The sequence below is a fragment of the Hyperolius riggenbachi genome, chromosome 4, assembly GCF_040937935.1.
Source record: "Hyperolius riggenbachi isolate aHypRig1 chromosome 4, aHypRig1.pri, whole genome shotgun sequence".
In the NCBI taxonomy this organism is placed as follows: domain Eukaryota; kingdom Metazoa; phylum Chordata; class Amphibia; order Anura; family Hyperoliidae; genus Hyperolius; species Hyperolius riggenbachi.
The window spans coordinates 105,261,401-105,333,489 of NC_090649.1; the positions used below are offsets into that span (position 1 = coordinate 105,261,401).

At 46.4% G+C, this 72,089-nt stretch overlaps 1 protein-coding gene across 1 annotated transcript; it reads left to right on the forward strand.

The window, feature by feature from the left end:
* Positions 1–25,852: 25,852 nt before the first annotated feature.
* TMEM18 (transmembrane protein 18) lies at positions 25,853–52,336 on the forward strand. Its single transcript, XM_068279107.1, has 5 exons — positions 25,853–25,951; positions 37,120–37,240; positions 40,466–40,520; positions 44,272–44,365; positions 48,882–52,336. The coding sequence occupies exons 1-5, from the start codon at positions 25,910–25,912 to the stop codon at positions 48,975–48,977; spliced, it is 408 nt and encodes a 135-aa protein (XP_068135208.1). The 5' UTR covers positions 25,853–25,909; the 3' UTR covers positions 48,978–52,336.
* The last annotated feature ends 19,753 nt before the right edge of the window (positions 52,337–72,089 follow it).

Genomic DNA, 72,089 nt, shown 5'->3' on the forward strand with positions numbered 1-72,089 from the left:
GGCCGGGGGGGGGGGGGGGGCTGGGAAGGAGCCAACATGACTCGCAAGCAAGCCGACCCCCCAACTTTTGGCCCACTTTTGGGGGGTCAAAAATTCGGCTTGCTTGCGAGTATATACGGTATCTTGTTTTTTTATCCACCAATTAGGCTTTCTTTAGGTGGGACATTATGCCAAGAATTATTTTATTCTAAATGTGTTCTAATGGGAAAATAGGAAAAATGTGGGGAAAAAATTATTATTTTTCAGGTTTCGGCCATTATAGTTTTTAAATAATGCATGCTACTGTAATTAAAACCCATGAAATGTATTTGCCCATTTGTTCCGGTTATAAAACCGTTTAAATTATGTCCCTATCACAATGTTTGCCGCCAATATTTTATTTGGAAATAAAGGTGCATTTTTTTCAGTTTTGCATCCATCCCTAATTACCAGCCCATAGTTTATAAAGTAACAGTGTTATACCCTCTTGACATAGATATTTAAAAAGTTCAGTCCCTAAGGTAACTATTTATGTGTTTTTTTTTATTGTATTTTTTTTTTTTTTTAATTACAAAAAAAAAAAATGGGGAGTGTGGGAGGTAATGAGTTAATGTATGTAAAACTAATCTATTTGTATATGTAAAATGCTTTAGGGTGTAGTTTTACTATTTGGACACAAGATGGCCACAGTGATGTGGTGTTCATGCGACCTGTAAGCGTCCAGAAGGACGCTTAAAGGAAGCACTATGAAGCTGGGAAAATCACAATGATCGCGCTGTTTCTCATAGAAGCAGCAGATCATTGCGGGGGCTTAGATCAACGAACGGGAATGGATTTTCCCATTCATTGATCTCCAGGCGAGCGGGCGGCGGCGGAAGCACGCGCATGAGCGGGGGGAGCGCGGACAGCGGCGGTAGCGCGGGAGGTACGGATTTCTCCGTCCCTTGGTTTTATAAGGGTGGAAAAAGGCACGGAGAAATCCGTACCGCGGGGGGTAAAGTGGCTAAACAAACATTGTTGTAAATGCCACATTATAATTTCAGATGGTTTGAAACAGGCAGCCCAAAGGCAGGGTGCACACATCGCTGTGTGTGAAAAGGCGAGTTTTTGTGTGCATTGTTGGTGCATTTGCATTGGCGTTTTTTCCCCCACATATGCGTTTTTCAAGCGTTTTGCGTGTGTTTTTATGCATTTGCGGTTCGCATATAAAAAACGCATATGCGTTTTCCATTGCATTTTTATATTGCGTTTTATGCAAATCACTAGGAAGACAACAGGAAGCGGAAATACATCACAAAACAATTTTTTTTAAAAGCATATAAAACGCATGAAAAACGCATACCATTGCGTTCCCATTGACTTCCATTACGGAATGTGCATTTTTGATGAGTTTTTGAAAATTATGCAAAAAAAAACAGTGTTTTTTAAACGCATGTTTCAAAATGTATACAAAATGCATATGCGTTTTTTATATGCGTTTTTTTCATGCGGCCCATAGACTTCCATAAGCAGCAAAACTGTAGCGTTTTCCGCAATGCTTGCATTTCTGCTAAGTGTGTTCCTAGCCAAAGACATAGCACTTGATTTACTAAAGAACATTAGGTTGCAAAAGGTTTTGCCTGAGACATACCAGATCATAGCAAGGGTTGCTGGACAGAGACATACCAGTTCATAGCAAGGGTTGCTGGACAGAGACATACGAGATCATAGCAAGGGTTGCTGGACAGAGACATACCAGATCATAGCAAGGGTTGCTGGACAGAGACATACCAGATCATAGCAAGGGTTGCTGGACAGAGACATACCAGTTCATAGCAAGGGTTGCTGGACAGAGACATACCAGATCATAGCAAGGGTTGCTGGACAGAGACATACCAGATCATAGCAAGGGTTGCAGGACAGAGACATACCAGATCATAGCAAGGGTTGCTGGACAGAGACATTCCAGATCATAGCAAGGGTTGCTGGACAGAGACATTGCAGATCATAGCAAGGGTTGCTGGACAGAGACATACCAGATCATAGCAAGGGTTGCTGGACAGAGATATACCAGATCATAGCAAGAGTTGCTGGACAGAGACATACCAGATCATAGCAAGGGTTTCTGGACAGAGACATACCAGATCATAGCAAGGGTTGCTGGACAGAGACATACCAGATCATAGCAAGGGTTGCTGGACAGAGACATACCAGATCATAGCAAGAGTTGCTGGACAGAGACATACCAGATCATAGCAAGGGTTGCTGGACAGAGACATACCAGATCATAGCAAGGGTTGCTGGACAGAGACATACCAGATCATAGCAAGGGTTGCTGGACAGAGACATACCAGATCATAGCAAGGGTTGCTGGACAGAGACATACCAGATCATAGCAAGGGTTGCTGGACAGAGACATACCAGATCATAGCAAGGGTTGCTGGACAGAGACATACCAGATCATAGCAAGGGTTGCTGGACAGAGACATACCAGATCATAGCAAGGGTTGCTGGACAGTAAATATTTATTTTATTTATTTATTGTATTTATAAAGCGCCAACATATTACGCAGCACTGATAGATTAGTAGAGATGCAGTAGAAGCCATAAACATGTAGAGTACATGCAGAGAGATTTAAAAAAAAAATATAATAATACCGGGCTGCACACACAATGTTGCACATGCACCCTGAGTCACGCTAATTGAGCAACGCACGGTGCTCTGCTCTACAGGCAATATTGCCATGCGCTATTTGCTCACTCACTATATGATCACTCCCTGAGTGTGTGTATGTGTGAGCCTGTGCCTCTTGTGCACGCATGGCAGAGAGCTATGCAGAATGTACAGCAACTTTAGTACAGGACACAGCAGACAGTGATCTTTCCATGTCCATGTGCCAATCAGATACAGGAGCGATTGATTCAGGCTGGAAGCACACTTGTCCATGCAGAATAGTGCATTTGCATTTGTGTGTGTGCTATGTATGTGTTTTTCATGCGTTTGCACTTTTACTAACCTGCCTTTTAGACAAGAGAGAAAAAAATGCATACCTTCGTAGTAGCTTTACATGATACCATTGTATGCGGGGGGAGGGGGGAAATCTCAAAACCACCCTGCAAATTGCAGACCTATGAGATTTCTGTGCAGCCCACAGACTTTCATTGTGACTCAATCAGGCCTGGAATCCACTACAGCTTTTTGGGGTTTTTTTTGAGCATTTAGGGAGCGCTTTCAATCGCTAGCCCTAAACGATCTGCCAATGTAAATGGATGGGACAGGTTCCACTAGAGCGACTGCGATTAAGAAAATCGCAGTCGCAGGACATGCAGCAGTTTGGGAGCGTTTCCATTCTAATGAATTGTATACAAGATGGGAAATCGCTCCGCAATCACAAATCGATAGCGATTGCGATTTCTAGTGGGTTCCAGGCCTCACACTGGAGCATTTTATCTGCGTGTTGCTGATCGCCGACCATCAGCTAAGTGTTATGGCAATGTATTTCAGTGTAACTATTTACATAGCAGAGTCATTATTTGGCTAAAATTGCAAGAGCACTGCATATTACAAATTTTGCAAAGCAATTCACGTTTCCCAATGAAATCGCAAAGTGCAATCGCCATACAATTGATAAAAAAAATTGCACTGCACATAGCAATCGCTGGGCACTTGCATTTTGCATTCCTAAGTGCGAAGTGGCCCTAAATGTATTTTCTCCATGCAGACTCAAAGCGCCAGAGCTGCACGCTCCATAGGCAGTAGCAGAGTTAGGGAGTCTTGCCCTAGGCCTCCTTACTGAATGTGTGCTTACTGAACATGAAGAGCTGGTCACCTGTGTCAGAGGAAGACACAGGAGATGATAAAAAGGACCAGCACACTATCCAGCCATTGCAAAAATGGATACTAAGATCCCATGTTAGCGCGTGAACGGGAAAGTTAAAGCGCGTAAACTTTTTCTATTATGCGCGCTAACCTGTACGCGCGCTAACCCCTGTGCTAAGTTTATAACGGCCGTGATAGTATTTATCACAGCTTTGTGAATCGAGGCCATAGTGTGCTAAAGAGCTGGTACAAACCAAAAGCGCCTTTGAGCACTAAAGCGTCAGGGCTTCGAAAAGCATTTGGCTAATGTAACGCTGCAAAAACGCCGTATGCAACAGGCCAAATTGCCTGCTGTAAACTGCGGACAATTGCTGAAAGTAAAGTGTGACCCCTGACTAAGGCTAATTTCACACCAGGACGTTGTGTTAAAAGGGGCGTTAAGGTCGCATAACGTCCCCCTAATGGAACGCCTGGTGGTGCTGGATCTGGACGTCAGAGTTAGCCGCGTTGTGCAGCTCACTCTGGCGTCAGTGATGCCGTGATGCGCACTCTTGTGCGCATGCGGCATCACGTGGTCCCGCCGGCCATTCGCTGCACAGAGCGGCTGCTCCAGGAAGTAAACACTGCACGTCATAACGTGCAGTGCATATTAATTAGCCATGTGCCTGGCCACTCTCCGCTCCTCCCCCACATTACTGAGCATGTGCAAGCAGTCTAACGCGGCTCAGGCGCGTCCAAAGTACTGCATGCAGTACGTTGTCTTGTGACGCAGCGTTACAATGTAACGCAACGTCCGCACTGTGAACAGCCCCATTGATTTTTCATTACTGTGCGGTGGGCTGCGTTACAGGCTGCTCTAACGCGCGCCTGTAACGTCCCACTGTGAAACCAGCCTAAAGGTGGCCACACACTGTACAGTAAAATGTTACAATCAGTGCTGGGCCGAAATTACGCATGCGCGTAATTACGCACCGTAATTTACCGTTATTTTACGCGTAAGTGCTACGCGTAATTTACGGCTTACGCGTAAGTATGTACGCGTAAGCCGTAAAGCGGGATTGTAATTACGCCGCCTACCGTAATAGCGTAGGGATGCGTAATTTTACGGTGAATTACGCGTAATTTTACGCGTAATTTCGTAGGCACAACTCCCCTTCTCCAAGAGTAGCCAATCAGTTATCAAGTTTGTTTTGGAGCTACATCCTAAGCAACCAATAGTATCTTCTCCCGCCCTTTAGTATATAAGCTGTCAGCCATGATCTGTGTTCTTTGTGGGTTGCTTTCACTTTCTGAGGAGAAGGAGTGAGACAGAGAGTGATACAGTTTTACACATCCATATTAAGTGCAATTCTATTGTATTTTCTTAGATCTTTGATCTGTGTGATTGTAAGCCTGTGTTAGGAAGTTGATTATTGTAGTTAGGGCTTTGTTTAGGGTTAGAATTCTGTTGTTTAGTGTTAGAGGCAGGGAAAACTGATTATAGGGCTTGTGATTTTACAGTGAAAGCGTAGATTGTAGAGACAAGAGAGGGCCTGTGATATGTAATAGAGTGAAATCAGTTAGATTCAGGGATCGTGTGCTGAGAGTGAATTGTTTTTTTTTTTTTATCATTTTGATTATTTGATTTGATTGAATTTTATTTTCATTTTTTTTGTGGGGGGATTTATTTCAAGTGCGTTGTCCAAAAGCAATTGATATATAATTTGGACTAGCTCTCCAGTTCTCTCCTCCCTCATTACATTGAAATTTTAATTTGATTTATTTTTATTTTATTTTATACGTTTATCATTTGTCACTTTCCCCTACATTTCAATAAAACAATAACGTTTGGCACTTGCTGAACATATTCCCTACAATGTCTGGCAGAGGTGGAGCAGGCCGTGCCCGTGGCCGAGTATTGAACCCACTGCAAAAAGATGTTTGTTTGACACCTTGACAGGCAGTGATCAAGAACCAGCAGCCCAAAAAGTACATCCCTATTTCACAGCAGGAAGGGGACGCTCTGCACCAAGCAGGGGATGCACTGTACCCGGCAGGGGTCAGTCCAAAACTGGCAGGGGACAGTCAGTTGGTAGTGGACAATCAGTGCGAGGTAGTGGCCAATCCTCAACAGGCACAGTGAGGAGTGAAGATGTAACTCCAAAAAAAGTCTACAACCTTATTCGCGATTCAAGGATGATGAAGGGCCCACGACGCCCCATTATGGAGAGCCAGGCTGCTGATATTGTGGAGTTTGTGACGAGAGATAGCGGTTCTCAGTCCCCCAATCTTCAGGCCCTGGAGAGTAGCAGCAGTACCAGCAGCACACCCATGCCTGCTCAAAAATCTGCCACCAACATCCAAAATGAGCCTTCACTTCCATATACTGCACATATTGCAGACCTTGTGGACAAAGCTCTTTCGCAGTCCGACCTAAACCTAGAGTCTGATGCCCAGAATTTTTTTAATGAACCTCAGAATGTTATCGATGAGGGATTGGCGGGTGATGATCATGATGACAACTTGTACCATGCCCGCGATCAGTCTCAGTCCTCAATGGGAGAACATAACATCCAGGATGAGTGCTCTCCCAACCTTCTTTCTCCCAATTATCCTGATGATGATGAGCTGGGTTCTTATAAGGGATGTAGTGACGATGATCTGGATAGGGACTATGACCCGCCTGAACATCATGATGATGCCAGCTCAGATGATTCAGAGCCGCAGAGGCTGCATCAGCATACCGTGAGACCTAGTGGAAGCAGTGGCTCCTCTGGTAGGCTTTTTCAAACGAGGCAGCAGCCACAGCCTGAGCCTGCATCTGAAAGCACGCTCTCCCAAATTGTTGTGCCTGAGACTGAAAAAACAGTTAAAAAATCATCTAAGAAAGCCCCAGTTTGGAAGTACTTTACCGTTGATGAATCTGATCCCCACATTGTCATATGCAACATTTGTGGTCATAAAGTGCGTTTAGGGAAGGACTTGTCAAGAGCGGGCACAGGTGGACCACTCTCCCACATAAAAAAGCATAAGAGAGAAAATCAGCTTGTTCAGGAAGCAATGGGTAAAATACCCCGCACAGTGCCCCATCCTTCTTCCCATTCAGGTTCTGACATCGGCACCCCTTCCCCCTGCCTTCACTCCGCAACACAGTCTGGCAGTAGAGGCCACATGTCAGCTACCTCAATTGCACGTTTCTCGTCAGTGGCTCACAGCACCCAGCCCTTAATTACTGAGTCGATAAGGTCGACAAAGCCACTGCCTTCCCATCACAGCAGGATCCGGAGGCTGAATGGGCTGCTGTCACAGGCTATGGTCCAGCAGTTATTGCCCTACAGTCTTGTAGAGGAGGGTATAGCCATTCGCGAGCTGCTGAGGTTTGGCATACCAGAATGGCGGATCCCCAGCCGCCATTTTTTTGCTAGGACAGCAATACCTGACCTGTATCGCCACACTGTGGATAATGTGACCCTGTCCCTTGACTATTCTGTAGGCAACAGGGTACATCTCACGACGGATTGCTGGACCAGCAGTCATGGCCAGGGACGTTATATGTCCTTTACGGCACATTGGGTCACCCTCCAATGTCAACAGGAGGGTTCCAGTCCTGGGGCGGCCAATGAGCTGGTTGCGCCGCCCCGTGGTGTCAAGGGGAACAGTTCCACACTTGCCTATAGTCATGTCGCAACCGCTACAGCTGAGGCCCCCAGTAAGCGTGCCCGTGGGACTGGCCACAGCAGAGTGGTACATCGACGCTGTCAGGCGGTTCTGGGCTTAGTCAGCGTTGAGCAGCAGAGACTTACTGCACCAAATGTCCTGGCCATTATCAACGGACAGGTGCAGAAGTGGCTGACCCCAAGAAGACTCCAGGCTGGTCATGTTGTATGTGACAACGCAGCAAATCTGATTGCCGCCCTGAATCAGGGCAACATCCCCCATGTGCCATGTTTTGCCCACATACTCAACCTGGTGGTGCAGCGCTTTATACGCACCTACCCAGGTTTGAGTGATGTGGTGCAGCATGCAAGAAGAGTTGTATCGAAGTTACGTTATTCTTCAAATGCCAAAGATTCGCTGTCTAAATTGCAGGAGAAACATGGCCTGCCCCCCCATAGGCTCATTGCAGACAGTGCAACACGTTGGAACTCCACACTTCGCATGCTGAATAGGTTGTGCGAGCAGAAAAAGGCGGTTGCAGAGTACCTCCGAGGAGGACATGGCACCCAGGGCGCACCTGCCCGATTCACCCAGGAAGAGTGGCGGCTGATGTATCAAGTCTGCCGTGTCTTGTCCCCATTCGATCAGGCTACAACATTCGTAAGTGGGGCACAAGTCTGTATCAGCGAAGTGATCCCTCTCGTGTACATGCTGGACGAGAGTCTGAGTAGCCTGATGGCAGCTGGGGAGGATGCGCTTGATGAGCTTGAACAACAAAGCTTGCTCCAAGCCACCCAAACTCAGGCACATGAGGAGGAGGAGCTTACTTTCACGCGGGACTTACTTGAGGTGCCTGACCATTGTGAGGAGGGAGAGCAGGCCAGTGCGGCATCTGTGGTTCATGGGTGGGTAGACATTGGAAGGCAGGACGAGCAGCAGCAGCAGTCAGAGGATTTTGATGTGTTGAGCAGACCGGATGATTTGGAGGCGCAGGCTCATCTCTTCCCCATGGCTGTTCATATGTTGAAATGCTTACGCAGAGATCCCCGGATCCAAAACATTAAGGAGAGGGATGACTACTGGTTGGCCGCCCTTTTAGACCCTCGATGCAAGGGGAAACTGGGTCAGTTCATTCCAGCAAGCCGGCAGGAGGAGAGGATGCGGGAGCTGCAGCAGGCCCTAATACGTCATGTGCAGGAGGCCTTTCCACAGTCTGAGATCACAGCTATCCCCACTCATCGCACCCAGCAAGTAGCTGAGCCTAGCAGACCCATTCTTCCTGGAGACCTTTTTGGAGCAATGAGAAACTTTTACTTCTCTGAGCGTCCAACAATAACAACAAGAACAGTAGAAGGAAGTTTTCACCAGCGGGTGAGCCGCATGGTCAGTGATTACATGGGGTCACTTGGTGCATCTGACAGTATGCGCACAGAGGACCCTATGGAATTTTGGTCCGCCAGACTGGAAACCTGTCCCGAGCTGGCGCAGTATGCGCTTCAACTTCTGTCATGCCCGGCTTCCAGCGTCATTTCTGAGCGTGCATTCAGTGCGGCAGGTGGGGTGGTTACTGAAAAGCGATCCTGTTTGTCTACAGATTCAGTGAACAGACTGACCTTCTTAAAAATGAATCAGTCCTGGATTGATGGTGAATACTCAGCCCCTGCCCTCAGAGACAGAAACTGAATGAGATCGCTTTCAACTCCCTCTGATATACCTATGTGTCTATAAGATAACATTAAATATTTAATGTTCAGTTGTGTTCCCAACATTATTGTGCACTGCACAATTTGATTCAAAGGTACAGCAGTCTTCCCACTTTTATGGAGCTCTATGGTTAAACCCCCATTGGAAGGCAGGACGAGCAGCAGCAGCAGTCAGAGGTTTTTGATGTGTTGAGCAGACCGGATGATTTGGAGGCGCAGGCTCATCTCTTCCCCATGGCTGTTCATATGTTGAAATGCTTACGCAGAGATCCCCGGATCCAAAACATTAAGGAGAGGGATGACTACTGGTTGGCCGCCCTTTTAGACCCTCGATGCAAGGGGAAACTGGGTCAGTTCATTCCAGCAAGCCGGCAGGAGGAGAGGATGCGGGAGCTGCAGCAGGCCCTAATACGTCATGTGCAGGAGGCCTTTCCACAGTCTGAGATCACAGCTATCCCCACTCATCGCACCCAGCAAGTAGCTGAGCCTAGCAGACCCATTCTTCCTGGAGACCTTTTTGGAGCAATGAGAAACTTTTACTTCTCTGAGCGTCCAACAATAACAACAAGAACAGTAGAAGGAAGTTTTCACCAGCGGGTGAGCCGCATGGTCAGTGATTACATGGGGTCACTTGGTGCATCTGACAGTATGCGCACAGAGGACCCTATGGAATTTTGGTCCGCCAGACTGGAAACCTGTCCCGAGCTGGCGCAGTATGCGCTTCAACTTCTGTCATGCCCGGCTTCCAGCGTCATTTCTGAGCGTGCATTCAGTGCGGCAGGTGGGGTGGTTACTGAAAAGCGATCCTGTTTGTCTACAGATTCAGTGAACAGACTGACCTTCTTAAAAATGAATCAGTCCTGGATTGATGGTGAATACTCAGCCCCTGCCCTCAGAGACAGAAACTGAATGAGATCGCTTTCAACTCCCTCTGATATACCTATGTGTCTATAAGATAACATTAAATATTTAATGTTCAGTTGTGTTCCCAACATTATTGTGCACTGCACAATTTGATTCAAAGGTACAGCAGTCTTCCCACTTTTATGGAGCTTTATGGTTAAACCCCCCCCCCCCCCCCCCCCAAAAAAAAAACCCTTTTATTGATATCGTTGCTCACACCGTTACAGTGCACTGCACAATTTCATTTTTTTCTGCTCCTGCTGCAAAACTATTTCAGTGTTCCTACCCTCATGGAGCACTGCTATGTCCTGCTATGTTTACTGTTGTCCCTGATGTTGCTGCTGTTTTGTTTATTGGTCTTCCACCTTTCCGGTGACTTTGCCTACTACCTGCCACCAAAATGGCTTTGGCTTACTGAGGGTGATGGTCAACTTACTCTATATGACTGAGCCGCTGCTCCTCTCAGGGCCACAAGCTAGGACTTTGCCTACTACCTGCCACCAAAACGGATTTGGCTTACTGAGGGTGATGGTCAACTTACTCTATATGACTGAGCCGCTGCTCCTCTCAGGGCCACAAGCTAGGACTTTGCCTACTACCTGCCACCAAAATGGCTTTGGCTTACTGAGGGTGATGGTCAACTTACTCTATATGACTGAGCCGCTGCTCCTCTCAGGGCCACAAGCTAGGACTTTGCCTACTACCTGCCACCAAAATGGCTTTGGCTTACTGAGGGTGATGGTCAACTTACTCTATATGACTGAGCCGCTGCTCCTCTCAGGGCCACAAGCTAGGACTTTGCCTACTACCTGCCACCAAAATGGCTTTGGCTTACTGAGGGTGATGGTCAACTTACTCTATATGACTGAGCCGCTGCTCCTCTCAGGGCCACAAGCTAGGACTTTGCCTACTACCTGCCACCAAAATGGCTTGGGCTTACTGAGGGTGATGGTCAACTTACTATATGACTGAGCCGCTGCTCCTCTCAGGGCCACAAGCTAGGACTTTGCCTACTACCTGCCACCAAAATGGCTTGGGCTTACTGAGGGTGATGGTCAACTTACTATATGACTGAGCCGCTGCTCCTCTCAGGGCCACAAGCTAGGACTTTGCCTACTACCTGCCACCAAAATGGCTTCTGCTGACTTAAAAAAAAAAACTCACCTTTTTCTTGTTCAGTTTCTTGGTGTCCCCACCGTTAGGGTGCACCGCACTTTTTTAAATAATTTACCACCTTCTCTTGATTATAGATAGCTGTGTTCCCACTGTCAGGGAGCACTCCACAAAAAAAAAAAAAAAAAAAAAACTCACCTGTTCCTGTTCAATTTCTTGGGTGTCCCCACCGTTAGGGTACTCCACACTTTTTATTATAATGTACCACCTTCTTTTGATTATAGATAGCTGTGTTCCCACTGTCCGGGAGCACTCCACAAAAAAAAAAAAAAAAAAAAACATCACCTGTTCCTGTTCAATTTCTTGGGTGTCCCCACCGTTAGGGTACTCCACACTTTTTATTATAATGTACCACCTTCTTTTGATTATAGATAGCAGTGTTCCCACTGTCAGGGAGCACTCCACAAAAAAAAAAAAAAATCACCTGTTCCTGTTCCATTTCTTGGGTGTCCCCACCGTTAGGGTACTCCACACTTTTTATTATAATGTACCACCTTCTTTTGATTATAGATAGCAGTGTTCCCACTGTCAGGGAGCACTCCACAAAAAAAAAAAAAAAAAAAAAATCACCTGTTCCTGTTCAATTTCTTGGGTGTCCCCACCGTTAGGGTACTCCACACTTTTTATTATAATGTACCACCTTCTTTTGATTATAGATAGCAGTGTTCCCACTGTCAGGGAGCACTCCACACAAAAAAAAAAAAAAAAAAAAAAAAACTCACCTGTTTCTGTTCAATTTCTTGGGTGTCCCCACCGTTAGGGTACTCCACACTTTTTATTATAATGTACCACCTTCTTTTGATTATAGATAGCTGTGTTCCCACTGTCAGGGAGCACTCCACAAAAAAAAAAAAAAAAATCACCTGTTCCTGTTCAATTTCTTGGGTGTCCCCACCGTTAGGGTACTCCACACTTTTTATTATAATGTACCACCTTCTTTTGATTATAGATAGTAGTGTTCCCACTGTCATGGAGCACTCCCAAAAAAAATAAAATATACTGAAACTGAATTTCTGGGGGGAGGGTGGAAGGGGTTCAGGTCTGGTTACCTATGATTTACTGGGGGGAGGGTGGAAGGGGTTCAGGTCTGGTTACCTATGAATTTCTGGGGGGAGGGTGGAAGGGGTTCAGGTCTGGTTACCTATGATTTACTGGGGGGAGGGTGGAAGGGGTTCAGGTCTGGTTACCTATGAATTTCTGGGGGGAGGGTGGAAGGGGTTCAGGTCTGGTTACCTATGATTTACTGGGGGGAGGGTGGAAGGGGTTCAGGTCTGGTTACCTATGAATTTCTGGGGGGAGGGTGGAAGGGGTTCAGGTCTGGTTACCTATGAATTTCTGGGGGGAGGGTGGAAGGGGTTCAGGTCTGGTTACCTATGGATTACTGGGGGGAAGGGGAGAGGTCTGGCTACCTATGAACTACTGGGGGGAGCGTGGAAGGGGTTCAGGTCTGGTTACCTATGATTTACTGGGGGGAGGGTGGAAGGGGTTCAGGTCTGGTTACCTATGGATTTCTGGGGGGAGGGTGGAAGGGGTTCAGGTCTGGTTACCTATGATTTACTGGGGGGAGGGTGGAAGGGGTTCAGGTCTGGTTACCTATGAATTTCTGGGGGGAGGGTGGAAGGGGTTCAGGTCTGGTTACATATGGATTACTGGGGGGAAGGGGAGAGGTCTGGCTACCTGTGAACTACTGGGGGGAGCGTGGAAGGGGTTCAGGTCTGGTTACCTATGATTTACTGGGGGGAGGGTGGAAGGGGTTCAGGTCTGGTTACCTATGGATTACTGGGGGGAAGGGGAGAGGTCTGGCTACCTATGAATTACTGGGGGGAAAGGGGAGAGGTCTGGCTACCTATGAATTACTGGGGGGAGAGGGGAGAGGTCTGGGTACCTATGAATTACTGGGGGGGGGGGGGAGAGGGGAGAGGTCTGGCTACCTATGAATTACTGGGGGGAAAGGGGAGAGGTCTGGCTACCTATGAATTAGTGGGGGGAAAGGGGAGAGGTCTGGCTACCTATGAATTACTGGGGGGAGAGGGGAGAGGTCTGGGTACCTATGAATTACTGGGGGGGGGGGGGAGAGGGGAGAGGTCTGGCTACCTATGAATTACTGGGGGGAAAGGGGAGAGGTCTGGCTACCTATGAATTAGTGGGGGGAAAGGGGAGAGGTCTGGCTACCTATGAATTACTGGGGGGAAAGGGGAGAGGTCTGGCTACGTATGAATTGCTGGGGGGAGAGGTCTGGGTACCTATGAATTACTGGGGGGAGAGGGTAGAGGTCTGGCTACCTATGAATCACTGGGGGGGGGGGGGGAGAGGGGAGAGGTCTGGCTACCTATGAATTACTGGGGGGAAAGGGGAGAGGTCTGGCTACCTATGAATTACTGGGGGGAGATGGGAGAGGTCTGGGTACCTATGAATTACTTGGGAGGGTGGGGGATTAGGTCTGGCTACCTATATTTAACTGGATGGAGAGGTCTGGCTACCTCTATTTATATGTGTATCAGATATACATGCATGGAGATTTATTATCAGATGCATATATATATATATATATATATATATATATATATATATATATATATATATATATATATATATTTTATTTATACATATACTGTATATACATATGTCCCCAATATCCACCAGCTGTGATCACTTGAAGCCGTATTCATGTGCTTGTCGGTTGCTTACTTGAACCACCAGCAGAAAAAAACGCAAACCTGCTCCAAAATATTCACTGAAACCTCCAGCAACATCTTTCAGCCCTCCTGAAACTCCTAGCGGCTTTCTGCCATCCTCCTTGCATGGAAGCCGGCGTGTTACCTGACCTGCCTAGAGTCGAGTGATACGCCTGCTGCCGTGAACAGAGTACGTCGGAAAGCCAATAGGAGCATGCTAGGAGCTTCAGGAAGGCTACAAAACGCCGCTGGAGGCTCGGTAAGTATTTTGTAATGCCTGCAAACCAGGCCCAAATTCTTCTCCCCCACCCTAAAGAAAGAACCCCTGAAAGGGACACTGAGCAGGGGCACAGGGTATGTTTTTAAAGGGACTCCAAGATCAAATTAAACGCAAAATGTGAACTTACCCGGGCTTTGCTGTAGCCCAGTGTTGGTCTGTAGTTGGCCGGCGGATCCTGGCGACACTCGTGCCGAGTGTCGGGCTCCTTCTTCCGCATACATCACGCGTAACGTCATTACGCCGGCCGCCTCGCGTCATCACGGTGGCCGGCGTGACAGTACGGCGCATGCGCGATTAAACCACGCATGCGCCGTACTGTGACGCCGGACGCCGTAATGACGTTACGCGTGATGTATGCGGAAGAAGGAGCCCGACAATCGGCCCGAGTGTCGCCAGGATCCGCCGGCCAACCATTTCTGAAGAGGCATTGGGAGAAGACCCGGAGGTACGTCGTGGGAACTACAGACCAGCACTGGGCTACAGCAAAGCCCGGGTAAGTTCACATTTTGCGTTTAATTTGATCTTGGACTCCCTTTAAGTATACCCAAGTGTATATGAAGTGTATACACTTCCTCTCTTAATCCCTCTCCATCCCGGTATGCCCACTCTCAATGCTATTGAAAACATGGCTCCTACAGAAAGTAGAGCTGAAACATGAAAAATGATGTCTGTGGGTCCTTACAGCGCATGCGCAGTCTCTGTCTCCTCGAATTATTTTCCGACTCTCTGCATCGCATCATAGTTCCGTGCACTATGACGCGTGCCACAGAGAGGAGGGGAGGAAGAAAGTAGAGTAGCCTGAACCTGCATGCGCTGTAAAAGAGAACTAAAAAGCAATGAATAATTGCTACATATACTCTTTACACTTTAAATGTCTATTTTGCACACTGGTGCTTTGTGTTGGACACAGAAGAAGATCTACAAAATTAAGGGATTGCATCACACAAGCAATGTGACACATACAACTAAGTATTCTGCATAAATATATGTTTTTGAAATGCATTGTATTAACAATGTCATTGCATTTCTTTTGCGATTATTTAGTCCAACACAATGTGTCAGTGTCAGAGATTGTACAACAAAAGAGAAGAAACTTATCCTTTTTTAAGAAAAAAAATTATTTTTTTGTGAAAAGTTTTTCTTTTCTTTTTTTTTTTTTTTTAAAGGGGAACTTCAGCATAAACAAATATACTGTCATTAAGTTACATTAGTTATGTTAATTAGAATAAATAGGTAATATAATCTCTTACCCACCCTGTTTTAAAAGAACAGTCAAATGTTTGTGATTCATGGGGCCAGCCATCTTTGTCATGGGGGCAGCCATCTTTTTGGTTGAAAGGAGGTGACAGGGAGCAGGAGACACAGTTCCAACTGTCCTGTGTCCTGATCACCCCTCCCAGCTGCACACCCTAGGCTTCAAATGTCAAATTCAAAATGTTAAAAAAAAAAAATTGCACCAAAACAGCAGAACGAGAACAACAACATCAGAAATCCCATCATGCTTTGCCCGGATTCAGGGGCAAAATGCCCGGGCAGTTTTCTTCTGTACAGCTAAAAATGAGGCTTGTATAAGAGAAACAAAGTTCTGATGCTGTGAAACACCAGGCCTGTGAACCTTGCTGCATTGTGGAAAATAGCTGTTTACAGCTGTTTCCAACTGCCAAAAAACCATGCAGCAGCTACATCACCTGCCAGCAGTAAAAATCTTCAACCAAAAAAAACAAAAAAAACAACAACAAAAAAACCCCTCAGTCCACCCTACCCCCTGTCCCCTTCAATTGGCGGACCTCCTCCTCCACATTCGCCATATGCTGGCGCATCTCCAGCATCTGCTGCTTTAGTATGCGGATTTCCCGCTCATGCCTCCTCTTCGTCTTCGTCAGCCTCCTCACCTGGCTCCTCAGCCTCGTATATGTTGATAGAGGAACTGTAGAAAAAAATGTGCAAAATAGGTAAACCCAGCAATCCATCAACTTGTACATATTTCAATCTCATTGATCATCCCTAAAATTAAGAACCTGTAATGTAATACATATAACATAGCATTTACTTGCTTTTCCATAGTATGCAATGTTAATCATACAGTAAGAGAATTTTACCATAAAGCGGTGTACTGGCTCGACTAACATAAGCCCTCTGGCTATGATGGCTGGGGCCAGGTGAGGAGGCCCTTGACGAAGAAGGAGGCCTGGGTGCAGAGGATCCCCGGGGCCGGGCAGTGCGGGCACCACTTGCAGCTGTAGTAAGGAGTAATGAATAATACAATTTAATCAAAATATATGATAAAATGGATACAAAGTAATAACTTTATTGTTTGAACTACAATTACTTTTATTTCTATTTTCAAGTGAACTTTGATAAGGACCTTACTCTAAACACAGAACAAAAAATCATATTCTTATTCCTTTAATGTATTTATTATACATGAAAGAATATGACTCTTCAATACAGTAAAATAAAACTAGGATAGGCTTTAAAGTGATCCTTTGTGGCTATTGCGGCCTCCGGGACGTAATAGTAGCATAGGGGGCGATATTTTTGCTGGGAACACGAAGAATCACTCGCGTTCCCAATTCCTGTCGGTTCCTGACAGCGAAACCGGAAGTGGTCGCCTTGGGGTCCAGGAGGATCTGAGCGAGGCGGCGAGGGCACCGATCGACTGCAGGGGGCTCAGGGAAGCCACAGTTGAGTCAAAATCTTTTTCTTTTTTTTTTACAGGCTTAAGGATCACTTTAAAGAGAGCACTTGGAACGCAGACTGGGGCAATGGTTCATCTTGTAGTAGGAATACGACCCTGGGCACACAGTCAAGATATCAATGGTGTGGCTCCGAGACAACTCTGTGTATGTCCTTGAGTGGCCCAGCAAGAGCTTAGGCTTCAATACGATTGAATAGCTCTGGAGAGATCTTTAAAAAAAATTGCTGTGCAACAAAGCCGGACCATCCACAAGGCAAACCTAGCCACTTGCCTAGGGCCTGGAGAGGATATAGGGTCCAGATGGACGACAGCACCTATCAAATTTTTCTAAAAAAAAAAAAAAGTTAATTGATCATCAGTGGTTATCAAAAACCAATGTTAAGCCTAGGGGCCCATTTTTTTTAATAACTTTATTTGCATGAATGCAGTATAATCAGTACATATTGCACAAATATCATCACTATGCCCACACAGGAGCACAAAATAATATGTTTTAACCCATTTTGGAATAAGCCCCTAACAAAACAAAATGTGAGAAAAGTGCTGCACTGTGAATACCTTACGGATATATACTTTAACTGTACATACTGCACAACTCTATAGTATTCAGCCCATGGAATTATTTTTCAGGATAAATACATACAGCATATAAAACCCAAAATAGACATACATAAACTAATAGTTTGCTGACTTACATCCTATTTGGGCAACCACCCGCCTGAGCAGGTCCTGGTCCCTCCTCTTAAGGTCACTCCATAACATTTGGACCTGCTTGGTGGTGAGGTCCCGCCGGTACTCGGCCCTCAGGATCCCCTGCACCCTTCTCACCACGTCCCTTTTCTCCCTCGGGGTGGTGAGGTCATACCGGCCTCTTGTAAATTCCTGGAAAAGAAATATTACAGTATTAATGACCACTGTATTATACCTTCATTAATTAAGAATCTTCTTACTTACAGCATAATGTAAAAGATTATAATATTATTCATAATGACAGTTTTCAAAAATTGTGGGAAGCAACCAACTATGACTTCGGGCAGATACTAGGGATCAACGATGACTAGTGCCACCTATAACTGCTGACATTGCTAGCCATAATAACTACATCATTTCATTTCATGTGTGATTGGACTGACAGAGAAGATCCTGTGACAGCAAGCATCAAATATATAATTGAATGGATTCCATGAACTGGCCGCGGCGTCTATAGACTTTGTGCCAGTTCATAGCCATGGGCGTCCGCACAAAATTTTCCAGGGGGGGGGTGCAAAAAGGCAGGGAAGAAGTGGTGCGCCGCAAATTTTAGAGAAGATGTGTGCGCCGAAAAACCTGAGGGTTATGTTGTGCGGCGCACGTACGCGCCGCCCCCAAAAATGGGTGCGGCCATGGACCAGAATGTAGGTGTGGCCATGGGTGGCGACAAATTTTCGTTTACTTAGCAATGTGGGACATTAGATTAGGACAGTGGTGGCGAAACTTTTGGAGGCCGAGTGCCCAAACTGCAACCCAAAAGTCAATTTATCTATCGCAAAGTGGCAACAGCAATTTAAAACTTCATACAAACGTTTTAACTCATACATGAACATTATTGAAAATCCAAGTTGAAAATAAACTGTGAAGATAAACAATTTCTTTCATCCTACTCCTGAAAAATGTATTCGTTTTTTAGAACCTCACAGTTTTATTTTCCGTTTTAAAAAGCAAAAATGTAGGTTTAATGCTATTGTCTCATAGGATAATGATTCAGCTTTTCCCAGAGGCCCCCAACAAGACAAATTTAGCAATCATCATGAGGCCCCCAAGAAATCAACAGGCTCCCAACAAGACACATTCAGCAATCTTGAGGCCCCCAACAAGACAAATTCAGCAATCCATGATGCCCCCAACAAGACAAATTCAGCAATCATGAGGCCCCCAACAAATCATGAGGCCCCCAACAAGACATTCAGCAATCTTGAGGCCCCCAAAAAATCATGGGGCCTTCAACAAGACGAATTCAGCAATCATGAGGCCCCCAACAAGACAAATTCAGCAGTCATGAGGCACATAAATAGACAGGATTTCACATAAATAGGCAGAATGCCCCCTTAATATGGTAGACACCTCTCACCTGGATTCTCAATTCTCCTCTACTGGCTGTTGTGCCTGGCAATACTGTTTTTGCTTGGATTGGGGATGACGTGCGGGCTGAAAGGCCTTGCGTGATGCTGTGGCCAGGCTGGCTGGCGGTGATGCTGTGACCTGGCTGGCGGTGATGCTGGGCTGTGCTTGGCTGGTTGAAGTAAATGCTGTCCCCTAGTTTAGGTAGCGCCAGGAACCCCCAGGTTAGGAAGTGACAAGGACCCCCCCAGTAAAGTAGTGACAGGGACCCCCAGTAAGGTAGTGACAGGAGACCACCAGGTTATGAAGTGACAGGAGACCCCCAGGTTAGGAAGTGACAGGGGACCCCCAGGTTAGGCAGTGAGTGACAGGGACCCCTTTAGGCAGTGAGTGACAGGGAGCCCCTTTAGGCAGTGAGCGACAGGTGCCCCCTCCCTCTCTCTAGCCGCCGCTCTTCCCCCCTCACCTTGCAGCAACTTCAGACCTCGATCAGCGGCGACCCGACCAGTAAGTGCGGGCGCCGGACGCACCCGCTCTATATGCGGAAGTGATGTCACTTCCGCATATCAGTGCGGTGTGCTAGGTCCTAGCGCCCGCACGGCTGGTCGCCGCCTGATCGAGGTCTGACGCGGCGGCCAGGAGGGGGTGAGCGGCGGCTACAGGGGGGTGAGCGGCCCAAATTGCGTTTACTTTCTGCTGAAATGTGGCCCAAATTGCGTTCATTTTCTGAAGAAATGTGGGCCAAATAGCGTTTATTTTCGACTGAAATGTGGCCCAAATTGCGTTTATTTTCTGCTGAAATGCAGCACAAAGTGCGTTCATTTTCTGCTGAAATGTGGCCCAAAGTGCGTTTGTTTTCTGCTAAAATGTGGCCTAAATTGCGTTTGTTTTCTGCTAAAATTTGGCCTAAATTGCGTTTGTTTTCTGCTAAAATGTCTATATTTGCTGCTTTGGGGTTACGGTTACGCTCCGCCCATACAATGTCATGACCACGCCCATTTTTTGGCGGGGCGCACTATGCGTGCCGCACACGCCCCCCCCCAGGCCCGTTTTCCGGCGCGCTGCGACCCCCTCCCCAGCCGTCCACAGCCCACCCCCCACCTTCACTTGTCCCAGGTTGGACCCAGAAAAAACGGGTCACTGTAGTGAATATGTCTCACTCTACTATTAACAACAGTACTGCTACAAAATGCAAAGTTACAGAGATAAACTAAAAACAATTCTCTACTACAACACCTATGATATCCTTTTACATGGGACATATAAAGATTAGAGAAATGCAGTCAGAAACAGTAGCCAAAAACTATACATTCTGTTAATAGATTGCTTACCTCAATTAGCATAACTTTCATCCTGAGGGGAATCTTAGGAGGCATGTTGATGGCAGACAGTGCTGTGTGCGATGGCAGTGCTGATGCGTGTGATGCGTCCTCTCCACGCGTTTGCCGGTGCCTGCTCTGGCCAACTTCCTGTCTCTACGCATCAGCCAATCAAAACTTCCGCTTGTGACGTACGCGTGTACGTACGCGTACGGAGGCAAAGTACGCATGCGCGTGCGCAGTGCTTACAGAGGGGGAATACGGAAGGCTTTACGCTTGCCGACTACACCATACGCATCGTCGTTGGCAATCTAGTTCGCACATGCGCGGTACAATCACGGGTAACGCGTAAAGAAAATCCGCATGCGAGCATAATGTTACGCATACGGCTACGATAGCTACGCGGAGATGCGAAGTTAGATGGGACAGTTACGGTATCCTTACGCGTAACTTCGTAAGTTTACGCGTAATTACAGTGATGTACCGTAAAAAATTGCCTACGTCGTAACCGTAATTGCGTAATGCGTAATAGCGTAAAATTACGCGGAATGATCCGTAAGCGTAGATTTTTCCATTACGACCAGCACTGGTTACAATAAAACAATTGGTTTGTACAGAAAAATTTAACTTTTTTTTCCTTAGGCTCGGTTCACATTAGTTTTTGCTAACGGAACCGGCCATATGGTTCCGTGGTCCGCTCCGCTGAACGAACAAAGCAATGCAGCAGGACCCATGTTTCAGGACCATTTCACTCAGCGTAACAGAAACGTAAGGTTTTTGCAGCACAATAGGAACCTATGGAAAACAGACGTTTTACAACACACTGGCTGTAAAAATAAACAGTTTTCCAGGATCCAAATGGCCAGATCTGTACGGCCGGCTCTGCAAAAAAAACCTTATTAATTTGAGAAATTTTCAGGTTTTTTTTTTTTAGATAAGTTGTTTGGGAGTGGTGGATTTTTCTGATCAATTTTTATGAAAATTGAATGTCTAGGGTAGGTTGTCAATTTATTAATGTATAGACCGAAACAATTTTTTCAAAGATTTCAATATTTTTTTTCAGAATTGGGGAATAATTTTAATTTAACTTCCTCACTTCCTTGCGTTCCACCGCTCGCCGTTACTTCCTGCAATGCTGTCCAATGAAGTACAGAGGGCGGCATTGCAGGAAGTGACGGCGAGTGTTGGAAAGCAAGGAAGTAAGTTTCCTGCTCGCCACTCACCTTATACATTGCTTTTAAATTAATGAGGGGGAGCGTGGAAGGGGGGACCCAGGTGACGGAGGAGGGGAGCCCCCTCTCCATCGCTGACCCCCTTACTGCCTGCTACCCCCTCCAGCATGGCGCTCCCCCCCCCCCCCCTTCCACGGCCAGGGCTGGGAATACGTTTCTACGTCCTGGAGACGTAGGCTGCAAAAAGGCCATTTCTCTCAAAAAACATTTTTTACAAAAACGGTTCCGTTTGAAACGGATCCGATATGCAACGGACAAGTGTGGACCTAGCCTAACACTGCTACTGCTGCTTTGAAAAAGAAAAGCATGACATAAATGTTATTTGTCTCGTCTTGTCAATTAAATTGCTATATTTCTTATGTTAAAGTGTACCTGAGGTGGATAGATACCGTCTTTTCCTGAATATAAGACACTGTCTTATATTCTTCTTGGGGAGAAAATTAGTGCTAGGGCTTATTTTCGGGGTGGGAGGGGCTAGATGCTGTGTTTATGGGGAGGCTCATACCGTACCTCCCTTGTGGCTGCGTCCCCCTCCGTTCCTAGTAATTCCTCCGGTGGCGGCGGCATTGTAATCAATCTGTGAGGGCGCCCTTTGACCCTCACGCAGTACGCTAGGTCGGGCTCTGCGCTGGCGCTCTCTACCCTGTCATCATGAGCGCCCGGCTGATGCGTCCCAGGCGCACATTGATTCAATGTGCTGTGTGCCTGGGATGCATCAGCCGGGCGCACATGATGACAGGAAGAGAGCGCCAGCGCAGAGCCCGACCTAGCGTACTGCGTGAGGGTCAAAGGGCGCCCTCACAGATTAATTACAATGCTGCCGCCGCCACCGGAGGAATTACTAGGAATGGAGGGGGATGCAGCCACAAGGGAGGTGCGGTAAGAGACCACACACCTCCCCATACACAATGCGTCCCCCAGCTAGGTCTTAATTTCGGAGTAGGGCTTATATTTCAAGCACACTTGAAATATAAGGTAGGCCTTACTTTCGGGGTAGGTCTTACTTTAGGGGAAACACGGTATATAGGTTATAGGACACAGAGGCCCAATGACATGCCTCTGTGTCCTTCTGGTGCCGCTGTCAGTCCCCACTGGGCTCTGCTGTCCCCCCACAAAACTAGCAACAATCTGATTACATTAGCTTGCACCTGATTTCAGACATTACACGTGGAGCAGCACGGATTCATCTAGGAGGTGGCGTGAAGCAGGTAGTATGTTTTTGTTTTTTTTTACAATTTTCATGCCACCTTGGGTTCTCCCTAAAATGAAAACAACCTAATGATGATAGAAAGGACCCGTGTGGTTTAAACGATAAATGGTTATTGGTTATGATTAATGGTTAAACTACATCTTATCAATTCTTTGTGATATGCATGTGGAGAGGTGTGGCAGGGGCGTGTCTTAAGGTGTCCCTCTTTCTTTCCTCAGAAAGTTGGGGGGGGGGTGCATACAGCTGTTTTGCAAACAACTGAAATCGCCACAGTGTGAGTAATCCCATAAGGTTACATGTGCTGCAACTCTTTGATCACCAGAGATCAGTAAAGCACACAACGCAGGCTGAAAGCGCAGTGTTCTCCCCAGAATTTTTTTCCAGCTGGGTGGCATGAAATAGTAGCTGGGTGGGGTGAGATGAGAGAATGCAGGGCTGGTGCATCTGTGAGCAACTCTGCCTACAGTATAGGAGGAGGTGAACCGATGACAGCCGGGTGCTCACCAAAACTAGCCAGGTGGAGCACCCGGCTAAAAGAGCTTGAGGAGAACACTGAAGAGCATTGCGTCCGTTTCTCAGTTACACATCATTGTTACAGAAGCTGAAAAGTGGGCACAACTGCGTTAGTGGGCTCAGGCTCTAAGGGCTCATTTCCATATCGGCGCTTTTGTTACGCTTATGGAAACACAATAGCTGGGACATCAGAGACTGCACTGTCTGATGTTTCCATACATGGGCTGCAATTCACCACTGAATCGCAACGCAGGGTTGCACACATTTTAGCGCGGTTGCACTGCAATCCCATTCATTAGGGCTTGTTTTCATATGCAACACAGGAGCTGTGCGTCAGCGTGGCTCTGCAATGCATCACGTGATTTCTGAGGAGGCACTTACAATCCCATTGCCCAGTGGGCAGCACGGTGACATAGTGGTTAGTGCTCTTGCCTTGCAGTGCTGGGTCCCCGGTTCAAATCCCAGCCAGGTCAACATATGCAAGGAGTTTGTATGTTCTCCCTGTGTCTGTGTGGGTTTTCTCTGGGCACCTCCCACATCCCAAAAACATACAAATAAGTTAATTGGCTTCCCCTTAAATTGGCCCTAGACTATGATACATGCACTACATCAGGGGTCTCAAACTCAATTTACCTGGGGGCCGCAGGAGGCAAAGTCAGGATGAGGCTGGGCCGCATAAGGGATTTCACAATCAGCAGCTCCTGCCCTCTCTCCCCCCCATCCCTTGCATTCATTTTTATTTCAAAATCAAATTCACAGTGAAGCAAACTATTTTGCCTATTTTACCTTATAGTTCGCTTCAGTGCTACCATTACAAGTAATCCGCCGTGTCCCCGCCGCAAAACAAGGGCTGCAGAGCCCCCAAATCGGCCGGGGGGGCAATCTGCCGGCATTTCCTGGAAGGGGCAGAGCTTTCAGCTTCAGCTCTGCCCCTCCTGACGTCAATCGCGGCGCATCGCCGCCTCTACCCGCCCCTCTCACTCTTCCTTCACAGAGAGGGGCGGGGAGAAGCGGCAATCCGTGCGGCGATTGACGTCAGGAGGGGCAGAGCTGAAGCTGAAAGCTCTGCCCCTTCCAGGAAATTTGGGGGCTCTGCAGCCCTCGTTTAGCGGCGGTGATGCGGCGGATTACTTGGGAGCACTGAAGCGAACTATAAGGAAGCTTTTGCCGGCGCAGGCCACAAAATATTGTATCGAGGGCCGCAAATGGCCCGCGGGCCGCGAGTTTGAGATCCCTGCACTACATGATACATACATAGACATATGACTATGGTAGGGACTAGATTGTGAGCCACTCTGAGGGGCAGTTAGTGAAAAGACAATAAACTCTGTACAGCGCTGTGGAATATGTTGGCGCTATATAAATACTTGAATAAATAAAAATAAATTCATTATAATGAATGGGATTGTGGGCGCAATCGCCCAAAAATACGTGCAACCATGCACTGTGATTCAGTGGCAAATCTCAGCCAGCGCACGTATGGAAACATCAGACAGTTCAGTCTTCTGATGTCCCTGCAATAGCATTTCCATAAGTGCTCATAAAAAGGGCACACATGGAAACGAGACCTTTTAATAAATAAGATCGCGAGCCCCGCCTCCGGGGGAATCACGTGCAACGGAGAGCTGCACTGCCGCACAGCCACTTGCGTTGCAATGGAAACCAGGCCTTGTTCACATTATAAATTGCAAACGCTGAGCGATTTATTGAGCTTTCTTTAAAGCGCTGTTCCCTGCGCTTTAAAAAAGCACTTTTCTAAGCACATTAGCTCAGCAATGATTTTTTTCACATCCTGACATCAGTTAGGAAATGAACTCTTGTAGCCGGAAATGAATAAATACAATGTATTTGTTCATGAAAGCACTTAGGAAATCGCTAGATAAAGCGCTTTTTCAAGCGTTTTGCGATTTCCCTGTATACCTTCCATTGAGCCAAAGGGCTCAGAAAACGGTACATGCATACCTCCCAACTTTTTGAGATGAGAAAGAGGGACACTTAAGCTATGCCCCTGCCTCACCCCTGATCACACCCCCATAACACCCCCTAGTCATGCATTCCATAAAGATTTCATAAGAAAAATATGTTGTTTTTATAATTCAAAGCACACGGTCCTTTCAATCCTGGTTCATTTCCCATCATATTAACATTTTAAAATTAGTAATATATCAATTTAAAGGATGGGAATAAAGTTTAGAGTCAAAGACATTTTTTAGCAGATATATATTTACATAGAAAGAGGGACAAAGCCCTGAAAGAGGGACTGTCCCTCAGAAAGAGGGAAAGTTGGAAGCTATGTAGTGCGTTAGCGATTTCCAGAGAAACGAAATGCTTACATGTGAAGTTGAACACTGTCATAGGAAATCATTGCACAAGCGCTTTAACGATTTGCAAAATCGCCAGTGCTTAAAAAAAAATATCAGCAAACGCTCATAGTGTGAATGAGCTCTTTGTGCTCTCAGCCTTTGACAGATAATAACTAGTTTCTGAGTCTGTTCATCCCCATCGATAACTGCAAGATCGCAGCTTCATTCATATTCGCAACAGACACACAGCGCTGTCTCCCTGCTCCCGGAAGTGAATGGAGGAACTCCTGCACTCCCGAGTTCTGCCAGCAGGGGGCAGGCGGTAAGCGGGAGGAGATAGAGCAGGGCAGTGAGTGCGGCCGCTTCCTGGTGACTGTGCGGCGGGGGAGATGGAGCAGCAGGACGGGATGTGGGCGCTGCTGCGCCGGGCGGTGAGTGTCCGGGGGCTGCACTGCTTTGTATAGGGAGGAGGCTGCTCTGCTGTCGGGCTAGTACGCGAGGTCATCCTGCTGACGCTGCTGGTGGGAAGTATCACCAGCTGTATAATCCCTCTTCTTATCCTGTAATGATGAATGGGGGACCTGGCTGGGAACACACACGGCGGGTACAGCGTGGGGGCGAGCAGCATCATGGGAAGGAAGTGCTAGTGATGACGTGTCAGATGCTTTTACAATTAAAAGGACCTAAGCTAAACTATGGAGGCCACTCTGCAGTCTGCTGCTGAGTCTGACCTGTCAGATGTATAATCACTAAGCAAACAGTACTAAACAGCTCACTCAGACATTAAAGTGACCTGCACTGCAGCCAGGCAACTTGTATTGTTTAAAAGGAAATAAATATGACAAAGCCTCTATATTCTCACTTCAGGTTCCCTTTAAAGGAAACCTGAAGCTACTTGAAAAATAGAAGCGTTTCACTTACTTGGGGCTTCTGCAGCCACCATGTGCCCGCGCTGTCACTCAGTGATCCTCTGTTCCCAGAACACCCCCCCCCCCCCGCCGCGGTTAAGTTTCGGTAGCGTAGACTTGTAAGTTAGCGGCACCTGCTGCGCGCTTCTTTGTTCGTGCCCCAGTCGGTGAGAGCGTCCTGCGCAGGCACAGTATGAGTTTTTCTTGCACTGTGCCTGCACAGAACGCTCCTAGCGACAGGAGCGCCAACAAGGATGCACGCGCTTCCATGCAGGGGGACGACGACAACCAGAGGATCATTGTGTGACGTTGCGGGTGCAGGGGGCTGGCAGAAGCCCCAGGTAAGTGAAACTTTTTTTTTTAGTACCTTCAGGTTTTCTGTAAGCTATTCAGCAAACCTGGTCTATATTAACCCATTCAGGTTCCGTGGTTTTCACGTGAGAAATGTTCACCTCCCATTCATTAGCCTATAACTTTATCACTACTTATCACAATGAACTGATCTATATCTTGTTTTTTCCGCCACCAATTAGGCTTTCTTTGGGGGGTACATTTTGCTAAGAGCCACTTTACTGTAAACGCATTTTAACAGGAAGAATAAGAAAAAAATGGAAAAATGCATTATTTCTCAGTTTTCAGCCATTATAGTTTTAATATAATACATGCCTCCATAATTAAAACTCACATATTGTATTTGCCCATATGTCCCGGTTATTACACCGTTAAAATTATGTCCCTATCACAATGTATGGCGACAATATTTTATTTGGAAATAAAGGTGCATTTTTTCCATTTTGCATCTATCACTATTAACAAGTTTAAAATAAAAAAAATATAGAAATATTTCATCTTTACATTGATATTTAAAAAGTTTAGACCCTTAGGTAAATATTTACATGTTTGTTTGTTTTTTATTGTAATGTTTTTTTTTTTTTTTATAGTAAACATTTTATTTGGGTAGTTTTGGGAGGGTGGGAGGTAAACAATAGATGGTACTTATCCGTTAGCCGGGCGCATCCTCTAGGTGGCGACAAAACTCCACTAGAGTTACATTTTTCCCTACTATCCATGTCGGCCTGGAGGGGGAATAGTAATTAGCGCCACCTGCCGGATGCGCCCGGCTAACGGATAAGTACCCAATAGATTTATAATGTAAATGTGTGTTCATTTTAATTTATTTTTAATTTCAGTTGTAGTATTACTTTTTGGCCACTAGATGGCGGCCATGAGTTTTGTTTACAGGACGTCACTCTAAGCGTAACACACGCTTAGAGTGACGCATCGGGGGAGGAACGGCCAGAAAAGGCGTAGCTTCCGAGAGAAGCTGTCGCTTTTTCAGCGAGGGAGAGGAATCAGTGATCGGGCACCATAGCCCGATACATTGATTCCCTGGCTACCGAATCCGCGGCCAGGAGTGCGCGTGCACGCGTGCGATCGGCCGCGGTAGCACGCATGGTTCCTGGACGTAGTTTCTACGTCCAGGAACCAAAATAGGTTAACCTCCCTGGCAGTACGCAGTTTATGAGGTTGCGTCCGCGGGAGGGATTTTTAGAATAAAAGTTGTTTTTATCTTCGTAGCTAGCACTAGGCTAGTTACCTGTGCTCCCCCTGATCGCCGCCGGCAACACTCACCCGTCCGCAGCTTCCCAATTAGCTTCAGTCGTCACTATGGCGACGATCGGACATAACATCATGCGCAGTCCCGATCCTCCCCATAGCGAAGCCTGGAGCTGATCAGGAGGCTGCGCCATTGTGGGATCCCTGGGGGGTATGTATGGCGGCGCGGATCGGGGGGAGAGCGAAGGCACTTGGGGGGGTATAGGTAGCTAGCCAAGTGCTAACTGAAGAATATTGAACAGTTTTTATTTTAAAAAAATCCTCCCGGGGCCATGCGCTCCCCTGGGGCGGCTAGCACTACACTGTTGGGCTTACCGCCAGGGAGGTTAACCTGCTGGGCGGTCTGGACGAGCTCAGCTCGTCCAGTACCGCCGGAGCCTGCCGCTCAGGCCCTGCTGGGCCGATTTGGCTCAAATAAAAAGCAGCACACGCAGCCGGCACTTTGCCAGCTGCGTGTGCTGCCTGATCGCCGCCGCTCTGCGGCGATCCGCCGCGAGCAGCGGCGAAAGTGGGTCCCCCCAGCCGTCTGAGCCCAGCGTAGCCGGAACAAAAAGTTCCGGCCAGCGTTAAGGGCTGGATCGGAGGCGGCTGACGTCGATGACGTCACTCCGCTCGTCGCTATGGCGACGATGTAAGCAAAACAAGGAAGGCTGCTCATTGCGGCCTTCCTTGTTTATTCTGGGCGCCGGAGGCGATCCGAAGAACGCCTCCGGAGCGCCCTCTAGTGGGCTTTCATGCAGCCAACTTTCAGTTGGCTGCATGAAATAGTTTTTATTTTATTAAAAAAAAAAACCCTCCCGCAGCCTCCCTGGCGATCTTAATAGAACCAGTTTTACTGCGCTCCAATACCTCTCACGGAGGATCGCCACCCTATAAATAATCACAGACAAGTGCACATAGTGCCAAGTATTGCTACTTTAAATATAAGTCCACACCACGTGAATGCACTCCTGGGGGTAGTGCCACCACCTTGGGAAGAGTTAGCTTTGGCTCCCCCTATGTGGCCCCACTCACCAGAAGCGCGTCTTGCCACACAGCGTATAAACAGATTCCGGTCAGCCAGGTATTCATAAAAGCAATTCCAGTCTTTATTGTGATGCAAGCTTCAGACAGTGGTTCCACAGCGGCTGCTCGATCCGCGGTATGGAGCGCACGCCACCGGGTCTCCCACTTCCTTGCTGCCTTGTTATGACGTCACCGCGTACCTCACGCTCCGCCCTACGCGTTTCGTCACCGTCGTGACTCATTCAGGGGCTGGAGGACAGCGGTTGACGTCTTCCCTAAAACTCTAAAACCACGCCCACTCCGCCTCCAGGACCTCCCGCAACACCGCCCTCTCTTGCTGCTAGGAGACCAGGTGGCGTGCTGACCTCAATGCGCGCGGAATGCCTTCCATGACATATACATAATCACCACTACAGCCATACTAGTTCAACCTTGTGCAATATACATATTAATACACTCCATGTCCTATATCTCATAATTACCATATTACAAACACTATTGCTGTATAAATACCAATGTTTCTTCATTACTAAAGTGCATTAACCCTCCTATTACCTTATAATCCATCAACATTTCTACCACTTAGCAACAAACGTGGACTCCTTACCCAAAACCCTCTTACCATCATCTTATGATCTTAGAGTGACAGTGCATCATTAATACTTATACCTACAACATAATAGCCTCCAAACTTCATAATTCATCCCACCCCCTTATTCTCCATTCACCCCCAATGGACTTAAAGTGACAGTGCAAATAATGTACTTTATACTTAATCCCTACACCTATTCAGGCCAACGAGTGTGCCCCCCATGCGCCATCCATGCACATGGTGCACACCCCCCGGCATACCATTCCTAAAGTGACAGTGCTTATATATGAAATTGTGAAATACAAAAATATACAAATGCGCAAATACAAAATATACAAATCCTGTAAAATACATGGTGATATAACCGTGAATTGTGCAACTACAACACTCAGTGATTCTACCTCACCCAAAAGTCCCTCATCTATCATTACTTCATTTCAGGCATTGGCAATAAAACAATTTATATCCAGCTCTATGTTTAACCCTTTGGGTGTCATAGTCCCCAACCTATATATCCATTCTGTCTCCTTCCTACAGAGCTGCTGCAGACGATTGGAACCACGCCAATGTGTTTTAACATGCTCGACTGCAGCAACCCTGAGAGAGCTGGGGTCCTTACCGTGACTTTCTAAAAAATGGGCCGACACACTATGCGAAACAAATCCTTTCTTAATATTAAAAATATGCTGATATATCCTCTTTTTCAAGGGCTGGGATGTTCTTCCCACATATTGTAAATTACAACCACACGTTAGCACGTATACCACATAACTCGTGGAGCAGGTCATAAAATTCCTAATTTTGAATTCTTTCTGATTTTGGCTAGAGGTAATGCAATCAACCCTATTAGTATTTGTCTCCCTGCATAGACAGCAGTTCCTACAAGGATAGTACCCTGGTCTCTGCCATGGGTTACTACCCCTCACAGGAGGGTTAACACAGCTTTGGACTAACATGTCCCTCAGATTGGGGGCCCTTCTGTATACAAATTTGGGAACAGATGGTATAACTCTACTGAGCTGAGCATCCTGTTGCAACACATGCCAGTACCTCCGAAATACCCCCTCCACCTGTTTATATTGGCCATTAAAGGTGGAGACGAATGATAAAGGGGGGAATTCCGCTTCCCTCCCTGGCCTTCCCCTCAACAGGTCATTTCTGTCCATGGCTGCTACCTCATTCTCCACCTCCTGAATCTCTTGAGGTGAGTATCCCTTTTGCATAAATCTATCTGACAGAACCCTAGCCTGTTCACGATAATCCCCTACATTGGAACAATTCCTTCTCACCCTTTGGAACTGTCCCTTGGGTACAGCCCCTAACCATCTAGGATGGTGGCAACTTGCTGTTGGTATGAAACCATTACGGTCAGTTTTGCGCTCCATACCGCGGATCGAGCAGCCGCTGTGGAACCACTGTCTGAAGCTTGCATCACAATAAAGACTGGAATTGCTTTTATGAATACCTGGCTGACCGGAATCTGTTTATACGCTGTGTGGCAAGACGCGCTTCTGGTGAGTGGGGCCACATAGGGGGAGCCAAAGCTAACTCTTCCCAAGGTGGTGGCACTACCCCCAGGAGTGCATTCACGTGGTGTGGACTTATATTTAAAGTAGCAATACTTGGCACTATGTGCACTTGTCTGTGATTATTTATAGGGTGGCGATCCTCCGTGAGAGGTATTGGAGCGCAGTAAAACTGATTCATTAGTCTTTTGTGAAGGTGAAGTGACCTTTTTCGTACTGCGAACCCCTGTTGTTTATAAATGCACCATTGGAGCGCAGTGATTTATTGAAGATTGGTAAGACTGTTCACTTTTATTCAAACTGCTGCAAACATGGACATTTTATCTGAATTCAGAAAGCACAAGAACGTGGATTTGGATAGGATTTTTGCTGAAGAACTGCAGTCAAAAACTGATTTAGATCAGGACTTTAAATCTCTACAGCATACTATGGTTAAGGAGCTGCAAACGTGGTGGGACCTTGCTGCACTGCACAAATATGAGAATAAGGGTCTAATCCCTAAAAAATACAGATGGGATATTAGCCCCACTGATGGGGAGGAAAATGCAGAGAGTAATGCAGAATGGTTTGAGTTTGTAGAAGCATGTGGGTTGGGGATGGTAAAATTAATGATCAAGAGAAAGACTAGGAGGTTGGAGAGATTGGGAGGTGAGATCGATGTACTTAAATCCCAACTTGAACCATTTAAACATACAGAGGAGTATCAGTTACGTTCTAATAAATTACAAGAAATCTTGAATAACAATGAAAAAGAAATTATCATAGACAAACAGAAACAGTTTAGTAAAGATATTATGGTTTATAAGAACAATGAAGCCTATAAATGGCAAAAGGCTAAAAGTGTGGATATGGCTGTAGACAAAATGGAGACAGGAGGGGGAGGGGTGGAGGAGGTTGCCAAGGAGGAGAAGGTAATACAGGATCTGGGAGCCAGGCCCAAGGGAGGGGATATAGGGGGACAGGAGCCCAGTAAGCCGTCTGTGCCCAGACCTCAACCCCAAAACCCATACGGACGAGGAAGGGGGGGAGGGTTTGGGAGGGGGAGGGGTTTCAACTATTATCCGGCTAGACCTTTTCACCCGAATCAATCCAGGCCACCTAACGGAGGACCCTATCAGAATTATGGCAGGTACCCGGTGGGAAACCAGGGTGCCCCGGATCTACCTGTTTTTAATAGATACGAACCCCTACAACCTTATGTCAACGAGGAACCCCCCCCCCCCCCCCGTTTTTTCACAAGCCCAGGTATCGCCAGGACGAGTGGTATACAGTACCAATGACCCCCAAAAATGTGAGAAAAAGAGAGCCAGAAGGGGAATCAGAGGAGGAAGGGGGATACAAGAAAAGAAAAGAGTAGGTAAGGGGGAAGGGATCTTTAATCTGAGTGGGGTCCAACTTGAACAGTCAGAAATCAATTTATTGGATAGAGGTTTGAAATATGCTCCAAAGAACTCTTTTAACAAATTCGAGACTTTTATAGATGTTCATAAATTTGTCCGCAAGCTGAATCTTAAAAGATATTTTTTAGATAAAGAGGGCCCCTCCAGTAAGGTGAATCAAGGGGGATTATATACACATACAGATATGCGAAACAACTCTACTTTTAATCCTTCAGAGAATGCGAGTAAGCATGCTATAGATATTTTTAAAAATTTAATACTGGGGGATTTGGAAAAAATTCATACAGCAGAATCTGTCAACTATGATCGTAGGGTGTGCAAAATGTTGAAAGAAAAGGAATTGATTATAAGACCAGCAGATAAGGGGGGGGGTTGTTATTTTAAACGAGGAACAGTATTTTTGTGAGCTGGATAGGCTGGTGGCGGACCAGTCAACATACAGGAAGTTAAAGGGGAACCCTGTTACTGTGTATAAAAAAGAACTAATAGGGTTATTGAAGAAGGGTTTAGATGATGGTATGATCAATGAAAGGGAGTTTGAGCATCTTGTTCCGAGGCATCCTAGGACTCCGATCATATACCAATTACCTAAGGTGCACAAATCAGTAACCTCCCCTCCGGGTCGTCCCATTATCAATGGGATTGACTCAATCACCTATAGATTAGGAGGTTACTTAGACCGTTTTTTCCAGCCGGTGGTAGAAAAATTACCGAGGGTCCTGAGGGACACTACCCATGCCCTAAGAGTATTTGATGGTTTGGTGGTAGAGGACGCGACGCTGCTGGTGACAGCAGACGTCGCGTCCCTATACACCAATATAGACCATGAGGGAGGGATTGGAGCAGTTAGGAGAGCTCTGATAGGAGATAAACGACTTCCAGTTAAACAAATCGAATTCCTTATTGAGCTTCTTGAATTTGCCCTCTCTAGGAATTACTTCTGGCATAAGGGTGAGTATTATGCGCAGATTAAGGGCTGTGCAATGGGGGCGCCGTTCGCCCCCTCCCTGGCTAACATTTACATGGCTGAGTGGGAGGAGCTAGCCATGGGGCTGTGCCCCAACAAGGTCATAGAATGGCGGAGGTTCATTGACGACCTCATAATTATGTGGAGTGGAACTAGGGAGGAGTGGAGCTCCTTTCTGGATAGGGCCAATTCCATGTATGCCAACATAGTGTTGGAAGCAGAGGTGAGTTGGTCTGCGATCAACTTTTTGGACCTCACAATTTTTGTAGATAAAGGTAGGCTGCTCACGAAGTGTTTCTTCAAAAAAAAAAAAACTGACCGTAATGGTTTCATACCAACAGCAAGTTGCCACCATCCTAGATGGTTAGGGGCTGTACCCAAGGGACAGTTCCAAAGGGTGAGAAGGAATTGTTCCAATGTAGGGGATTATCGTGAACAGGCTAGGGTTCTGTCAGATAGATTTATGCAAAAGGGATACTCACCTCAAGAGATTCAGGAGGTGGAGAATGAGGTAGCAGCCATGGACAGAAATGACCTGTTGAGGGGAAGGCCAGGGAGGGAAGCGGAATTCCCCCCTTTATCATTCGTCTCCACCTTTAATGGCCAATATAAACAGGTGGAGGGGGTATTTCGGAGGTACTGGCATGTGTTGCAACAGGATGCTCAGCTCAGTAGAGTTATACCATCTGTTCCCAAATTTGTATACAGAAGGGCCCCCAATCTGAGGGACATGTTAGTCCCAAGCTGTGTTAACCCTCCTGTGAGGGGTAGTAACCCATGGCAGAGACCAGGGTACTATCCTTGTAGGAACTGCTGTCTATGCAGGGAGACAAATACTAATAGGGTTGATTGCATTACCTCTAGCCAAAATCAGAAAGAATTCAAAATTAGGAATTTTATGACCTGCTCCACGAGTTATGTGGTATACGTGCTAACGTGTGGTTGTAATTTACAATATGTGGGAAGAACATCCCAGCCCTTGAAAAAGAGGATATATCAGCATATTTTTAATATTAAGAAAGGATTTGTTTCGCATAGTGTGTCGGCCCATTTTTTAGAAAGTCACGGTAAGGACCCCAGCTCTCTCAGGGTTGCTGCAGTCGAGCATGTTAAAACACATTGGCGTGGTTCCAATCGTCTGCAGCAGCTCTGTAGGAAGGAGACAGAATGGATATATAGGTTGGGGACTATGACACCCAAAGGGTTAAACATAGAGCTGGATATAAATTGTTTTATTGCCAATGCCTGAAATGAAGTAATGATAGATGAGGGACTTTTGGGTGAGGTAGAATCACTGAGTGTTGTAGTTGCACAATTCACGGTTATATCACCATGTATTTTACAGGATTTGTATATTTTGTATTTGCGCATTTGTATATTTTTGTATTTCACAATTTCATATATAAGCACTGTCACTTTAGGAATGGTATGCCGGGGGGTGTGCACCATGTGCATGGATGGCGCATGGGGGGCACACTCGTTGGCCTGAATAGGTGTAGGGATTAAGTATAAAGTACATTATTTGCACTGTCACTTTAAGTCCATTGGGGGTGAATGGAGAATAAGGGGGTGGGATGAATTATGAAGTTTGGAGGCTATTATGTTGTAGGTATAAGTATTAATGATGCACTGTCACTCTAAGATCATAAGATGATGGTAAGAGGGTTTTGGGTAAGGAGTCCACGTTTGTTGCTAAGTGGTAGAAATGTTGATGGATTATAAGGTAATAGGAGGGTTAATGCACTTTAGTAATGAAGAAACATTGGTATTTATACAGCAATAGTGTTTGTAATATGGTAATTATGAGATATAGGACATGGAGTGTATTAATATGTATATTGCACAAGGTTGAACTAGTATGGCTGTAGTGGTGATTATGTATATGTCATGGAAGGCATTCCGCGCGCATTGAGGTCAGCACGCCACCTGGTCTCCTAGCAGCAAGAGAGGGCGGTGTTGCGGGAGGTCCTGGAGGCGGAGTGGGCGTGGTTTTAGAGTTTTAGGGAAGACGTCAACCGCTGTCCTCCAGCCCCTGAATGAGTCACGACGGTGACGAAACGCGTAGGGCGGAGCGTGAGGTACGCGGTGACGTCATAACAAGGCAGCAAGGAAGTGGGAGACCCGGTGGCGTGCGCTCCATACCGCGGATCGAGCAGCCGCTGTGGAACCACTGTCTGAAGCTTGCATCACAATAAAGACTGGAATTGCTTTTATGAATACCTGGCTGACCGGAATCTGTTTATACGCTGTGTGGCAAGACGCGCTTCTGGTGAGTGGGGCCACATAGGGGGAGCCAAAGCTAACTCTTCCCAAGGTGGTGGCACTACCCCCAGGAGTGCATTCACGTGGTGTGGACTTATATTTAAAGTAGCAATACTTGGCACTATGTGCACTTGTCTGTGATTATTTATAGGGTGGCGATCCTCCGTGAGAGGTATTGGAGCGCAGTAAAACTGATTCATTAGTCTTTTGTGAAGGTGAAGTGACCTTTTTCGTACTGCGAACCCCTGTTGTTTATAAATGCACCATTGGAGCGCAGTGATTTATTGAAGATTGGTAAGATCTTAATAGAACGCCAGGCAGGTTAAAGGAATTGCATGAAGGTTGCCACTAATGATCCAATCTTATCATTTCTATGTCATATAAGGGACTGCCCACATTATCCATCCAAAATATATCCATCCAATTTACTCTTCTACTACATAGATTTGGGAAGATTGGATCATTAGTGGCCACCTTTAGGCAGCCTAATGGTGCCCATACATGGTACAATTCTATTATCGATTAGATAATTTTGTTCGATTATTCCGTTAGATGGAATATAAAGATTTTTCCAGCATGTCCGATCAGATTTTTATTGAAAAAAAGGGATAATCTATTCTTTTTTTTCTTGATCAAAAAAAGTTTCTTTAAACTTTGATTCAATGGTTTTGGTCGAATAAACGGGAAAATTGAACGTTTTTTATTGCACCGTGTATGGGCACCTTAAAGAGGAACTCCAGTGAAAATAATGTAGTAAAAAAAGTGCTTCATTTTTTACCATAATTATGTATAAATGATTTAGTCAGTGTTTGCTCATTGTAAAATCTTTCCTCTCCCCGATTTACATTCTGATATTTATTACATGGTGACATTTTTACTGTGGGCAGGTTATGTAGCTGCTGCTAGCTGTTTTGGCTGTTAGACAGCTGTAAACAGCTAATTCCTGTCTGTGAACATTGTTACATTGTGACAGTTTGCCCAGAGTACCGCGGTACTCAGAGCTTCTTGTGGGAGGGGTTTCAGCACAAAATCAGTCATACAGCGCCCCCTGATGGTCTGTTTGTGAAAATCATTATATTTCTCATGTAAAAGGGGGTATCAGCTACTGATTAGGATAAAGTTCAATTCCAGGTTGGAGTTTCTCTTTAAGATTACCACCTTTCTCAGGGTCAGATTAGAGCATAGTGCAGATTGCAGAAGGGGTAGTGAATAAGTTGTTGTTCTTAGTATTATACATTGTAAAACGCAAGTAACATCACAAACACATACATTCCTTACTGTGTAGATATCCTCGTTTAATGTTTCCTGTGTGTTGTTTGTAGCCTATTGACTGGACAGAGCCGTTTGTGATTGGACTGGTGGTGTTCCATATACTCTGCTTCATAGTGACTCTCATTACCTTCAAATTCTACAAGTTCCAGATTGCCCACTTTCTGCTAATGGGTAAGCAGACCTTTGTTTTCATTCCATCAAGTTACTAACACAGAATTCTTCATTGTAGGGTGTAGCAGGTCGAATGCGTAAAAAAGGGCGCAGGAGCCCTTACCGAAACAATAAAAGCCAAGATTTGTGGCAAAGAAGGGAAATTTGGGTGTGTGACAGGTGCCGAAATGTATCTCTGCCGCAAATCACAGCTTTTATAATGAGCCTGATGTACTGCAAAGAAGAAGGCCACATCCACTATATAATGCCTCAGTTTGCATATCCGCATGGCTCGGCACTTGTGATTCAATTGGGTGCTTCCGGGGCGCAAAATGTACCTCCTTTGCCACAAATCACGGCTTTGCAGTGGGGGTGGGTTCACTTCTACAGGCTTGCCTAACGCCGATCGGCGTGCAGTCCTGGGGGCATGTTTTGCAGGAGATTGCACGCGCCGTCAGGAGATCGTGATCACCGTTAGGAGACTGTTAGACGGCAAAACTGATGTCTATTTAGACATCGATCTGCGATCTAAGGCAGCGCTGTACTGGGGACAGCCATGTGACACGGCTGTCCCTCTGGCAGGCTCAGGTGATCCACCAGGGGCGTAGCAATAGGGGTTGCAGAGGTTGCAACCGCATCGGGGCCCTTGGGCCAAAAGGGCCCCCAAGGGCCCTCCCTCAACTGCAATATTAGCTTTTTATTGGTCCTGTGCTCATAATAATCACTTCTATAGATACTTTGAATAGTGGTAATCCTTAAACTGTTCCCCATCCCCTTCTTGCACCTCTGACACTGTAGTTGCCATTGGCAGGTTTTGGAGCGCCGTATCAATTGTTATGTATAAAATGCTTGGGGGGGGGCCCCAATGTAAAACTTGCATCGGAGCCCACAGCTCCTTAGCTACGCCACTGTGATCCACTGTCATAGGCTGATGCTTATGACAGCCGATCACAGTGATGGGAGGTAGGGAATGTAAAAAAAAAATAGCAAAATATATTTAAAAATAAATAAATAAATAAATATTTGTATAAAAATAAATAAACATCCCAGCGGGAATCAGAGCACACCAACAGAAAGCTCTATTGGTGGGCAGAAAAGGGGGGGGGGGGGTAACTTGTGTGCTGAGTTGTACGGCCCTGCAGCGAACTCTTAAAGCTGCAGTGGCCTAATTGAAAAATAACCTGGTTACTAGGCGGGGTAAAGCCTGTGGTCCTTAAGTGTGGGGCAGTTGTGTTGGTGTTATGCTGGATACACACGGTGCGTTCCCGCACTCGATTTCCCGCTCGATTCCCGTCGATTCGCTTATTTCCAACATGTCCGATTTGCATTACGATGGATCGTTAGGTCGATTCGCATGTAAAGTATGCCAAATCGACCTAACGGTCCATCGAAATGCAAATCGGACATGTTGGAAATTAAGGAATCGAGCGGGAAATCGAGTGCGGGAGCGCACCGTGTGTATCCAGCATTAGGCATAGGTGGAGAGATGTCTTAGGGTTAGGTATCAGTAGAGGGAAGGGTCTGTGTGAGAGTAGGGTCAGGGTAAGCATTGTTATCTATAGTGAGCTGCTTCTTTGGCCCCAAGCCTGTATGACACGCGCCATCTTCTCTGTCTGACTGGCTGCTTCTGACGGCTTTTGGCATTCCCAGCATTGTCACGCGCACACCCCAATGCATGCTGGGAGTTGTAGTCTGTGGGTGCGAGTACCCTGAAATATGTAGTCCGTTGATGTGAGAGCTGTATTCACATCTACAGGCTACATGTCCAGTGCCGGGACTACTCCTCTGGCCCCCCTCCCATGCAACCTGCGCCATCTTCTTGACCTGACTGGCAGCTTCTTCCAGCTTGCTGTGTGACACCGCAGAGTTAGAAAAGCTGGAAGAAGCTGCCGGTCAGGTGGAGAAGATGGCGCATGCTGTATGGGAGGGGGGCCAGAGAAGTAGCACCCCGTTGGTAAGTCACAATGCTTCACCCCAGCACTATCTATGGCACAAGCCATTACGAACCTCCCTTATGGGGGGTTCATTTTTAAAGAAAAATAAATCCAGTACTCAGGCCACTTTACATTCCAAATAGATTAGGTAAAGCGTTGGTCTTCTCTTCCACCTAAAACTCACCACTTTTGGCTCCCTATGGACAGGACACTGCATCCACCACAACAACATGCAACAATGTATATATTCCAGGTCTGTGGAGTCGGTACAAAAATTTTCCGACTCCTCAGTTTCTGAAACCACGACTCCGACTCCGGGTACCCAAAATTGCTCAGACTCCTCCACTCCGACTCCTTAGGGCTCGTTTCCACTGTTGCGGTGCGGAATCGCCTGGATTCCACCACGGACAAAATCGCATGCGGATGCGTTTCCTCATGATGTTTTCCCCGCGATTTCGCATGGCTAAGAAGCAGGTGAATTTAACCATGTCACTGCCTGTGTAAATTGTCATAGCAGTACATGCGAAATCGCATGCGAAATCGCGGGGAAAACCGCATGACCAAGCCGCATGCGATTTCCCTATTAAAAGCATTGAGGACGATTCGCCCGCATTCCAGCCGCACGCGAAATCTGACGGCTCTGCCGTGCAGATTTCACCCGCAAGACGCACAAGTGGAAACAATCCCATCCACTTGTATTGCCTATGCGAATCTGCATGCGGTGCCTGCATGTGGATTCGCTATAGTGGAAACGAGCCCCTAGGGCTCGTTTCCACTAGAGCGAATCTGCATGCATTTTCTGCATGTAGATTCGCATAACCAATATAAGTGGATGGGGCTGTTTCCATTTGTCAGGAATTCTGTGCAGAAAAAAATCTGCACGGCAGAGCCGTCAGAATTCGCATGCCACACACCTGCACACGAATCGCCGCTAATGTAATGTAATAGGAGAACTGCAAGCATGTGAGTTTTCCGGCGTTTCCGCGTGAAAACCCATGTCAATGCTTGGCGCATTGACATGGTTAATATCGCATAGCGCAAACCGCGAGCGATTCCGCGCGAAAATCCGCATGGAAACGCAAATGAATCCGCACCCGCATGCGTTGAAGCGTTTTCTGTGACGGGATCGCAACGCACAAGTGGAAACGGGCCCTTAGTCTAATACTTAACAGGGCTGTGGATTTTGTACAAAAATCATGCGACTCCCGACTCCAACTCCTCAGTTCATGAAACCACGACTCCGACTCCACAGCCCTGATATATTTTGCTATATTTCAAATTTTATATCTGATATTTAATGTTGTTTTTGCAGTTGGGTTGGTGAGCTGTGCGGAATATATCAATGAATTTGCGGCAATGAACTGGAAGTGAGTAAAATTTGTTTCTCATATTCGATAAAATATCCTCGATCACAGAAAGCAAATTTCCATAGCCTGTTATCACTAGAGATGGATTTCAGTTACACCTGCACATAGATGGGATTGCTCTGTGTCAGTGGACTTAGTCAAACTAGGACATAGGTGCCCATTTTCTTGGCAGTTTTTCCAATGCAAAACCATTATTATACTGATGTGAAAATGAGTGCTGTGGTACATTATGGGGCAGTCAGGGCGCTGTAGGCACAGGTGGCCGGGGCGCTGTAGGCACAGGTGGCCGGGCAGTGGGGGCACGAGACATTCGGGCGGTGGGGGCACTGTACATACAGGCGGTGGGGGCACTGTACATACAGGCGGTGGGGTGTTGGGGGCACTGTACATACAGGTGTTGGGGGCACTGTACATACAGGTGGTCGGGCAGAGGGGGCATTGTAGATACAGGTGGTCGGGCAGTGGGGGCACTGTACATACAGGCGGTCGGGCAGTGGGGGCACTGTACATACAGGCGGTCGGGCAGTGGGGGCACTGTACATACAGGAGGTCGGGCAGTGGGGGGGCACTGTACATACAGGCGGTTGGGCAGTGGGGGCACTGTACATACAGGCGGTCGGGCAGTGGGGGCACTGTACATACAGGCGGTCGGGCAGTGGGGGCACTGTACATACAGGCGGTCGGGCAGTGGGGGCACTGTACATACAGGCGGTCGGGCAGTGGGGGCACTGTACATACAGGCGGTCGGGCAGTGAGGGCACTGTACATACAGGCGGTCGGGCAGTGGGGGCACTGTACATACAGGCGGTCGGGCAGTGGGGGCACTGTACATACAGGCGGTCGGGCAGTGGGGGCACTGTACATACAGGCGGTCGGGCAGTGGGGGCACTGTACATACAGGCGGTCGGGCAGTGGGGGCACTGTACATACAGGCGGTCGGGCAGTGGGGGCACTGTACATACAGGCGGTCGGGCAGTGGGGGCACTGTACATACAGGAGGTCGGGCAGTGGGGGCACTGTACATACAGGCGGTCGGGCAGTGGGGGCACTGTACATACAGGCGGTCGGGCAATGGGGGGCACTGTACATACAGGCGGTCGGGCAGTGGGGGCACTGGACATACAGGCGGTCGGGCAGTGGGGGCACTGGACATACAGGCGGTCGGGCAATGGGGGGCACTGGACATACAGGCGGTCGGGCAGTGGGGGCACTGTACATACAGGCGGTCGGGCAGTGGGGGCACTGTACATACAGGCGGTCGGGCAGTGGGGGGCACTGTACATACAGGCGGTCGGGCAGTGGGGGGCACTGTACATACAGGCGGTCGGGCAGTGGGGGGCAGTGGACATACAGGCGGTCGGGCAGTGGGGGGCAGTGGACATACAGGCGGTCGGGCAGTGGGGGCACTGGACATACAGGCGGTCGGGCAGTGGGGGCACTGGACATACAGGCGGTCGGGCAGTGGGGGCACTGTACATACAGGCGGTCGGGCAGTGGGGGGCACTGTACATACAGGCGGTCGGGCAGTGGGGGCACTGTACATACAGGCGGTCGGGCAGTGGGGGCACTGTACATACAGGCGGTCGGGCAGTGGGGTGCACTGGACATACAGGCGGTCGGGCAGTGGGGGGCAGTGGACATACAGGCGGTCGGGCAGTGGGGGGCACTGGACATACAGGCGGTCGGGCAGTGGGGGGCAGTGGACATACAGGCGGTCGGGCAGTGGGGGCACTGGACATACAGGCGGTCGGGCAGTGGGGGCACTGGACATACAGGCGGTCGGGCAGTGGGGGCACTGGACATACAGGCGGTCGGGCAGTGGGGGCACTGGACATACAGGCGGTCGGGCAGTGGGGGCACTGGACATAAAGGCGGTCGGGCAGTGGGGGCACTGGACATACAGGCGGTCGGGCAGTGGGGGCACTGGACATACAGGCGGTCGGGCAGTGGGGGCACTGGACATACAGGCGGTCGGGCAGTGGGGGCACTGGACATACAGGCGGTCGGGCAGTGGGGGCACTGGACATACAGGCGGTCGGGCAGTGGGGGCACTGGTCATACAGGCGGTCGGGCAGTGGGGGCACTGGACATACAGGCGGTCGGGCAGTGGGGGCACTGGACATACAGGCGGTCGGGCAGTGGGGGCACTGGACATACAGGCGGTTGGGCAGTGGGGGGCACTGGACATACAGGCGGTCGGGCAGTGGGGGGCACTGGACATACAGGCGGTCGGGCAGTGGGGGGCACTGGACATACAGGCGGTCGGGCAGTGGGGGGCACTGTACATACAGGCGGTCGGGCAGTGGGGGGCACTGTACATACAGGCGGTTGGGCAGTGGGGGCACTGTACATACAGGCGGTTGGGCAATGGGGGGCACTGTACATACAGGCGGTCGGGCAGTGGGGGGGCACTGGACGTACAGGTGGTCATTTGCAGCATGGATTTGCCGTCACCATTAACAGGTGGGCAAGAACCATTGTAGGCAAGCATTCATTCAGCAGTTTTCCGGAAACTCTCATTGAATCTGCACCATAGCTCCTAAACGCTGGGACCAAATGCAAGTGGCAGAGGTAACCGTAATGGTGGCAGGTCATCAATGTGTATCTGACATAATGAATGCATGAGCCTTATAAATGTGGTCTTTATGAAGCAAGCTAGCTACCTAAAACCGCATGTAAGTGCAATCCGCATACACGCCCCCCTACGTGGTTTCCGGAGTAACATGGGTGCGTGTGTGTGACGTCACACGCGCCCACGTATACGCCAGCAACCACATGGAGCGCATGTATGGGGATTGCAGACGGGGCCAGCAGAGGACACGGACAGGTAAATTATAGTGAAGGGGGGGGCATTTGATATTCGGGGAGACAGAGTTGGGTAGGCGAGGAGGCATATGTGGCATCACAAGGCCGATTTCATGCTGTAATCGATTAAGAATCAGCCTGCAGTGTATGGGCAGCCGACAGATCTCTCTGCAGTGTTCTCCCCAGAATTTTTTTCTAGCTGGGTGGCATGAAATAGTAGCCGGGTGGCATAAAAAAAGTAGCCGGGTGGGGCGAGATGAGAATGTAGGGCCAGTGCTTCTGTGAGCAACTCTGCTTACCGCATAGGAGGAGGTGAGCCGATGACAGCCGGGTGGTCACCAAAACTAGCCGGGTGGAGCACCCGGCTAAAAGAGCCTGGGGAGAACACTGCTCTGTGATCAGATTCGATCAGAGAGATTTGTCTCTTGGTCAAGATGTGTGGCTACCTTTAGCCTCACACATGCTAAATTAATTTTGGCTGAGTCATTTTGGCACCATCTTGATGGCAGCCTCCTTAGTACTTCCTGTTCTGACGTGGGATAAATCTTTAGAAAAAAAGACAGCAGTCCAGTGCAGAGCGGTAAATCCTGCTAGGTTTTCATTGCTGCCCCACATCTTTTTTTTGGTTGGTGACCATAAAGCTTCCATCAACACAAGGTGGTGGAACAGGAAGTGTGGCAACAACCTAGCAGAGGTCGCAATGCTACCGCACACCATACTGAGGTAGCAGTTCTATTTTGGCTGGGGTTGGGTATTCCAATCTGTACCATTCTAAAAAAATCCGATATGAAATGTATACAAGACATTAGTCACTACATTTGACACTGGGAGATTGTGTGTTTATTCTACTTCAGTAGCAAATATACAGCAGTGAACTAGTTTGCTATTATTTTTATTTTATTTTTGCCCAGTTTCAAAAAAACCTGTTCTATCTTCTTTGTTTCAGAAAGTATTCCAGACAGCAGTACTTTGATTCCTCTGGGATGTTCATATCATTTGCTTTTTCAGCACCATTACTGCTCAATACTATAATAATTGTGGTAAGTAGTCTTCAATTCTCAGCGATTCTGAAGACGTGAAAATTGTATAAAATGTCTTTTATAACATTTTATAACATTCGTGCATTGAGAACCAAAAATATGATAATCTATACAAACTGAAAGTGATATGAATGGTTAAATGCCTCAGATTTGAATAACGATTGACTATATACTTTTACAAGCAAGTTTTGCTGTAAGGCATTCATACTTACTGCATAAAAGTTTAGTGACACTGAAGCGATTAAAAACAACGAATGTCCTGTGTGTATAGTACAGATAATGAATAGAACATTAGTAGCAAAGAAAAGACTCTCATATTTTTATTTTCAGTTATATAACATTGCATCATTCTGTCATATTTGCAATTACAAACCACACACTGTATTTTAAACTCTGAAACAGTATTTTAAACTAATGAACCTCTGAACTCCCCTGCCATAAAACCTTATCTGAAGCTGCCTCTCCCTGTTTCCTTGATGTATAAGTGCTTCAAAAAACAGTTATATCTCTGAACCAAGTTGGGTCACAGAGCTCAGAGAAGCTCTTTTGCATAAATAACTGAAGTTTCTTATTTCTTCCTGTACTGGAAACAATATGAGACTCTTCTTAGCTGTACTACACATACAATTCATTATCTCTTAAATTTATTTTCACTTCGGATTCCCATTACGATGTACAATTTTAAACACATCAGATAGATCAGAAATCTATCTGATGATCTACCTGCTGCTAATCTAACGAGTGGATGGCCTGCATCAACCAATATAACACTTCAAACTCTGCCACAAAAAAATAAATAAGAAATGGAACATCCTGATGTGTTTTGTGGTCAAAGACCTGCTTCAGAGGGCTTCAGTGCAAGTACATGCGTTTCCCACTTTGAGACCCTAAAGCTAATGGATCAGTAAAGTGAATGGTCGGCACTCCAGTTATTATTTTTCGGACTATAAGATGCTCCTGACCATAAGACGCACCTAAGTTTAGAGGACAAAAGCCTGGGGGGGAAAAAGAAATAATAAACCTGGTGCATCCGTGGAGAAGGAGCATCTTGTTGATTATGCCCCCTTGTACCTCACGCCACCTTGTACCTCTTGTGTTTACGTGTCGTCCCCTTGTCCCCAGATGTTTCTGCTTCTGTCCTCCATGCCCCTTTGTATGCCTTTGTGTCCTCCTCAATGCCCCTTTGTGCCCTCTTTATGCTCTTTGTCCCCCTGCGTCGTCCTCTTCATGGGCACAGTAAGGGGAGTCCCCGGCATTGCGGTGGGTGAGAGGTTGGTATTGGCAGGTGTTCACGTGTCAGGAACTCCCTGTTTTTGGACTTTTTTCCCCCCACTTTTTGAGGAGAAAAAAAATACAGTAATAAGTAATCTTTATTGCTGCATAATCAAATATTCCAACATTTCGAGATAACCCAAGAGATTGGAGAGGTACACCGGCACTAGATGATTTGGCACAACTGGGAGAAACAGGTGCAGTAGCTGTGCTTCTAGATGTACAGCTCTGTTAGTGAAATGAGAAATAACAGAATCCGGGCACCAACCACGGGCAATGATGCAGAGTCGTCTTTAATCCATTCCCAGCAAATCTGACACTAAAGCTTCATACACACGTTTGACCACAGTTCTCAGTAATGAGGAATGACCTGTTGGGCGAGTAGGGTTAAGGGTAAGAACACACTAGGCCACAGCTGTCGAACTCCAGGCCTGGAGGGCCAGATCCACACCAGTGTTTAGGATGGAATGAGAAAGAGAGGAATGTGTTCTACCTGATGGACCGCACCTTTCCTGATTCCGGCTCATCAATTAATTTGACCTGTGTCAAAAATGTGTGAGGACCTCAGCCCTCGACGGACCGGTTTGACATCCCTGCACTAGGCAGAAACGCTAGCGTTGCAGAAAACGCCGCATGAAAAAATGCATGTTTGCGTTCCTGCAATGTGAGTTTTTAAAAACGCTGGTCTTGCATATTTTTCCAAAACTCATCTAAAACGCACATAATGGAAATCAATGGCGACAAAGAGGTATTGCTTTTTAGTTCATTTTTTATGTGTTTTGTATGTGTTATAACCAAGTTTGATGATGTATTTCCCCTTCATGCTGAATTCCTAGTGATTTGCATAAAATGCATAAAAAAACCGCATGCAAAACGCATATGTGATTTATATATACGAACTGCAAACACATTAAAACGCAGAATGCAAGAAAAACGCATGTGCGGGTAAAAAACCCAAAAGAAAAACTAGCAGGAAATGCAGCACACACTGCCTAGTGCGTTCCTACCCTCAGGAAAAAAGAGGCACAACAACGTGAAAAAACACGGATGACAATAATTGTCCATGTAGCCAAATTCATCCAGACAGATCTGTTCGGACGATAATCTGTGTTATCCATTTGAAAGTCGTTCCTGATGGGCGATGATACATAATCAACACAGTGTAAATTCTCGCATTTTATTAGTTAAGTCCTTCCATGTCATGAAGTTTTTATTTTCCGCTAATAATCTCAGTGTTCTCCCCAGAAATTTTTTTCAGCCGGGTGGCATGAAAAAGTAGCCGGGTGGGGTAAAATGGGCGTGGCCATGACATGTGCTGGAAAATGGGTGGAACCATTACATGGGCGTAGCCAACTGTAATGTAACGGTATAGTGAGTAAGTAGGTCAAGCTGTGGCTAGTGAGGTGGGTGGGTAAGTAGGTCAGGCTAGTGGGGTGTAGGTCAGGCTGGTGGCGAGTGGGGTGGGAGGGTTACTAGGTCCGGCTGGAGGCTAGTGGGGTGGGTAGGTAGGTCAGGCTAGTAGTGGGGTGGGTGGGTGAGTAGTTCAGGCTGGTGACTAGTGGGGTGGGTGGGTAAGTAGTTCAGGCTGGTGGCTAGTGGGGTGAGTGGGTAAGTAGTTCAGGCTAGTGGGGTGGGTGGGTAAGTAGTTCAGGCTAGTGGGGTGGGTGGGTAAGTAGTTCAGGCTAGTGGGGTGGGTGGGTAAGTAGTTCAGGCTGGTGGCTAGTGGGGTGGGTGGGTAAGTAGTCCAGGCTAGTGGCTAGTGGTTCAGGCTGGTGGCTAGTAGGGTGGGTGGGTAAGTAAGTCAGGCTAGTGGGGTGAGTCGGTGGGTAAGTCAGTCAGGCTGGTGGCTAGTGTGGTGGGTGAGTGGTTAGGTAGGTCAGGCTAGTGGGGTGGGTAGGTAGGTCAGACTAGTGGCTAGTGGGGTGGGTAGGTAGGTCTCCCCTCCCTCCCTCTCAGATAGCATGGCAGCAGATCGCTCCTCACATTGATCCTCGGCTGTTCCCCAAAGGTCTCCCCGAGCTTCAGTACCTGCTCCGTGCTGCCAGACAGGGCACAGCCCTGCTGATCACCCGGAGCACACCATCCACCTCTGCCATCCAGCGCCGTGCTGCCAACCACTGCGGGCCGGGTATATATATATATATATATATCTCATAGCCTGCACATGGAGCAAGACGGATATTCATCCGTCAGTGAGCTGCGCACATGCCTGTCTTTCCACACACGTCCCTGCCTGCAAAGCTCACAGACATGCACGCGGCACACGGCTCTGCAGAAGGCGGCTAGCGCTAATGTCACGCCTCTTGTTTGCTAAGCATATCAAAGTACGAGCTCGCCGGGAAGCGTGAGATCTCGAGTGTAGAGGGGAAGCAGCGCAGTGACAGCCGGACACTTGCGGCTCGCGATGACAGGGACACGCAGATGTATCAGCCGGGCAGTGACTTATTTTACTTGGGCTCGGAGACAACGGGACATGCAGTCTCATCAGCCGGGCGGTAATTAAACTTACCCGGGCGTGCCGCCCGGCTGATTGATCCTGGGGAGAACACTGAATCTGATCAGCATATCATTGTTGAATTCAAATTTGCTATTTTGCCATCGCATTTGCATTATCGCCAGAGATCGTTAGTTCAATACCCGGTGGTTGAGCGTGTGTATGAAGATTAATTCTTACATATGATGATATACATGCCTTCACATCGTAAGCTTGTTGACATACAACCTTAAAGGACATCCAAGGTGAAAATAAACTGATGAGAAAAACAATTGTAACTGATGAAACATTTTTTTTTTTTTTTGATATCCCACACTTTTATTTTATATTTAAATCTATTTTTTAAGTTTTTTTCACTGTTTCATTGTCTCTCCTCAATGACACTTTCATTGAAGACTAAAGTCTTTGAATTATTGACCCTTTCTATCTCATTCCTGCTCCAGGAAGCCATTTACTGACAGGAAAGTGTTCTATGGCTGTAATTACTTATCATTGAGGGTTATGCTATAGTCTGACATAGTCCGACTTGGACAGAAACTGTCACTTGCATACCTGATGTTTAACTCTTTCAGGCAGAGAACACAGCCTGGTTATTTGTGTGCTAGGCACTGTACATACACATGTCTATCTCATCATGTCACATGTCACCTCAGTTGTCCTTTAAGTCCAAGGGTTTTGTGTGTGTATCTGTGTGTCCATGCATTATGTAATGACTGGTTACCCATGCCTGTGTTTGCCTTTGTACAACAGATTCATTGGGTCTATAAAACCTTGACTGTAATGACAGAACTGAAAACATTGCAGAAGAAAAAGAAAAGTGAGAAAGAGAAAAAGAAAGAAAACTGACCATTATGAGACTTATTCCAACTTGGGCTGTCGAAATGCCATGCAATGCATTGTGGATAGTAAGAACACACAAGGCTTCACCAGCTACAGTTACTGCAGAAGCTGAACTGCCGTAACAACTGTACTGCATGTTCCAGAAGTGTAAACCATGTGATTGAACCTGGCTTTGGTCATAGGTGTGCGGCCTGCAACATTACTTGTGGCTCTGACAAGGCTCCTCTAGACCATCCGTTGTAAAAGTCCCTTAGGCTGCCACTATCTCTGCCCAGCCTCTCTCTGCGATGAACTGTTTGTGGTCAGCACAGTAGATTCTGAGGGCCAGTTTCCACAGGCGCGGGTTCCGTGTCGAATCCGCAGAGTTTCCCCACAGGCAAATCACGCGGGGAAACTCTGCCATAAGGTATAATGGCACTGCCGGGCCAATTCGCTTGTGCTAGCGATTAGGCCGACATTGCCATCCAAAATGGTGCGGGAGGCTGCGAATCCCATAGCCGTGCATGGCAGGACTGATGGGATTCGTCTCGGTATCCGCACACCAGGAAGTGATGCTGCGCATCAAAAGTGGAAACGGGCCCTGACAGATTCTGCTGTAGTTAAAGTGCTGTCCACAAAGAGCTTGTGCTTCGCCAGCAGAGGGAGGAGGCGGACTGGGTCAGGTGATCTGTTCTGGCAGTGAAAGACTGGCCTTTGTCCCCTCCCAGCTCATGACCAAATATTTGTTTATTTTCTACTTTTAAGACTTGAACATCACACACTGTTTTAGGTTACATTCACATAAAGATGAATTTTAAACTTTTAAGCACCACTGTAAATGTGCACTTTGTCTTGCTGGCAAAAATATGGTAAAACCACTTTTTTTCCTGTAATGCTGTGCTGTATCAAAAGATTGTGGGAACAATATAATTTTACAGAAGACCTTAGCGTTGCTAGATTGCTAAGATTGATCACTGCCCAATTACGGTACACCTGTCATTTGTAGGGACTGAATGACCACTGCCACCTACAGAAATTGAGTGACTGTTCAGTATTCTTTCAGGTTGAAAAAAGATAATAAAACTGTGCTTAGGACATAAAGTGCAATCTCAATAAGTGGAGCGCAATGATAAAAAGTCACTTAAACTTGTAGAGGTAAATAGATCAGATATGATCGCGCTACAATCTCACAGTCCCATAGGATGTATAAAACTTCCAGGTAATCTTCCAGGACAGCTCATCCACGGCCACTGTGTTCACACTTAAAAAAACAAAACAGAGTTCCATAGGGTAGTACTGTAAGACTCAGACTTCCCCCTTCACCAGCAATCGCTATACACCAAGGTGAATTCCACACCCAGTTTACAGGCACCAAATGAGTGTAAGGCACATTCCCCCAACCCCCCCCACCCAAACAGCCCGCACTCACCCAGTTAACCTCTTCAACCAGAGGTATGTATAAGTGCTCAAAGGGGGTCACTACAAGTTCAGCGATCAGCCGTATCCTTAAAAGGGGGTCCACTACAGACCTCAGTCAGATCCAACCACTAGGACTCAAATTAGTAGTATATAGTGAAGTGCAGTTTAACCTCCTTGCCGTTCTAAAAAATCCGGCAAGGAGGCAGCGCTGCACTTTTTTTTATTTTTATTTTTTTTAAATCATGTAGCGAGCCCAGGGCTCGCTACATGATAGTCGCTGAGCGGCGGCATCCCCCCACCCACTCCGATCGCCTTCGGCGATCAGAGTATTCAGGGAATCCCGTTGAGAATGGGATTTCCTGCAGGACTTCCCCGGTCGCCATGGCGACCGGGCGGGATGACGTCACCGACGTCATGGACGTTGTGACGTCAGAGGGAATCCCGATCCGCCCCTTAGCGCTGCCTGGCACTGATTGGCCAGGCTGCGCAGGGGTCTGGGGCGGAGGGGGGGGGGGGGCGGCGCGGCGGGTAGCGGCGAATCGGCGGCGAGCGGCGGCGATCGTGTACTACACGCAGCTAGCAAAGTGCTAACTGCGTGTAGGAAAAAAAAATTATGCAAATCGGCCCAGCGGGGCCTGAGAAATCCTCCTGCGCAGGTTACCCCGAAGTGTGTTCGGGATAACCGGCAAGGAGGTTAATAAAATAAAAGCAAAACGGTATTGCACTTACAAACATCAGAGGTAAAGAGCGTGATAACAAGTGGTGTTCCCGGGACACCGCTCCCAATGCATCTGCCTCCGCCTGTTCATAGAAAAGCAAGCCAACGCTGCCATAGACAGATCCCTCTCCTCGCACCTCTCAAGGCTCCGCCCTACGTGTTTCGACCTGGAAGTCTCATCAGGTTGACAGGCTCTGGCAAAAAACTGTAGCTTCAATGAGCGGCTTAGGCAGGGGACACACTTGTCATTCAGTTTTCTGCACACTGTGTGTGTTTGTATGCAGAAAAACTTGCATGTTTTTTTCCCAACTGCTAATTGATAGAAAAAACCTGACAAAATGTGAAGAACTATCTTGCAGGAGGTTTTTTTTTTTTTTTTTTTTTTCTCTGCAAAAAAAGCATAAGGGCCTGGTGCACACCAAAACCCGCTAGCAGATCCGCAAAATGCTAGCAGATTTTGAAACGCTTTTTCTTCTTTTTCTGCAGCGTTTCAGCTAGCGTTTTGCGGTTTTGTCTAGCGGTTTTGGTGTAGTAGATTTCATGTATTGTTACAGTAAAGCTGTTACTGAACAGCTACTGTAACAAAAAACGCCTGGCAAACCGCTCTGAAGTGCCGTTTTTCAGAGCGGTTTGCGGTTTTCCTATACTTAACATTGAGGCAGAAACGCATCCGCAATCCAAAATCTGCAGCAGCCCGGGAGTATGCGTTTCTGCAAAACGCCTCCCGCTCTGGTGTGCACCAGCCCATTGAAATACATTACCCAAGCAGATCCGCACCCGCAAGCAGATCGCAAACCGCAGCGGAAACGCTCCGGTGTGCACTAGGCCTAAGTGTGAACTAGCCTATTGATTAACAGGGTCAAGTTTGTCCCCTGCCTTATGTAGACAGACACAGAGCCTCTACCACATCTGTTCCCCAGTTCCTTTTACACCTGTCTCCTAATGCTCGCTCTGGTTGACCTGTGGTATTACCTGTAATGTTATGCAGCTTGAACACGAACAAATCAAATCCTGTTAAGGCAAAATTTGATTGGTCCATTTTCAAGTGCATAAACGTGCATACAAAATTTGTATTACCCTACATCAACTCAAAATGATTTGCATCTCATTGACCATCCCTACCTGGCGGTAATAACACAACATTTGTAAAGTGCTTTTCTCCTGTAAGACCCAATGTATTTTTGTAAATATTACTTTTGTATTGTACTGTTTCATGTTTTCAAATATTAAATGTAAAAATTTTGATAAATTGGTCTTGTGTACTAAGCTAATGATCCACATTTCCTGAAACTGGTTTAGTGTGTGTGTGTGTGTGTGTGTGTCATTCTTAAAGTAAACCTGAGACACACACACACACACACCTCCATACTCCTGGAGTGTTCTGCGAACAGTACTACTGCGCAGGCGCAGAATTCTCTCAGCCATGGGAGTGGCGTGGGCGGGACTGCGTCTGCACTGACTGTACCCGACTGGTAAGCCTAAGGGGGCATCTACCAGACAATCCAGGAGGAGGACGTTGGCGAAGGAGCAATTGGCGTGGAGGGGGCTGGAGGAAGCCCCAGATATGTATAAAACTTTTAGACTCTGTCGTCTCGGGTACACTTTAACAGGTAAGGGATACTGTTAAATCAGGTTTATATTGCAACCCATACAGTGCTGCTTTTATAGACTAAGTGAGGCCCTTTTCCACAACAAAGCATTGTAAATATGTCCATGATTCCTAAGTAAACTTTTTTTCTTAAATACCCTCTTTTCCTGAAATTAAGACATCCCATGAAAGGAAGCCCTAGCAGGAATTCCGAGCATGCTCAAAATATAAGCCCTACCCCGAAAGTAAGTCCTAGCTGCAGTAAGGGGTAAAAGTATGGCAACTTGTGTTTCTACTGGAGCTGATGGTCTCACGGGCAGGATCAAGGCTCTGTCATTGAGCCAATCACTGCACTCAGCCTAATAACAGAGCCATGGTCCCGGCCTACAAGATCGGCTACAGTAGAAACACAAGTTGCCATACTACTTCCCCATAGGCTGAAGATGAGGGACACGGCAGAATGGAGCTGGGGGAAAGAAGAGGATTAGGGGAACATCTCAAGACACGGGGGACAGTGTGACATGGAGCTAGGGGAAGAGGAGGATGCAGGGGGACATCAGGGGACACCAGAACAACATATGGTACATAGGAGTTTAGGAGATAGACGACACTGGTATAGAGGGGGACACCAGGAGGATGCTAAAGGTCCAAGAGGGACACAGGCACAGAAGAGGTGGATCTAGCTGAGGAAGAGGTGGCACAATGGGGAAGGCAGGAGGACACACAGCACTGGAACTTTTGTGCTCATAGAAATATAAGACATCCCCTGAAAATAAGCCCTAGCACAATATTTGGAGCAAAAATTAATATGACACTTATTTTTGGGGTAAAACGGCAGTACACCGAATTTCAAAGGATATTTCACTTTAGAAGTGCAATGTAAACACAAGCCACATGGTGGCAGCAGAACACTGACTAGCTCAACAAAGTAGGCTGCTGTAATGGTAAACAACTGAATCCAAGTGATTGTTTTACAGACCAGTAAATGCTTTTTTTTTTTTTTTTTTTTTTTTTTTTTTTTTTTTTTTTTTTTTAGGATATTGCTTTTAGATGCATGCTCTAAAGTATATTATTACTTCTATTACATCCATCTTTGTAACTTGGGAGCAAATCACAATATTTTGTTTCTGTTACTAGGAAAATATTTTAAGCACCTTGAAACAGCCATATGTAAAGTGAATTTGTTTCCTGTGCAGTAAAAACCCCAGTAAAGGTAGCCATACACTGGTCGATTTGCTATTAGATCGACCAACTGACAGATCCCTATCTGATCGAATCTGATCAGAGGGATCGTATGGCTGCCTTTACTGCAAACAGATTGTGAATCGATTTCAGCCTGAAACCGATCACAATCTGTTGAGCTGCTCCTCCCCCCGTATACATTACCTGAAGCTGGCTCCGGGTCCTCTTCTCTGCGCTGCACCGCCCTCTATTTGAACTTCCTGGTCACTGAAGTGACACAGGAAGTTAATGTACGCTGGGATGGAGCAGGAACAGAGCGGTGCAGCGCGGAGAAGATGCCCAGGAGCCAGCGTCAGGTAATGTTAACTTGTATCGGATCGGCTGCCGCTAGCAACGCGCTCCCTACCCGCGGGTGTTCGATGGTAATTTCCCGCACGGCACGATCGACGGACCGATCAAATCGGATCGGCAGGTGCGTTTAGTGCGAACGATTGGCAGCAGATTCGATCCCAGTGATCGAATCTGCTGTCGAAACGGTGGCAAATCGGGCCAGTGTATGGCCAGCTTAAGGGCTCAAACCCACTAGCAGACTTTTCTAAGTTCTAGTGATTTGATAAGCTCTTGCTAATGCAATGCTATGGGGGATTTTTATAAAATCACATCGTTCAAGTGGGATCACACCCACAGCATTACATTAGCAAGAGCTTTTCAAATCACAAAGCGCTTAGAAATGGCTTAGTAATGTAGTGCTAGTGGGTTCCAGGCTTAATAGTACCAGTGCTTTGGCTTAGACGTTGCAGAGTTTGGTTTTATCTATGTAAGCACCTTTCAAACATATCAAATAAGTCACCAGCCATTTTATCACCACAGACTGTCACTGTTCTATTGTCAGTAAACACAGAGATTCAGTCTATCTGCTCCCATGGAGTTTGGGAAGCAAGATAAAGCAATCCAAGCAGCAGCCACAGAGTTTGGAACAGACTCTCTCAATCCAGCAGCTTCTGATCAACAGATTTTAAGACGGCATTTTTAGCTGCAAAGTCCCAATCATAAAAAATAAAAAAAAATAAAAAAACGTTTTTTACTCATCGAAGTTGGCAGTTTTACATCTTTAAAACCCGAGAGGTTATAGGTGGGATATAAACCCAGAACTATGAATGCATTTACTGGTTTACTGGGGCAAAGAAGAATTTGCATGGCTCCACCTACTGCCTTAAAGCAATGCATCATAGGTGTTCAAATTCAGCACAGAGGAAATGTTCCTTTCGCTTGCAGTTACCACCCTGAGGGCCGAGGGGGGGCTTGTGTGAAAGCACCTTGATGTTCTAGTTTACTTGACATGTGCCTTAAAGCTGAACTGTAGTTATTTTAGACACATAGTTTTACTTACCTGGGGCTTCCCTAAGCCCCCAGCAGCCGCCCTGTCCCGCGCCGGTCCTGCCCGAGCCGCCGTTCTCCCGCCACCAGCTCCGTTCAGTGCCGTAGACTTCTAAGTCGACGCCAGCGCAGCCCTGCCACGCGTATCTTTTCATCGCGCTCCCCTCTGCAATAGCAGGGACGCGAAGAAAGGATACACGGGGGAAGGGCTGCGCTGGCGTCGACTTAGAAGTCTACGGAACGGAGCTGGCGGCGGGAGAACGGCGGCTCGGGCAGGACCGGTGCGGGACAGGGCGAGTGCTGGGGGCTTAGGGAAGCCCCAGGTAAATGAAACTATGTGTCTAAAATAACTTTACAGTTCTGCTTTAAAGGGACTCAGAGCTTTAAATAATAAAAACATTTTATACATACCTGGGGCTTCCTCCAGCCCCATATGCTCCAATCGCTCCCATGCCGCCTGCAGCTTCAGTACCGTGTCCCTGCACTTCCTCCAGTCGGCTGCAGTCTACGCAGGAGAAGAGCGACCTCTACATATCTCCAGCGGCTGCTGAAGAGATACGCAAAGAGCGCACTTCTCTTACGTCAAACTGGTTCTCGTAGCTGCGGGCGGCGGCGTGGGACCGATTAAATCGTATGGGGCTGGAGGAAGCCCCAGGTATGTATAAAATGTTTTGATTAATCCAGCTCTGAGTCTCTTGAATAAACAGTGGCAGCCCCCTGTAATAACTGTAAAACCAGTCTTGAGAGTGAATAAGAGTGTCTCTGCCCCTATATCCTAGAACCAATAGATTAACATAGTTGACTAAACATACCAATTTAGTTTTATTTCTTTATGTATCTATTGGAAAAAAGTGCTGTATGTAATATCAATGTGTGATAAAAGTGAATAATTAGGCTGATCATAAAATTTGAAGGTGAAATCAGTCTTGTGTTTCCAGTCAATGGAACGGCAATAGGGGGAGGGGGGGCATGGTCTTACCGCAAAGGAGCTGCATGGAGGTCTGAGCCTGTAGCTCTGCATGAAACACTGGATAAAGTGTCTCACAGCACCTTCTAAAAAGCTTTATTCAGCAGCGAAATTGCAGGGGAACTCACTGGGACCATCATGGATTACAGGAGAGTCATTTCTAGGAGAAAGAAAGAAAGCCACAAGCCAAGAAGACTGACTGACTGGTTCAGTGCCCCAGGGCAAGATGGCGACCGTCATACAGCTTTCTACTCTCCTATGGGTCACAGGAATCCTTTTTCACCCCTAAGGCTGCTTTCACAGTGGGACGTTACAGGCGCATGTCAGTGCAGCCTGTAAAGCAGCCCAACTCACAGTAATGAAAAATCAATGGGCTGTTCACAGTGCCCACGTTGCGTTACATTGTAACGCTGCATGCTCAATGAAAGTGCAGCATGCTGTGCGTTATACGCAGTTTTAGCCGTGTTAGTTTTTTTTCCGTGCGGGAGAGGAGGAGGGGAGAGTCCACTATTGTGTTTAGCCACATGGCTAATTAATATTCATTGCGCTGCAGTGTTTACCTCCTGGAGCGTCCGCTTATTGGCTGGCGGGACCACGTGATACGGAGTGTTCCGATCACGTGGTCTCCACAGTCTTTTGCCGCTTGCGCCATTTTCGTCCGATGGTATGCGTCAAAAAGTACGCATCACAGACGCATCAAAAGACACATAACGCTGCTCTATATAACGTCCAACTTCAAAGCTCACATGCATTGCGTTAGGGGCACGTTATGCGACCTTAACGTCGCATCTAACGCAACGTCTTAGTGGGAAAGAGCCCTAAATGAGGAACAAAGCCTGGTAACTCCTGACATTCAGCACAGAAATAGCGGTGATGACACCCCAGATACTCCATCATCACTCAGCCCTGCTAAATCTAAGCTGCGCACAGAGCTCCAGGAATATCAGGTAGGGCATGATTCACACACACTGGCAGCAGCTGCAGATAACCTAGACCCTCTAATACAGTTTCCCACTTCAGAGCAGCCGATCTTCCAAACCTTTTTTAAGGAGTTTATGCTCTCCTTTAGAAGTGCTCTCCACAATGACATGAAAATGTTATCAGATCATGTGGCTCAGTTCGCCATTGATGCAAATAAAAGAGTTACGAAAATTAAACTTAAAATGGCTGATGTAACAATTGTGCATAATGAACTTGTAGATGCACATGAGGAGATGCTAGAAGGTAAGTGGTTAAAAGAGAAAATTATTGATTCAGAGGATTGCAATTGACGTAATAATGTAAAAAAATAAGGGGGATCCCAGAATCAGTCATGACAGAGTGTCTGAAGCTGTATGTGAGAGACATTGTTAAGCTTACATTACCTAGTGTGCCAGATAATGAGCTGGTTATAGATCGAGCACACAGGCTGCCAAAACTCAGCTTTCTGCCCGAGCAAGTGCCTGGAGATGTCATCATCTGGTTGCATTTCTACCATGTTAAAGAGGAATTCCTAGCTGCAACAAGAAGAGGCCTAAACTGCCTGATCCTTACCAAGATCTGGCATTATACTCGGATTTATCACAGATGCCCTTACAAGCTAGAAGAGAGTTTGCTCCAGTCACTACAACCCTGAGACATAACAAGATCCCTTATAGATGGGGCTTCCCCACCAAACTACTGATTAGTAGACAAACTCATTGTTTTAAAAAATGTAAAGGAGGGACTTGACCTACTGTCCCAATGGAATCCCCAAAGGAAAGAAGACCTATACCGAATACTAATAAACAGCAACAGATGGAATGCTCTCACAACAAACCTGAGAGTGAAAACTCCTCTGAAGCTTCAGGGGGAAGTTAGAATGTGAATCCGGTGTTTCATTTCACAAACGTCTAGAGAAAAAGAAACGTGGTGTATGTATAGTCATAAGTGACTCACTGGGCTTTGAGATGGTAGATACATATAGTTGTAAAGGTGGTAGGTTGGTAGTAGTATCAGGTAAAATTAACTCTCAAGAGTACACTATAGCGAATATATACTTTCCTAATGTACATTAAAGGCAAATTTAACTGTAAAAAAAAAAAGAGTTTTACTTACCTGGGGCATCTTACCAGCTCCCGGCAGCCATCCTGTGCCCTCGCAGTCACTCATGGCTCCTTTGGTCCCCCGCTGCCAGCTAGTTTCATTTTTGCCGACTGAGAGTCGGCCGGCCACCATGTGTATGTTTTTAAGCATCCCTGATGGTGCAGGAAGCTATTGCAGACATCAACAAGTACAAGTAAAATTTTACGCATTACACCCGTAACGCGTAAAAATGTACTTGTTGATGTCTGCAATAGCTTCTTGCACCATCAGGGATGCTTAAAAACATACACATGGTGGCCGGCCGACTCCCAGTCGGCAAAAACGAAACTAGCTGGCAGCAGGGGACCAGAGGAGCCATGAGTGACTGCGAGGGCACAGGATGGCTGCAGGGGGGCTGGTAGATGCCCCAGGTAAGTAAAAATAATTTTTTTTCAGTTAAGGTTCCCTTTAAATTCATTTTTTGAATAAAAAACTGAAAATATATCTGCCATCTCAAAAGGTCATTTAATAATAGCCGGAGATTTGAATGCAGTTGCAGATCCATCAGTTGATTGTACTACCAAGCGCAAGAAAACTCCAGCCTCTATTCAATCAGCTTTAGCCAGCTTTGAGCTATATGATGCTTGGAGGTGCATACACCCCAAGGATAAACAGTACACTTTCTATTCACCCATCCACCACTCTTCTTCAAGAATAGATCATATCTTAGTTGATAAATTTCCCCTGCCACTAATTTCAGATGTCATAATAGGTGCTAGAATATGGTCTGACCATTCCCCAATCATAGCAAAAATTAAACTACAGGGCTCCACTCCTATTAACATTTGGAGAATGAACAAGTTAATTTTGCTTCCAAATTAATTAGAAAAAATATAAAGGAATACTTTAAAATAAACAACACAAAAGATATCTCCAGAACCAATTTGTGGAATGCCTATAAGGCATACATGTGAGGTATTTTCATAAAACATAGTGCAATTCTAAAAAAAAACATTTAGAGAGAAAATGGACCTTATGCTTAAAGAAATCAAATCCCTGGAGCAGGCAATATTTACCTATAAGAAAGTTGAACTTATCCTCTTACTAGAACAAATACGACAAGAATTAGCAGACAAGCTATACTACCAGTATGACAAATAGCATACCGTATTTTCCGGCGTATAAGACGACTGGGCGTATAAGACGACCCCCCAACTTTTCCAGTTAAAATATGGAGTTTGGGATATACTTGCCGTATAAGACTACCCCTCTTCCAACACACACCAAATTAAAATAAAAATTAAAAAAATCATGTACTGGTGCTGTGTATGAACAGATACTGGTGCTGTACTGTATGTGTTACCCAGTATATAACAGTATATAGTCACTTGACTTGTTGCATTGGTCAAATCTCCTTAAAGTGGATCCGACTGGTCAGCTCTCCTAATCTACCTGTTTATCAGAGCGGTATGGAAAAATAGATTGCGCTCCCTCAGCAGGGAGATCTGAGAGGCGGTAACAGGATAGGGTGTATCACCCGGCATCAATGACACCCGGCGTATAAGACGACCCCCAACTTTCCAGAAGATTTTCGAGGGTTAAAAAGTAGTCTTATACGCAGGAAAATACAGTACTAATATTAAAGGAGAACTGGCATTCTGATAGGAACAAAGCAGGCAAAGCTATGGCTCAAAAAATTAAAGGCCGAAGAATAAGTCAGAGGATTATAAAAATCAAACATCCCACCTCAGGTACAATAGGCCATCATCCAAATGATATAATGCCTTAGCCTCATACTATGCAAAATTATATAATTTAGGTAAAGACCCCAAAACACATCCCTAACCATCAAGAGATTAATTACTATCTTGATAGTGTAAACCTCTCCAAACTCACGGAATTTGAGCAAAATCAGATTAATGTGCCATTCCATCAGTAGGAAGTTGTGCTTGCAATAAAAGCCCTCAAAAAAGATAAGGCACCGGGAGTTGAGGGTTTCTTGAACAATTATTATAAGAAATACATCTTATCCAAACCTCTTGTGGATATGTTTAACGAGATAGCAACTCTTGGTGTCTTTCCTAAACAATCTCTATCAGCGGTTATAACAACTATCCCAAAAGAGGGCAAAGACCCAACTGATCCAGGAAGTTACAGGCCAATTTCCCTGCTAAACCCGATCTGAAAATCTATGTGTGAGAAAACGCGGAAAAACCGCCGCGTGTACTGACAGCAAGGCGGCTGATTCCGCGTCCAACGCGTGCATCTAGTGACATGGCAGAACACTGAAAAGCCGCCGCATGTAATGACAGCAAGGCGGCTGGTTCTGCGACCAGCGCGGCGGTTTGCACGCAGCAGCGTGCAGCTGGTGTGGCTGAGCCTGTTAGTTCACACAGGTTTAGGGCTACGCACGCGCGCGTCAGAAGTCAGGACCTTTATGCCAGCAGGAGATGTGTCAGCTGATCAGGATGATCAGCTGATTCCTGCTGGACTCCTGATTGGCTGAGTGGTTCGGGCGGGGCGGCAGAGTCCTGCAACTATATATACAGCTTGCTTGTCAGTTGCTGGTTGTCTGCCGTTGCAATCACTACGTGAAAGCACTCAGACCTTAGTCAGATCCAACAGTGTGTTTGAACCAGGAGGACCTGGGAATTCACACTGAGCCAGATTACTTGTGTTATTATTCATCAGACTAGTTCCAGGGTGTAGAGACCACGGACCTCACACCCAAGACTAGGGAACTTGTGTTATCATTCTGTTATACATCAGACTAGTTCCAGGGTGTAGAGACCACGGACCTCACACCCAAGACTAGGCATTGTTTGATATTTGTTATGGCCTATTGCTTTCCTGACTATCCCTCTGCTTTCTGATTCGGTACCACGCATATCTGATATCTCGTTGCCAAACCCTGCCTGACTTGGATACCGAATCAGCCTTCTGTCTTTGTACTTTATCTGTCTGTGTGTTGCCGACCTGGCTTGCCCGACCTCGAGAGCTATCTCTCTCCACCTAAGAGATAGTCTCCTAGATCAGTCAGTGACATCCACCTTCAGGTGTCACTCACTCTCTGGTCCTTCCTACCTTCAGCCTGACTTCACCCCTTGGAGAGTCTCAGGCTGCTGGAAAGTTTCTGTACTCTCCATAGCAGTCTCTCCTGTACTGCTTAGGGTCACCTGTTCATCAGGTGGGTTGCTCAAAGTCATACTGTTACACCAGACACTCACCATATATATCTAGAGGTGTCCAGAGGTTAGCACTATATCTGTATTATTGGTGATTCTGCAGATCATCCATAATCAGGTATAGATCTGTATTCTTGATGATACTGCAGATCACCAATAATCAGATTCTATCTGCATGCTGATACCGATCGTTACACTATGCCCGAATCATAGCAAATAGATTGGCTCCCTTAATTCCACAATTAGTCCAATCCGATCAAGTTGGTTTTGTTAGGGGTAGGGTAACAAATGACGGAACTAGGACAGTGCTTGCTTTACTACACAAGATAAGGCTCTGTTGAAAGCCTACCCTCTTTGTCTCTTTAGACGCGGAGAAGTCATTCAACAGAGTCAACTGGAATTATATGTCAACTGTATTATCAACCTTTGGTTTTGTGGGCTATCTCCAAAAAGCTATTTTGGCATGTTATTCACAACCTTCAGCAAGAGTTATGTCCTCAGGCACTATACCCTCCTCCTTTGATATTACTAATAGCACCCAGCAAAGGTGCCCATTGTCCCCACTAATCTTTATACTGGCTTTAGAACCACTTGCTCAGAGAATTATAGATAATAGAAACATTTATGGAATACAACTGGATAGTTCTGAAACAAAGCTGAGCTTTTACGCAGATTATATTATATTATCTGCAAAAGCCCAAAGTATGGGCTGAATACTGAACTCAAACAGTTTTCAAAAATGTCATATTATAAGCTAAATGAAAGCAAAACGGTGGTTATGCCTTGCAATGTTAACCCAGAAATGGTTCAGAACCTCAAGAACTCATGCTCATACTCCTGGTCTGCCAAGTCTACCAAGTATCTAGGCATAAATATCACCCCATCCATACCCCAATTATATAGAGAGAATTATGAACCCTGGATAAGTAAATTAAAAAATCGGTTAGAAGACTTATCCAAATTAGAATTTTTCTGGTTAGGCAGATCAACTGCATTCAAAATGATGGTATTACCTCATTTACTTTATTTGTTCAGGAACCTACCAATAAAAGTCCCCAAAACATTTTTCATTACTATGCAGAGAATGGTTAATAGGTTTGTCTTGAATACATTTTCAAGATTCTCAAATAAAGTATTAACCACTCATACTTCTGAATTCGGGCTGGGAGTTCCAGACATAGAAAAATACTATAAGGCCTCAATACTTGAGCAATCTAGAGCCGTCTGTATTAATGATTCTTCAAAGCAATGAGTTAGCATTGAACAAGAACAACTTCCTAAGAAATATTATAGATCATACTTAGGATCCAGATTGAACTGGAAAATTCAACAAAACATATCAAACCCCATTACAGCCAACGCATTAGGAATATGGAAGGAAATTATCTCTGTAAAGATGATCAAATCGCAATCTCCCATTCCTTTAGCTAATTTTTCTAATGCTTTCAAAAATGTGTCACTAGACAATTTGATAAATCTGGGTACAATATAATATAATATAATAGATGATTTATTGGTAGGTTCTGAAATAAAACCCTTTGAGGAATTAGTATCCCTATATAACATCCCTGAAGCCGACAAGCCCAAATATCTCAAAATAAAATAATTCCTAACAAAACATGTATCTAACCATATGTCACTTACACCCCAAATTAATAGACTTCTAACCCCCCAAAATAGGAAAACCAAAGGAAGACTGTTATCCTTGAAAAATGATTCCCCTAAATGGCAGCTTTGGAGATGGCAGGAGTTCTTGCAGAAAGACATAGATCAAGAAGACTGGGAACTTGCATTGAAGTCTTTAAAGAAAACATCACATTGTGTTTCCCACCACGAAAACTTCATTAAAATGACCTGGCAATGGTATATGACACCTGAGAAAATAGCCAAATTCGACAGTAAAACATCTCCACTTTGCTGGAGAAACTGCAAACAAGTGGGTTCTCTTATGCACGTTTTTTTGCTCTGTCCAAGGATACAAAAACTTTGGGAAGGTCTGGAAGAATTTCCTAAACAATTACCTGTATCACTCACCCCCAAGTATGGCCTTGTTACATTTAAAGGATACCACCGCCCACATGTTGTGGTAAAATAAATGCTGCTATGCGTAGGGGGAAAAAAGGACATACTCACCGCTTCCCTCGCTCCCTGCCATCGGCCCCCACTCGGTTCCCACAGCTGCCGGTACAGGCCGACTCTCCTGACTCCTGACCCGGACATACTGCGCTGCGCATGCGCAGTATGTCCTATAATCTTCCCTACTGCCGTCGCATCATGACGGCAGAAGAACGGACACTCCCCCGCCTCCTCCCTTCCCAGCGTGTGCGCTCCACTAATAAGGCTAGCGTGACATGCTAGCTGGAGTTGCTGTGGTATCCTTTAAAGACCATTGACTTGCCTCTTAAGGAGAGACTGATCTATAACCACATCTTTGTTGCTACCAGAATGCTTACTGTAGATAACTGGAAATATCCTGTTATACCAACAATTGAAGAAATCTTTAAAAAGGTTGATTTTAATCTTAAGGCTGAAAGATCATGGGCTACCAGATGTGGCGACCTTCAGGCTTTTCAGAATAGGGCAAGTCTATGGCCTTCGATCTACCCAGAATCTAAATTATCTGATGATTAAATACATAGTACATTCTCCTCTCACTAATAAATATGCTTGCCAGGGCCGACTTTAGGGGGGGGGGGGGGGGGGGGCGAGAGGGGGCAGAGCCCCCTCACATAGACTTCTTGCCCCCTCAAATCAGAGCCGCTCTGCCGCTGCTTCCTGGTCCGTGGAACGCAGGGGCGGACATAGGGCCATTATGTATCCTGTTGTTTTTTTTTTAAACTTATTTCCCTGGGGGTCTCACTCCTGTTCTCCCTCTTTCACCTCGGGTTGGCCCCTCTCCTGTAATTCGCGGCAGAATATAATGCAAGGAACCGGCAGACTTGTTCTGGTCAAATCTGCTGACACTGTATGTTCTGGTCAAATCTGCTGACACTGTGTGTGTTCTGGTCAAATCTGCTGACACTGTGTGTGTTCTGGTCAAATCTGCTAACGCTGTGTGTGTTCTGGTCAAATCTGCTAACACTGTGTGTGTTCTGGTCAAATCTGCCAACACTGTATGTTCTGGTCAAATCTGCCGACACTGTATGTTCTGGTCAAATCTGCCGACACTGTATGTTCTGGTCAAATCTGCCGACATTGTGTATGTGTATCGGTGTAGCAACACAGACGTCTGGTTATTGTGTGATCTGCAGTATCACCAATAATCCAGACGCTAACACTAAGTATTCACGACAGAAGACAGTTTGCAAGTGAACACCGAAGGCTTAAGAAGCAGAGGAGACCCTACAGTCGCACCCACTCCCATCAACCAATCAGAAGCACAAGTTCTGTCTATGCGTGCGCGCGACACACAGCAACCCTATGAGCCACTGACAAGCCCGTCCTCGGCGTGCTACACGCCAGAGGAATGGGCGAACTGACCGACAAGGCAACCGAAGCAGCTGCATCTCCAGAGAACATTACAGTACCCCCCTCCCCCCTTGAGGCGTGGACTCCGGACACGGTCTACCTGGTCTCTCAGGATGCAATTCATGAAACTTGTTCTTAAAGAGAGTCTGAAGCGAGAATAAATCTCGCTTCAGACCTCATAGAGAGCAGGGGCATGTGTGCCCCTGCTAAACCGCCACTATCACGCCGCTAAACGGGGGTCCCTTCACCCCCAAATCCCCCTCCGTGCAGCGCATCCCCTCTTCCTGGTTGGGGCAGGGCTAACCGCCGCAGCCCTGCCCCACGCGCGTCTGTCAGCGCGTATCTCCGCCTCTCCCCCGCCCCTCTCAGTCTTCCTTCACTGAGAGGGGTGGGGGAGAGGCGGCGATGCGCCGCTGATAGACAACTAAATCTACAACCAAGGTTTGCGGGGCTGGGTTTGGGGGTGAAGGGACCCCCGTTTAGCCGCGGGATAGCGGCGGTTTAGCAGGGGCACACATGCCCCTGCTAACTATGAGCTCTGAAGCGAGATTTATTCTCGCTTCAGAGTCTCTTTAAGTTAATCCGCATGCATGCGATGATCTGGCACCCAAGATCTCTCTTCGGGTCCATACCCCTTTCAGTGAACAAGGTATTGTATGGAATTCTGCACTACCAGAGTCCTAAATCTGTTCAATCTCATACTCAGGTTCCCTATCAATGACTACAGGGGGGGAGGGGAGAGGAATCCGCATGCACAGCGGGCTTCAGCAGGGACACATGGAAAGACTTAACACCTCTCATACTGGACGGAAGTGAAATTACATAAGTGACGTTATTAATCTTTTTGGAGACGGGGTACGGACCTATAAACCTGGGGCCCAGTTTTGCAGAAGGCTGTTTCAAGACCAAATCCCAAGTAGACACCCACACCACGTCACCTGGTGCAAAATTCCACTCCACAGACCGTCTTTTATCTGCCTGCTTATTCTGGGTCTGAAAGGCCTTTTCTAGGTTCCTTTTGACCATAATCCAGATTTCCTTCAACATTCCCTGCCATTCTTCCAGAGCAGGGAAAGGAGAGGACACCACGGGCAGTGGAGAGAATTTGGGTGATCTCCCCGTTACTACCTGAAATGAGGAGAAACCCGAGGAGGTACACTTCAAATTATTATGTGCGAATTCTGCAAATGGTAGAAATTTCACCCAATTCAACTAAGCGTCTGCCACATAATATACAAACTGGACTCCCCTGTCTGACACCACATTCTCCAGGATACCATGCAACCGGAAAATGTGGTGAATGAAGAGTTCTGCTAGTTCTTGTGCAGAGGGGAGTCCGTCCAAGGGAATGAAATGGGCCTGTACTGGCACCGGTAGGGACTGTAGAGTACCCACAGGAGCTCGTCTGGAGGGTTTGCTCCTGGCACAGACAGAACAATTACCGACAAAGTCCTTACAGTCAGATATGATAGATGGCCACCAAACACATCTATCCAGCAACTCCTGCATTCTGGCAACCCCGGGGTGACCTGCATTTTTATTAGAATGAAATATATGGAGAACTTTAAATCGGAACTGAAGTGGCACAAACAGAACCCCATCTGGCTTCCCTTCTGGAACCTCCTGCTGATACGGGCCCGAGATAGATACCCAGTCCTCCCAAGTCTCAGTAGCAGCAAGGATCACTTTCTCGGGGATGGTGTCTACAGGGGTTGAGGTCTGCACTGTCTCGGACTCAAAACATCTAGCTAAAGCATCTGCCTTAGTGTTTCTACTACCTGATGTGAAGGTAATAGTATGTTCAGCCCCCTCAAGCCACTGACGCGGCGCCATTCTTCCAATGCAAATCTGATGGTCAGCAATTCTCGACTCCTGCTATCATAACTTCTCTCAATTGAAGAAAATCTCCGAGAGAAATATGCACAGGGATGCAATCTGCCTCGCAGACCAGAGTGCTGAGACAGCCCGGCCCTCATCCCGAACTCTGAAACACCCACCTCAATAACAAAAGGGAGCGACACATTTACCTGTCTCAAAATGGGGGTGGAGCAAAGCAATTGTCTCAGTGAGGAAAATGCAGACTGCGCTTCTGATGACCAATTGTAGTTATCTGCCCCCTTTTTGGTGAGCTCAGTGAGAGGTGACACCATAGAGGAAAAACCTTTGATCAATGTTCTGTAGCAGTTGGCAAAGCCAAGGAATCGCTGGAGTGCCTTCACCTCCAAAGGTCGTGGCCACTCCAGGACTGCAGTAGCCTTAGGATACTGCGTAGGCACTCTCTCCATATGAACCTTGGTAGCACATATCTTGACTTTCTCCAAATGATGATGATGGCAATATGAGGACAAGCTTAACAAGGGGAGTGTTTTTTAAGCCACGGCATACCAAGGATCACTTTGGAGATAGTCATCTTGAGTACAAAGAACTGTATTTGTTCTTTATGCATGGCCCCCACCTGACATAACAATACAGGAGTCTGAGAAAGAGGTTGATTCCTCTGCAGTTGTGAATCATCCACTGCAGTAAGAACAATCTGATGTCCCGAAGAAATGAGAGGAAAACCAAATTTAATTGCAAAATTATAATCCATCAAATTAGCAGCAGAACCTGAGTCTATACAGGCCTGGGTAGACTGGACTTGATCTTCCCAGGTAATAGAACACGGGAGCAGTAAGCGATTGTTTCCTGGAGGTAAGACAGGGTCACCTAGGGTAGTACCCCCAACTACACCTAGGCGATAGAGTTTTCCGTCTTCTTAGGACAATTTTGTACCATGTGCCCCTTTTCTGCACAGAATAGACAGATTCTCTCAAAACGTCTCCTGTTTTTCTCAACCTCAGAGAGCCTGACTTGTCCGATTTGCATCTGCTCATCCTGAGGGGAAGAAGGAGGAGCAGGAGTAGAAAAAGTAATAGGAGGCGGCTTCCCTGGGACTCTACCCCGAGTCTGCCTTTGATACCGGACTCAACGATCAATTTTAATTGCTAAAGAGATCGCCTCATCCATAGACTTAGGTTCTGGATGACTTAGCATCAAATCGGCAACAGCATCGGATAATCCTGATAAAAAACAGTCTAATAGAGCATACTGCCCCCATCTGGCTGACACTGCCCACCTTCTAAACTCAGCTGCGTAAGTTTCCACACCGTTATGCCCCTGTCTGAGGGTTTTGAGTTTCCTCTCTGACGTCATAGCTAAATCAGGATCATCATATATAACTGCCATAGCTTTAAAAAATTCCTGAACAGATGCTAATGCCTCATGACCATCAGGGAGACTGTAGGCCCAACACTGCGAGTCACCAGATAATAAAGTTTTTATAAAGATGACTCTCTGACGCTCAGTACCTGATGATATCGGGCGTAACTCAAAATAAGATAAGCAGCGATGCTTAAAATTTCGGAAATCAGACCGGTGCCCTGAAAATCTTTCAGGATGAGGCACCCTGGGCTCACTAACAAGAGGGGATGACACTTGTGCATAGGGTTTTTAAAACGGTTAACTGTCTCAGACAGTTGATCAATTTGCGTCTGTTGTGTGTTAACCATTCTGATGAGATCGTTAACGGTCGTGGTCAGAAGTTTGACCCGATTGCACAGTTTCTCCATGGATATTTTTGGTCTGCTGTTCTGTAACAATCGGTGTAGCAACACAGACGTCTGGTTATTGTCTGATCTGCATTATCACCGATAATCCAGACACTATACCTGATTATGTAGTGATCTGCAGAATCACCAAAGATACAAGTATAGCTAACAGGTAACTGAAGTGTATAGTGCTTGGTGCAACTGGATAACTAATAAGTTTAAATAGACCTCACCAGAGGAGCTGGTGCGTACTATCAGTAGAACCTCACCAGTGACAAGGGCTCACTGGTGAGTGGAGTGGTCAGACAGGCTAGGTTCGGCAACAGACAGGCAGGTACAGTACAAATTCGGCAGGCAAGAGAATAGTGAATATTCAGGCAGAGTCAGCAACAGAATCAGATGGGCAGAAGTACAGAATCGATAAGCAAGAGCAAAGTCAGAAGTGAGCCAGAGTCATACACAGAATATCAAGTAATAACAATAATATAACAATCCTAGTCTTGTGTGAAATTCCCGGTTTCCTCCCGGATTAAAGCACACCGGATACTGACTAAGGTCTGAGCGCTAACACAGCAACCCTATGAGCCACTGGCAAGCCCGTCCTCGGCGTGCTACACGCCGGAGGAACGGGCGAACTGCCCGACAAGGCAACCGAAGCAGCTGTGGAGGCACTCAGACTGCCCGCAGCTGCATCTCCAGAGAACATTACAGTATGTTCTGGTCAAATCTGTCGCATGATTGAACAGATTTTCTAGTCAAGTCTGCCGACATGATTGAACATATTTTCTGGTCAAATCTAATCACATTACGTGTATTTTCTGGTGAAAGCTGATCACATTACGTGTATTTTCTGGAGAAAAGCTGCGCAATTATGTGAATCAATTTTCTGGGGAAAGGGTCACTAAAACTTGGGCCCACTGTCTTTGCGTTGTATTTTTAAATTACAGTTAGCTCCGCCCTCATCCGGCCAAGATCTCATTTCATTAAGACATACCTATAGTTCTGATATGACTCATATTACATTTTCACCAATAAAAAACCTCCAAAAAAAGATGCGACTCCCAGGATCTAAGAAGGGTGGTTTTAAACCCCCATTTCTTAGGAGGTCAGCTCCATTGAGAATTGAGAATCAATACAGCAAATACTTAAAATTGGTGATAAATAGCATTAAATAGCTTATATAGATAGACAGAAATTTAATTCTAAAATTATCTACTACACTTCAAAGGATTTCTACCAACCTAAAAGTATACACCTCTAGACTGCATTGTAACAGAAGAACTCATGTGGATGAAAAAGTAGGGAGGTTTTAATCCCCTATTTTCCGGAAGGATCAACTCCATGGAAAAGTGTTTATAAACAGATGCAACGCGTTTATATTGTCACATAAATTCTGAAGTGTGGATAAAGCTCAAATATATTATCATTACAGATTTAATATGTAAGATGTTTAAACAGGTACTTATATAACTTTCATAATGTAAATGTGTTTATGATGTAAGATATGTCATTTATATGATTGTATAATCCTTTTTGATAATTCCAATAAAAATTATTGAAACCGGAACGGCAATAACACCTTGTTATATTTGAGGGCCCTTTTCCACCAGCAGTTGATAGGCAGTTAAGACTGTCGAACTCTCACAACTGCTTGCTGCTGCCTGGTAACTGCTCTCTGCTGCTTGGTAACTGCTCACTGAGTGTGCAGTTCAGCTACCTGTGAAAAGGTGCCATAAAGAACAGGAATCCAGCAAAGCCCGATCTCTCATATAACACATTTGTAGATATGTATCAAATAAAGGAGTTGTCTGAGGAGCTAAGAAAAGAAGTTGATGCTCTTAGGGCTCTTTCACACTACAGCTCTTTTTAAGCGTTTCAACGCAAAGTCAAAACTTTGCGTTGACCGTGGTAAAATGAAAGTCTATAGACTTTCATTTTACCTTTCACACCCGACGCTGCGTTTCGATGCGTTGTGGTACGACACACTCAGGAGCATTTTAACGTCGGGAATCGGCGTTTTCCCGTCGGGTTAATTAATTACTACCGCCGCTACTCAGCGTCGCACCGCTGATTCCTGACAACACGCCGCAGGCTATCAATGTGTGCAGGAGAATGGCTCCTGCACGCATTGTGTAATGTGAAAGAGGCACCCATTAACAGACAGATTGTGCTCAGATGGAAGAAATTCAAGACTGTCAAAGATAACTCCAACTGCAAAGTGTGTACTGGTCAAGAGGTTACAAAGCAACCCAGGTAACTTCTAAGAAACTAAAGGCCGTCTCACGTGGAGGTGGTTAATGTTATTTTTCCAGCTTACCACAAGGTGGCACTGGTTGCTCACAAGTTTTGCAATTTATTTGTATTGTCCCCATCTCAGGTCCGTAAGTCAAAAAAGGAGATGAGGCAAAAGCTGTTAATTTTATTTCTGAAAGGTAATAATACATTGTACATGTAAACATTACTGTGTATACATTACATATAAACATTACTGATTTTGTGTGAGACATTAACTGCTCTCATAGGGAATTAAAGGATACCAGAGCTCAAATGGTTTGGAGAAATGGGGGAGCCAGCATGTACTGTCCTTATGTCCACCTCTCCCCCCGTTCTCTCTAGTCTCCCCCCCCCCCCCCCCCTTAGCTCACCTAAAAGACCCCAGGATCCTTTTCCAGTCGGCCGGGTCGGGGCTTACTGCGCAGACGCTGGCCGGGCTGCGCATACCTGTGGCTGGGGGCGCATGCGGACAACGTCACAGCGTCATGTGCAGGGCGCTCCCGCCCACGGGCACGCTGTAGGCCTGGCCTACATAGTAAGTCTCAACCCGGCCGACTGGAAGAGAATCCCAGGGGGGTTTAGGAGTGCTCCGGGAGAGAGGTGGGCATAAGGACAGGTGGTAGTATATGCCTGCTCCCCCTTTTACTCCAAACCATTTGAGCTCTGGTATTCTTTAAAGTGAACCTGTAAGCACCAAAAATAAGTGGTAAGTATCAAGCTTTTACTTTTTTATCCTTCTAGGTTCCCTTTAAAGAGACACTTAAGCGGAAAAAAAAATGATGATATCATGAATTGGTTGTGTAGTTGGGGTAATTACTAGAATATTGGTAGCAAAAAAAAATATTCTCATATTTTTATTTTCAGTTATACAGCTTTTTTTTAGAACATCGCATCATTCTCTAATAAGTACAGTCAGTGGTGTAGCTTTGGAGCTATGGGCCCCGGTGCGCGTTTTACATGGGGCCCCTCCCAGCACTCTATATATAACACTTGATACGGCGCAACAAAACCTGCCTTGGTCATACATAGTATTAGAGGTGCAAGAATTGGATGGGGAACAGTTTGTTAATGATTACTACGATTCAAAGCATCTATAGAGGTGATTATTACCACCACAGGACCAATAAACAGCTAATGCTTTGGTTGAGGAAGGGCCCCATGGGGCCCCTCTGGCCCAAGGGCCCCGATGCGGTCGCTACTTCTGCAACCCCTATTGCTACGCCCCTGAGTACAGTTTACACATTACTCCATTACTCAGCATTCTAAATCTTTTTACAAAACAGGCAGTCAACTTTTGACCTGTCCTGAACTGTTCTCTGCAAAAGTAAAAC

What these genes read in the sequence shown, in the direction of transcription:
- TMEM18 (XM_068279107.1), top strand. Translation starts at nt 25,910, where the DNA reads ATGGAGCAGCAGGACGGGATGTGGGCGCTGCTGCGCCGGGCG. An exon ending in GGGCGCTGCTGCGCCGGGCG is followed by an intron (nt 25,952 to 37,119) that starts GTGAGTGTCCGG and finishes TGTTGTTTGTAG; the next exon opens with CCTATTGACTGGACAGAGCC. An exon ending in TTTGCGGCAATGAACTGGAA is followed by an intron (nt 40,521 to 44,271) that starts GTGAGTAAAATT and finishes TCTTTGTTTCAG; the next exon opens with AAAGTATTCCAGACAGCAGT.